This window comes from Eubalaena glacialis, chromosome 11, assembly GCF_028564815.1.
Source record: "Eubalaena glacialis isolate mEubGla1 chromosome 11, mEubGla1.1.hap2.+ XY, whole genome shotgun sequence".
NCBI classification, from domain to species: Eukaryota; Metazoa; Chordata; class Mammalia; order Artiodactyla; family Balaenidae; genus Eubalaena; species Eubalaena glacialis.
The window spans coordinates 63,275,498-63,344,695 of NC_083726.1; the positions used below are offsets into that span (position 1 = coordinate 63,275,498).

At 55.4% G+C, this 69,198-nt stretch overlaps 3 protein-coding genes across 7 annotated transcripts; all 3 read right to left on the bottom strand.

The window, feature by feature from the left end:
• Positions 1-21,476: 21,476 nt before the first annotated feature.
• Positions 21,477-21,752, bottom strand: SMIM41 (small integral membrane protein 41). The gene has a single exon (XM_061204181.1). It carries the CDS (start codon positions 21,750-21,752, stop codon positions 21,477-21,479), a length of 276 nt encoding a protein of 91 aa, XP_061060164.1.
• Positions 21,753-23,740: 1,988 nt separating this feature from the next.
• ATG101 (autophagy related 101) lies at positions 23,741-30,014 on the bottom strand. 3 transcript variants are annotated; one of them, XM_061205089.1, is made up of 4 exons: positions 29,781-30,014; positions 29,529-29,670; positions 26,495-26,822; positions 23,741-24,442 (listed from the first exon to the last, which is right to left on the bottom strand). In XM_061205089.1, exons 3-4 carry the CDS (start codon positions 26,744-26,746, stop codon positions 24,038-24,040), a joined length of 657 nt encoding a protein of 218 aa, XP_061061072.1. In that variant the 5' UTR covers positions 26,747-26,822; positions 29,529-29,670; positions 29,781-30,014; the 3' UTR covers positions 23,741-24,037. The 3 variants fall into 3 exon arrangements, with proteins under 3 accessions (XP_061061072.1, XP_061061073.1, XP_061061071.1); XM_061205090.1 differs by having other exon boundaries at positions 29,928-30,011; XM_061205088.1 differs by having other exon boundaries at positions 29,529-30,014.
• Positions 30,015-37,802: 7,788 nt separating this feature from the next.
• Positions 37,803-58,921, bottom strand: NR4A1 (nuclear receptor subfamily 4 group A member 1). 3 transcript variants are annotated; one of them, XM_061206550.1, is made up of 7 exons: positions 58,826-58,921; positions 41,915-42,792; positions 40,978-41,107; positions 40,519-40,670; positions 39,979-40,181; positions 39,714-39,892; positions 37,803-38,621 (listed from the first exon to the last, which is right to left on the bottom strand). In XM_061206550.1, exons 1-7 carry the CDS (start codon positions 58,917-58,919, stop codon positions 38,365-38,367), a joined length of 1,893 nt encoding a protein of 630 aa, XP_061062533.1. In that variant the 5' UTR covers positions 58,920-58,921; the 3' UTR covers positions 37,803-38,364. The 3 variants fall into 3 exon arrangements, with proteins under 3 accessions (XP_061062533.1, XP_061062535.1, XP_061062534.1); XM_061206552.1 differs by lacking the exon at positions 58,826-58,921 and adding an exon at positions 52,452-52,599; XM_061206551.1 differs by lacking the exon at positions 58,826-58,921 and adding an exon at positions 45,654-45,784.
• Positions 58,922-69,198: the final 10,277 nt, after the last annotated feature.

Here is a 69,198-nt window from a genome sequence, read left to right on the forward strand (position 1 = left end):
TACAAAATGATCACTTCTATCTTGGAAAATCTGGGAAGGCTGCCAGGAGGAAGAGGCATAGAGCTGGGCCTTTAAGAGCACTAGAGGTTGGCTGCTGAAAGGAAGAGACTCATTCCAGAAGGAGGGAAGAGGGTCAGGAAAAGCCCAGAGGGAGAGGATCCAGGGGTAGGTTTAGGGAACAGCAAGAAAAAGATGGATTTTAGAAAAAGAATCCTGGATTCTCAGGTGGGACAGGTAGTTTGGTTTGCCATAGTGGCAGGCCTGGAGTGGGTCTAGACTTGACTCAGGAGGAGTAGGGAGCCATGGCAGGTGTTTGAGCAGGAGAGTGCCCCATCAGAGTTGCAGCTGTGTGCTAGGTGCTCGGAGCAGGGAGCAACTGAAGCTGACCAGTGAGCTGGCGGCGTAGGCCTGTGCTGGGAGGGGCGAGCAGAGGGAGAAAGGATTGCCCCTTCGGGTCTGTCTCTGTCAGTGAGTCTGTGCAGCGTCAGGAGTCATGTGGCCGACCCTCCCGCCCACCCACCCGACCGGAGGAGGTGGGAGTTAACCAGACCAAAGCAGTGTGTGCACAGCACCCACTGGGCCCTGAGGGGCCACAAGAGATGCAGGACAAGAAGCCCCAGCCCACCCATAGGAGCCAGGGGCAGCTCCCTGGAAAGTTGCCTCTATGAGGTGGAGCTTTTAGGAGCCCACTGAGCCCTTTCCTCCCACCAGAAAAATCCCCCCCACCCATCTACTCGCTAAGGACTGGTCTCACCACAAGAGATGCATTGCTTAGATCCAGACTTTAGTCCTTGTAGTAGATTGAATGGTGGCCCCCAAAAGATATGCCCACGTCCCAGAATCTGTGAATATGACCTTATTTGGCAAAAGTGTCTTTGCAGATATAATTAAGGATCTTAAAGTGAGATCATCCTGGGTTATCCAGGTGGACCCTAAATCCAACGACAACTGTCCTGATAAGATACAGAAGAGAAGGGCCTTCCCTAGAGGTCCAGTGGTTAAGACTCTGTGCTTCCACTGCAGGGGGCACAGGTTCGATCCCTGGTTGGGGAACTAAGATCCCACATACTGTGCAGCACAAAAATAAAAAATAAAATAAAAATTAAACAAAAAAAAGTTTTTTAAAGTTTCAGAAAAGGAGGCATGGATACATAGAGAAGGAGAAGGTGATATGAAGGCAGAAGCAGAGGTCGAAGCGATGCAACCAGAAGCCAGCTGTTATTGTTATTATACTGATGCACAGAGAGGTTAAGTGATTCACCCAGGGTCACACAGCTTCTGAGTGATGGAGCTGAGATCAGTAGCCAGGTTCCTGCCCGCACCCTGAATCATTACAGGAGCCTCTCCCATCATCTAAGTGCTCCCTGCTTTGCTTCTCTCACAACACTGCTCTGTTTCCTTCTTTCTGAGGACAGCCTTGTAACCAACGCCTTTCTGCCCCAGCTGCTGGGAAAATCGAGTCAACACTAACACCCAAGTACAGCAATGGGACTACCCTTCGTAGTCCCACCAGCTTTGTTTTCTTCCCAATTAAGGGGCCCTAGTTTTCTATTTTATTATTAATGATAGCCTGCTTCTTTCTAGAGAGAATGCGGAAGGCAGCATGTATTAAAGACGTAGCAGTAAGACCAACACAGAGAACTAAAACGCTGGGCCCACAGGAAACAGCGATTGTACAAGGCTGACCGAGTGGCCACAGATGCTGTGATTAAGCGTCCGGGCAGCCAGGGCGGAAGAGGAAAGCTGATCTGTTACTATCTGCAGGAAGCAGGCTCCTTTCTCAGTGGGAACAGAGTTTTTCCCTTATAATAAACTCAAGTGAAAGTTGCTCACATGGTCCTTGGTATAGGGAACGCTGAGTGATGTGATCCACTGGCTACGTCCTGAAAAACTATTTTTGCAGCAAAAGGAAAGTGTATTTCGTGTGACTCTTGGCCAACGTCAAGGGCACCGCACTGAGCCACACTCAGGGAGGGAGAGTCATCCAGGAGAGAGACCAGCATGGTCCAAGGACAGACTGGCCAGAACTCGGAGACCCAGACCTGGATGGATGGCTCTGCCCTTCAAAGATGTGCCCTAAACATCCTCCACGGGCTTTGGTTTGTGAAAAATCGTGTTCCCTGAGAGCAGGGTCTAGTCTTTTCGTGTCTGCAGTGCCGCTCCCGGCTCAATGCCCTCAACAGCTGAGCTGGTTGGGAAGCTGGGCAGAAGGATGGTTGGGGCCAGCACCACGCCCCCTTGCCTAGTGCGGCGGACACTTCCTTTGCCCCCCATGTGTGCTCTCCCCTTCTGTAGAAGCAGTGGAGCCCTGATTTGTCACTGGGCACATGGGTGCCCTGGTGTTTGCCAGCACCCCGGCAGCTGGCCGTGGTCATGCAATAGGACAGCCAACAGGATGTGAGTGGAGGTCATGAGTCCCGCCTCCACTTTGAGGAGACACCCTCTCCCTGTCTCGCCCCCTCCCGCTGGCTGGAAGCCAGAGGTGGGGTTGGCAAGTCAGCGTGGATGGAGCTCGCCTGTCAGCGTGTGAAGCAGCAAGACAGAAAAAGCCTGAGACCCGATGCTGTGCAGCTGCTATGCCAGTCCTCGATGTTCCTACCAGGACGGTACGGGACAGAAAACCAAGTTCCATCTGCTTAAGTCACTGTTATTTTGAGTCTCTGATGCATGGAGAATGGATAGCCCAACTAATACCCCAGTGAACCCAGGAACTCGGGTGAAAAGCCATCGTCTTTTGTCCCTGGGTGCTGGGTTCAACCAAGCAGTCTCCCCTGAGGCTAGTTCCCAAGTAGAAGGATGGCTGTTCCCACTGAGGCTTTTCACGCATTACCTCTTCCTCACAGCAACCTTGCAAAGGACTACACACTGTCCCTGTTTGGCAGATGGGGAAACTGAGGCTCAGAGACATGACCAAACCTGCAGAAGGGCTCAGAGGCACTGAGAGGGGGAGCCAGTCTCAAATCCAGGTCTGCCTGCTCCAGAGTCTTTGCTCCCGTGACAGAAATGAGAATTGTTCACCACTGAACCAAATGCAGACACGCTGTTCTCTGAGCAGGGGAGACCCGTGTCTGCAGGAAATGCCTTGGTAAGCCTGCCTGACGTCTGAGCTCAGATCCCCCAGGTCTGCGAGACGGGTTGTGACAGTCAGTCGGCAGGGCTCACCAAGCACGGTGGGGCTTCGCAACCCTACTGAGGCCTGGTTCCCCCAAAAATCCACTGATTTTTGGTGGGGCGTGGCGGGGACCCCACGGGAGAAGGCCCCTTGCGTGGGCAGTGACCCAGGCTGCCGTCAGCTGCCGCAACGTTTCAGACCTCCTCCAACTTAGTAACATAAACAGCATCTGGTTTATTGTGCTCACAGAGTCCAGCGGTCAGGGGGCTGGGACAGGGTGTGTGTTGGGGGTGGAGGCTGGGGCCTCAGTGGGGAGGACTCGAGGGGCCGAGGGTGGCTCAGATGGACACCCGGGGCTAGAATCATCATCACTCCAGCTTCTTCCTTCACATGTCTGGACCAGACGATTCAAAAGCTGACCTGGGCTGCCACTGTCAACTGGAGGATCCACGCAGGCCTCTTCACGTGGCTGCTCACAGCATGACAGCTGGGTCCCAGGAGGAAATGTCTGGCGAGGGTCATCAGGAAAGCAGCATTCCCAGAGGCCCAGGCCAGCGCTGCCTGGCTTTTATGACCTAACCTTAGATATCATATGGCATTGCATCCACTGTGCCTATTGGTGAAGTGGTCTCAAGCCCACCCAGTTTTAGGGAGGGGACATAGATCCCACTTCAACGGCAGGAGTGTCAAAGAACTGGGGGCCATATTTTAAGCTGCCTAGTCCCATAACACCTGAGGGTATCTCTTCAGTCGACTTACCTGTATGATTCCAGAGTGTTCTAACGTCAAAAAATAACTCCCCTTCCCATAGCTGATGCCCAGAATTCCCCTGGAGAGCTTTAGTCTTTGATCTTGAAGTGACTTTGTTCTAAAACAAGCCCCCCCCCCAGCCCCAGCCACCATGGGGACTGTGCTATAGGCCTGACCCTCCTTATGCCTCAGTGTCGGCAGGTGGGCTCACCAGGTCTTTCCAGAGAGCAGCAGTGGCTAAGAGAGGAAGACGGAGCACCTGGGCCATTGTGTTACACCAGAAGTCCATGCTGACTGGATGCCCGGGAAGGGGGAGGGAAGGAAAGAAGGGGGGGTCCTAAGGTCCAGGGGTAAACTTGGCAATGTCACCATTTAGCTGGTCCTCTCACAAGCGTCTGCCTCACCCCCACCTATACCCACTGCCCCACATCCCACTGGCTTCTGAGAAACAGGACTCCTGTCCAACGCTGTCCCTCTGAGGGTCCCTCCCCACTCCTATCCCCCAATCTGGGGTGGTCCTCTCTCTTTTAGAGCCAAAGATCTGTTAGGAGCAGATTCAGCATTGTTTTCCATTCAAATCAGCCTCCTCTGAATACTTACGGTATCAGCAGTGTAGGAAACAAGCCAATCTAGGTTAAGAAAGGGGGGTGGGATTCAGGGAATTAGATGCTTATAAAATCACGGGTGGAGGCAGGAAGCTGGAGGCTTCCAGTGGAATTGTTGAGTTCAAGGACACACCAACATACCACCAAGTCACCATCCGCAGAGCAGGAATTGCTGCAGCAATGGCCCCCACGGCGCCTCCGCCTTCCAAATCCTGCACAAGCGGGATTTGCATTGGCTCTACCTAATGCACTCTAGCTGCAAGGGAGTCTGAGAAGGGCGGTTTCTGGCTTTCTGGCCTCCACAGTGCAAAGGACGCATTGAAAGAGGAGGGAATGGATGTTGAGATCCAGGGCACCATACCCAGCACAGATGACAAGGAAGGAGTTTGCTGGACCCATCCCCCTCCTCTCAGGCACCTGCAGAAGGTGGGGTCTCTCATCTCCCCAGCACGTGTCCCCTGATTTATTTTTCCTGCCATTGCTGTGTCATCTCTAGAGCCATCAATCGCCCTGTGGGCTTCCTGGCCTGAGTAAGCTGACGTCCTCTCTGATGCAAAGTGGAAGGAGATGGGGTGACACTGGCTCCCTTTGCCACCGTGTCCCTTAAATCTCCCCCAAAGGCACATTTACTCCATATGCAAATTTCTTTACTGAAACATTTACATAAAAGGGAATTACCTCTTCTGAGAGAAAACGGGTAACTCTCCAACTGACTTGGACTTTCCCTTGTGGCTCACTAAGGAATGTACCTAAAGACGAGGGCCTTTCCAAGGAAGGGACTTCCCTACACAGTGTACCCCCCTCCCACCTCTCCCTCCCTCTCCCTCCCTCTCCCTCCATCTCCATCTAGCATCTGCCTCTTCCCGCAGGATCCTCCCCCCTGCACCTTCCTTCCTAAAGCCTCAGGTCTGGGTCCTGCAGCTCTAGTGTCCCCCGCTTCAGTGGGGTGGGGAGAGGAAGCAGTGCCTGGCTGCCTATCCCTACAAGCCCTGGGGGGTTGGGGGATGGCTTGGAGGAAGTGGGGTGCGGTCCGGCCTGACATTGACTGGAATCCTCCCATTGGGTTCCTTTTCATGATTCCCACTAGAGGGAGCTAGACACCCACCAGTGCCTTTGCAGGTAGCTCCAGCCTAGAGGAGCACGGGAGCATCTCCCAGGGACCAGAAGTTTAGACAAATGAGATTCAGAGGAAGAGCATTCCCACATTTTCAAGGTGCCTGTCCTGCTCCAGAGGTCATCGGGTCCCCATTAATCCGTCCAGAATCCTTCATTTCTTCCTGGTCCCCCAAGGCCTAATGGAATCAGAAGAGAAGGGCTCTGGCCTGGATTACCTTCTTTGGTTCAGAGCTTCCCTGGGAAGAAATGAGGGTTCTTTCAACTTCCCTAGCACACTTTCAGGGTGCCTTGGGAGCTTAGAGGAGGGGGTTTAAGCTGAGACAGACAGCCTTCCCTCATTCCCACCACTGCATAAGTTAGGGGGTGCAGGGGGTCGGGGGAACATGGTAAGGGGAACATGGGGCGAGGAGAGTTTTGCCGTGGGGCTCCTTGGAAAGTGGCTTCCTTGCCCTCCTAAGAGAGCCTCCCAAACCCATCCTTCCTCTCTCCCAGGACCTGGACGGGAAGCCACAGCCCAGGGAGCTGCTATGCCCTCTTGGGCCACACGAGGGCGCCGGTCTCAGGTGGATGCTGTACCACATCTGCCTGGAGAGAGACCACTGACTCCCCAGGCCTTGACAGACTGAGCCCACATCAAACCAGCCCTGAAGTCCATCCTTCCTCTACACTGACCAGTTGGTCGAGCTGAAAAGCTCCCTTTACTGCTTAGCCCAGTGTGAGTGAGGTGTGTCCTTGCAGGTGAAAGCTTCCTGCTAACTCCAGGTGCTTCTCAGGATTGTGTTCCCCAGTCTCTTCTGACCCCACCCCCAATCACCACCCCTACTACTGGGCTAGACGTGGGGAGTGCAGATAGGAAGGAAGCACAGCCAGACTCACAGAGAGACAGACAGACAAATTGTCGCCAGAGTGCTAAGTGCTGCAGTACAGCTGTGCTATTGTGAGCGTGACCCGGCAGGTGTGGGGTCCTGGGGTGGGCGCTACAGAACCCCAAACAAGAGGTGTGTTTGAGCTGAGTCTGGGGTTATGCAGGTAAACAAGTGGCTCCAGGCTGCAGGACCAAGGGCGCCCAGGCATGAAGGCAGAAGACAGTCGACACAGGCAGGGAGCTACGGGGAGCTGGGGTGGCTGGAGCGGAGGGTGCATGTGGGGACAAGATGGGGGATGCAGCTGGACAGGTGCACCTAGACGGGGTGGAGGCATAAACCAGGTTAAGGAGACTGGACTTCATCCAGAGGGAAATGGACAATCAGGGAAATATTAGGTAGTAATGTGATTACAGGGCAATGCTGGCCAATAGAATTTTCTGCAGTGATGGAAATAGTCTGTATCTGCACTGTCCCATATGGAAGCCACTAGCCACATGTGGCTACTGAGCACTTGAAATGTGGCTACTAAGACTAAAGAACTGAATTTGTAAATTCTACTTGATTTTAATTAATTCAATTGTAGCCACAGGTAACTGGTGGCTACAGTAGTAGACAGTGCAGATCCAGAGGAAGGACTGGAAGGGAGATTTGGAGGCAGGGACATCGGTTAGGAGGCTATGGAAATGGTCCAGGTAAGGGCCTGAAGACAGTGGCAAGGGTTTGGAGAGGAGGGCACAGATGCTAGAGGTGGATGCTAGGAGGACTCCCAGGGTGACCTGGGTGATGGGAGGCTTGCTGTATCATCACTGAGAACAGGGACCCAGGATGAACAGGGGTGGAAGAGATGGCAAGGTCAACTTTGGACAAGCAGAAACTGAGACGCCTTGGGACATCCAGGTGTATGGGCATCTAGTAGGTAGTTCTGTATGTGGTTCTGGTGCTCAGGAGAGAAGTAAAGCTGGAGACAGAGATTTGTCAGTCACCAGTGGTCACAAACTGGCAACCCATGGGCCAGCTTTGGCCACAGGTGGAAGTTGGGATTGGCTCACACCATTTTTTAATGGATCCTACATTTTAAAATCAGTAGAATTCATATAAAAATCTGGATTTCCATCTCCTCTTGAACAATCAGAAGATCTGACACCATCAGGCCTGAATCCCTCATGCAACAGTCCTCTCAGGTCCCTTAGAGGGGCACCCTACATTTCCCACCTAGCCCTCGTGGGCACTGTATTTGATCACCCGATAGTATATTGGGTAGCTATGGTAGATGGTTTTGAAAGAAATTGACAACAATCCCCCCATCCCACAGGCCCCTTTACCATGTGCCTTTGCCCCTTCTTTCATTAAGAATCTCTTAACTTCCACTATTTTAAGTCCAGCCACACAACCAACTTCAGTGGTTAAACTTCAGAAATTAAAGTTCAGAAGGTATAACATGGTAAAAACATACCCAGGTAAGGTCAGATTCATCTAACAAAACATCTCTCAACCAATGCAGCCAACTTCCCCACAGAGCCAGCCCATCAGGCCTTCGAGTTTCCAAGCCTTGGCCCCCGGTCCCCACTCCTCAGCCAACAGCCCAGGCCACCAAGCCTACTCTCTGGGTCAGTTCATTTTAGCCGACAAGGTTGCTTACTGGCAGTAGAGATTGGTCAAACCAAAGCAAACAAAATAGCTATTCAAGGAATGGGCTTCCTTCGTGACAATCATGTTAAAGCGAAACCAGCCAAGATCTATTGTGTCGCAGGAACCACGGAGCACGGTGAACTTTGGGTAAAATAGTTGTGGCACACTGAAATTCTTGAATCACATTTGCATCCAGCATAAAATTCTTGTACATATTTGGCCATTGCTCCATGCAGAGATTTGTTTCACATAAGTAGTAGTTCCGAAATGTGTTTTTTTAAAACTCTCTTTGGAAAAAAAAGTGAATTTAAATTTAGTAATGTGGCATTACAGTCCTTGGAAATAAAATTAATTTTATACTGTTGTTCTGACAAAGTAAAGGAAATGCACGATCCAAAGAGGCATGATTTATGCTTTTTTTCCAAAGTTCTTCTTCTCTTCTAAAGGGATGTTTCCCCAAAGGATGTTGGTTGGAATGGTGGTCCCATGGGAGGCTCCTTTAAAAAAAAAAAAAAAAAGAGGAGGAGGGGGAAAATCAATTCTTTGGTCAAATCTGCTGGGAAGTGCTCTGTGCTTCTCTTAGAGTCATCATAATATTGGCATAACAATGCCTCTTACAGGAACTGCAATAAAGAAACAATTTTAACTTTGCCTAACGCAATAATCCCCTAATTAATTAGACCACAGAACCCTATTTTCAAGCAACACCCATTAAAGTCCCTTGAGGCTGGAGGATCATGGAACCCACTTTAAGAAACACCGCCTTAGCCACCGGGGGAGGGGAGGGGGGGCATCAGCCTTGCTTTCCACCAAATGGTTTTCAAATATTCATCATTTCTCCCAAGTGACAAAGGACAAACTATAAATTTCTACTTTTAATTCATTTCTCCAACAATTCCTATAATAGTTGGTGTCTGATAAAGACATTTTAAATGAAAAGATACATTCAAATTTGGGACCAAACAGGCAGCACGATGTTCCTATTCGCCTGCCACCTGTGCCTTTGAAGTGGCTGTTTCTGCTCCAGCCCTTTCCACAGCCTCTGGACCTCGCTCCCAGGTGCTGGAACATGCTGTTCCAAACTTCAGCCAATCACACAGCCCAGCCCTCTCCACCCGGCTTGCACACAGGAGAAAAACATGTGCTTTTTTTTGGCAAACCCATGAAGAGTGATATCTGAAGAACGGACAGTATTGAAAGCATTTGGAGTTATTGGATTTCCTCACAAAACCTCATTGTTGCTAAATCCAAAAATGAGCATGACGATATCCAGAAGCCTGCCGACTATCCCCCTTAAACTTTGCTGTCATTTCTCTAAAGCTTCCGTTCATGCCAGCAGCATGTCATATGATCAAACTCCAAGGTGCCTCAGCTAGGTTCTAGCACATTTCTGGGAGCTAACACATCTTTCACTCGAGAGAACTAAGGGGCTAGAATCCATTTATACTTTTTCCCTCCTCCCCACCCTGTGATCAAAGAAGAAATTTAAATTCAAAAATTTAATTCATTCAAAAATCGATTTCCTCATAGCCTTCTGTGTGCAGTGAATGGAACAGCAAAAATCCCTATCCTATTGGAGCTGACATTTAAGCAGATGTCTCAGGCAGAGAAGTTTCCAGCTAACATGGTAGCTCTTGTCATGACAGCCAGTCCAAGGAGGTAAATCTACTTTTAGCTGGGTTGTTGGTTTTTTTTGTTTTTGGGGGTTGTTGTTTTTTTTTAATATTTATTTATTTGGCTGCGCTGGGTCTTAGTTGCGGCACGTGGGATCTTCGTGGGGCATGCGGGATCTTTTTTTAGTTGCAGCATGCGGAATCTTTAGTTGTGGCATGCAAACTTAGTTGCGGCATGCGGGCTCTTAGTTGCGACATGTGGGATTTAGTTCCCTGACCAGGGATCGAACCCGGGCCCCCTGCATTGAGAGTGCGGGGTCTCAGCCACTGGACCACCAGGGAAGTCTCAGCTGGCTTGTTGTTTTGCAAGGAAGGGATTCAAAGTCAAATAGGAGGGTTCACATGGGCTGTCAACTGTGGGTGAAGAGCTGCTGTCATAGGGATGAGGAGTCCAGGCTGCTGTGGGGAGAGAGACCCTGGCAGAGAAATGCCCTAGGATCTCCCCCCATCCCCGTGGAGGGAGCAGAGACCCGGGCTGCGGACACCTCCATCACGGACCCCTGAAGCCTGGGGGAGCAGCTGTGCACGAGGCAAGGTGACTGCAAGAGGAACGCAGAGGGGACAGTGAGGTGAAAACGTTAGGGAGCCTCAAGTGGTACAAGGGACCGAGTTAGTTAAGTCAAGTCGCCCGCACAGCTTGAAACCCTAACTGGATCCTTTGCTAAAACACATCTTCAGCCTCCAGCAAAGTTCAGTGTGATCTGGGCCAGGGGAGAGGGCCAGCCAGGGACAGGGACAGTATTCCAGCAGAAGCTGTGCCACTTGCTGGCCATCTGGGGATTCTTGGAGGAGAATAGCATCAGGCAACAGATGCTCCAGCCTGAGAGCTCTCGAGTCCGGCCCCCTAGGCATCCCTCTGTCCCCAGACACCGCTCCCCTTCCCATGGGGCGTGTCCCCTTCCCACGCCCCTGCGCCATCATTGCTGGGTTGCTCTCCGGTTGAGTAGAGCACATTCTTTGGTGGTTGCAGGTTCTGGGTCTCCGTGGAAGAGCTGGTCAGCCTCTCACTCATCCCCCCACCCCACCCCCTGACCTTGGCTCTCACCATGGCCCTGGTCCCTGGGCCTCCTCGCTGTTTGCTCCTTAACTGTTGGCTCGGGTGGGCTCCTTCCTCAGGCTCCCAGCTCTTGCTGTTCTGCTGTCCAGAAGGCTTTTCCCCACTTACCTTTATTGCTCTTTCTCACTCCGGTCTTTACTCAAATGTCACCTTCCCCATGACCCCACTTAATACTTCAACCTTTCCCCCACACTCTCTGTGCACCCTCCCTGTTTTGTTTTTCTCCACAGCCCTTATTACCACTTGTTATGAATTGCAACCCCCCAAAAACAGATGTGTTGAAGTCCTAAGCCCCAGGACCTCACATGTGACCTTATTTGCATTGCAGAGGCAATTGGTCAAATAAAAGTGAGATCACACTGGAATAGGGTGGGCCCCTAATCCAATATGACGGGTGTCTTTATTAGAAGAAAGATATTTGGAGTCAGGTGCACAGGTGTCACGTGGAGAATGCCACATGACAATGAAGACAGAGGTTGGAGTTACGCGGATACCAGACAAGAAACACCAAAGGGTGCCAGCAAGCCACGTGAGCTCGGGAGAGTTCCCGACAAATCACAGAGGGAGCATGGCCCTGCCGACACCTTCGTTTTGGACTCCTGGCCTCTATAACTGTGTGACTTTGTTATGGCAACTCTAGGAAACCAATACGCCCTCTGATATTCTCTGTTTTAAATTACTTGTATTATTTATCATCTGCCTCACCTCACAAGAATGCCAGCAGCACAGGGGCAGGGACTTTTATCTGTTTTGTTCACTGCTGCATCCTCAGGGTCTACAGCAGTGCCTGGCACAGGTAAGTGATTTATAACATTGGTGGAATGAATGAATGAATGAAGCCTATCATGCCTCTGTGCCACTGAAGACTGGGTGCATGGCTGCCTCTACCTCTCCCTTCCCACCCCTGGGTACCTTCTGTGAAGCATGGATGACCCTCCATCACACCACCCTTTAATGCAACTCCAGTCACCTGCCATCCACCCTACCTGAGCTACCTGAACCCACCCTTGAACTTTGGTGTCACCTGGAACTGTCCCATCTGGGTCAGCATCGGGGCTGGACCCAGGGTGTGGCTGTCTTCGGTGCAGATGTCCCCCAGAGAATCTGTTATAATCTGAGAAGTGAGAACAAATGGGAGTCAAGAAAGAGCCCTGGTGGTCCAGTGGTAAAGAATCCGCCTTCCAATGCAGGGGACGCGGGTTCGATCCCTGGTCGAGGAACTAAGATCCCACATGTTGCAAGGCAACTAAGCCTGTGTGCCACAACTACTGAGCTCGCGCGCCTCAACTAGAGAGAGAAAAACCCTCATGCCGCAACTAGAGAGAAGCCCATGCACCACAACAATAGATTCCCGCATGCCTCAACGAAGATCCCATGTGCCGCAACTAAGACCTGATGCAGCCAAATAAATAAATAAATAAATAAATAAATCTATCTTTTAAAAAAGAAAGAAAGAAAGAGCCCAGGGCCTGGGGCAAGGGAGCAGCCTCCTTCACCCGCAGGTCTGAGGGCTGAGCTGGAGGAACAGAACAGGAGCAGAAAGGGAATCAGAGCTGGAGGGGGTCAGGGCTGAACTGTTCAGGACAGAGGCTGTGAGGATGTCAGGCGGGCAAGGGCTTTTGCTGTTGGGTGAGGCTGAGACACGTGGGTGGGTGTGTGGGTGTCCCGAGAAGGGACACGAGACGTGTAGCTGAACACTCAGAGGGAGACTGTCAGGGGTGAGCCCAAGCTGGGGGAATGTCTGACAGGGACCCCCAGGCCTGAACGGGGGAAAGAGGCCAGCTGGGCAACGGGAGGAGGAGGGTCAAAGGCCCAGAAGACACGGCGGAGCGTGGGCAGAGACGATGAGAAGAGGGAGCAGAGACCCAAGAGGGCAGCAGCTTGGGGACCTCATTTCGGACTCCATCCTTGGAGCAGTGAAGACCCATGCTGGCAGGTGGGGATGGGGGCGTCCAATAGGGAATGGCTCGACAGTCTACTCCTTTTTAAAAGACCGCTCTGGTGCCCGTGGAGAAGGGGTGGACTGAGAAGCACCGATGGACGTGGGGCTGTGGGAGAGGTGAGGCTGGTGGCCAGGGATGGAGCAAAGCTTTCTAAGGGGTAGAATGGACCACATTTGGTGATGGGTGGCTGTGCAGGGGAAGGAGGGGGTGACTCGAGGACAACTGCTGGGGAGGAGGTGGTCCCTTGCGAGGATGCTGCGCCCGGAACAAAGGGCTTCCTCTCCGATTTCCATGCTCCCTCTCGCTCATTAAGCTCCCGCCACACCAGCCTCCTTTTGGTCCCTCAGACGTGCCAATCTCACTCCCACAAGAGGATCTTTTGCCCCGCTGTCCCTCTGGCAGGAACACTGTGCCCCAGCCCTCAGCCTGGCTAGATCCTCGTTTGGCCAGGTCTCGACGCAGATGCCGCCTCCTCGGAGAGGCTTTCCCTGACCACCTCCACCTGAAGTCGGCCCGCAGGTCTCCGCCCCATTGCCCTGCTGTGTTACCATCTGCAAATGACCATTTGTTCACACGGCCATCAAACATCCCCTCCCACCAGCACGTGGGCTCTGTGGCGGGGTCCCTCTGTCTCATTTACCACGTATTCTCCAGTGGCTGCCAGCGGAGCTGCTGAGGAAATCATCGCAGAACGGACCAATGCATTAACGCGGCGTTCAGGACCCGGGTTAGGCTGGGGCTGCAGCTTTCAGAGCCATGGCATACAGATGGCGATTTAAGCTCCAGGAGAGTGGAGGAGCACCCAGGGCAAGAGGGTAGGGTAAGAGGAAGGCCTCGGACAGTCCTGAGACGCTTGGCATGCAAGCCCTGGGCGAGGAGAGAGGAGGTGCTGGCACGGGACCTTCAGAGAGAGGTGAGACTGGGACGAGGCAAAACAAGACCTCCCCAAGGGCTTGCGGCTGGGAGCCAGGGAGCCTGGATTCAACTCAGGCAGGCGCTCCAGGGACCTGGGGCTCATTCCCTGAAATCCACATCACCTCGGGAGTTCCCCAAAGTTGGTGTTATCCTTACCCCACTTCACTAATGAGGAAGAGGGTTTCAGTTACCCAGTGAGTGGCGGACCCAGAGTGTGGACCCACTATTGCAACGGAGCCCACGGTTTCAGCGTCTCCCCTCCACATCACCAAGCTTCCTCCCTAGCTATCGCGGAAGCCACGGGGACAGCTGTGAAGAGGAGGGAGAGGTCGGCAGCAGGTTGAGTGGCCAGGAGAGCAGCTGAGATAAGAACTGAAAAGCAGGTTCAAGCAACCATCCAGGGGTGGATTGTGACCGGTCAGCGCCAGTGTAGACAGGGGCCAGGCTGGAGAGGAGTGAGTGGGAGGTGAGGACGCAGGGACAGCAAGTGGGGGTAACTTTGGAGAAGTTTGACTGTAAAGATGAAGCAAGACACAGGGTAGTAACTGGAGGCACCCTGGGTGCACAGGAGGGTTATTTTAAGGTGGAAGAAACCTGAGTGTTTTGAAGTTGGAGCCAGCAGAGAAGGAGTGGTTAAAGAAGCATTAAAAAAAACTAAAGTGAAGGGGATGAGGTGCAGAGGTGGAGAGAGCATCCAGTGGTGGGGAAAGGGGTCCTTTCCTGGGGACACATGGAAAGCCCCTGGCTCCAGAGGAGGTCTGGGGACAGAGTGGAGGGAGTCTTGTCTGAAGGCGCCTCCTTTCTGTGAGAAGTAAGAGGTGAGGGCAGCTGAGCAGAAAATGAGAGATGAGGGGTGGGGTGGGAGCAGGGGCAGAGTTGAGAGTGGGCGTGGTCCGCAGTAATTCAGCTTCGGCAGAGCTGCCCGAGGCCGGAAAGGGTCCTGTGTGGGTCTGGTGACCGTTCTTGGTGACATTGGTGAGGTGTTCTTTGGGGGCACCTGGCAGGCATCCAGGGCTGAGGTTGTACCAGGAGGGCTCCACGCGAGGAGTGAGGTCAGGCAATGGGCAAATGAGATTGGGGCAACGCACCACGGAGTCTAACCTGGAGGAGAAGAGCGTGGGGGTGGGGAGGCGCTGAGGGATAAGGAGGAAGTAGGGACAAATGAAAATGTTGAAATGCACAGAGTGAAAGAATAAAGGTGTGACATAAAGCACAGCAGCATCTGAAGTAGGGACTTCAAAGACGGAGTAGTTTCCAGCTGTGTCACGGTAAACAGAGGAACCGTGGGTGTGGGAGATGTGGCTGAAGTCTCAGTCCTCCGGGCAGGATGCAGTCCTCACAGAAGTCACTGCAGCTTGGAAGGGAAGCACAGTAGCCGTGGAGTAGGATGAGGTCTTCTGTGTGTGCGTTTTGTGTTGTTTTGTTTTGCCTAGGTTAGCCGTGTGTGTGTGTGTGTGTGTGTGTGTGTGTGTGTGTGTTAGAGCATTCACACATACAAAGGAGTAAACTATAGAAAGGAAACCCATCCCTCTCCCTACAACGGCTTTGCCGGCCCAGAGGGACCACGTTCCCACTTTCTTCTGTATGGGGGCTCCTCCCCCATCACGCAGGCTTAGGGTAGTGGTGGGGAGGGGTAGCTCAGGGAAGCCATGTGCTCCAGAAAGAAGCCTTCCGCCCTCCCTCCCTCCAGAACTGTGGGGGGGGGGGGGCATGGACACTCTCCAGTTCCAAAATCCCTTGTTCCCCAACTCCCAAGATAGCTGGCTCCCCAGCTTCCCTCCCACCTCTCTGGGCGCCCCTCCTCCACGGCCCACCATGTCCTCTCGCCCTGCCCTTAAGGGGTGGCCTGCTCGGCCTCCTCCTTTCTCCCCCCAACCTGGTCCCTTCCCACAGTTCCATTTTCTGCCTCTAGAGTCACCATGGCCTGGAAGCCCCTCTGCTGAGCCCCAGCCCCATACACTAATTGTCCACCTTGGATGTCCCTAACGTGCTTCCAACCCGACACACCCGAACTGGACTCATCACCGCCCCCTCTGCCTGCGGCGCCCCCATCTGCAACAGCCATGAGTCAGTTTATGGACACCCAGCCTCTGTTCACCCCAGGACTGAAACGGGATTAGATTTGGTGAGGCGACAGCCCGCTCCTTTAGGCCTTGTGGTTTGGGGTGTCTGAGTAGAGCACATGACCAAGGTTTAGGACATTCCATACTGGCAGCACAGTACCTCCGGGGTAACACACAGCCACAGCTGCTCCCAGGGTTTGGCCTGAGGGACCTGGGACCTGAGGGACCCTAACCCCGCCTCTTTCATGATAGATATGAATCTGAGAGGCCATGAAGCCAACATCCCCTCTTCACATGGAGGCTGAGACTAATAACAGGCACACTTACTGTGCCAGGCTCTCTACACATCTCATTTCATCCTAACAAAACATGTACTAGCTCGGCCCCACTTTTCCCCACTCTGAAGAGGAGGGATTTGAGCCACGAGGGGTTAAGTACCTTGCCCAGGTCACATAGCTAGAGAATGTGGTGCCAGCTTTCAAATCCAGCCACCTGATTCCAAGGCCTTGCTCTGACCACTAGACCACCCTGTCAGAGGCTGATAGAGGCTGCAGACCAACCAAGCCACGGGAGGCATAGAGGCCAGGCCTGCTCTCACTGTCAGACCTGAGTCAGGGCGGACCTGAGGCCAGAACTGCCACTAGCCTTTGCAGTTATGTGCAGTATAAATTCCCCTCTGCTCAAGCCAAATATCTTTTGGGTTTCCTGTAAATTCACACCAAAAAAGTCGTAACTGATAACACAGCCCCTCAGTGGGTGGCAGGCATCACCACCAGCTCAGTAATTCAGTCCAAGAGCTGGGGCTTCGTCCTCCCTGCTCCCTCTCCTTCATCTCTCACATCCAACTGGTGACCAAAGCCTGAATCCCAAACATCACTTGGATCTGTCCCCTTTTCTTTCCACCCCAGTCCAGCCCACCATTTTTTTTTTAAATAAATTTATTTATTTTATTTATCTATTTTTGGCTGCACTGGGTCTTTGTTGCTGCGCGCAGGCTTTCTCTAGTTGCGGCGAGCAGGGGCTACTCTTCATTGCGGTGCGCGGGCTTCTCATTGCAGTGGCTTCTCTTGTTACGGAGCACGGGCTCCAGGCACGCGGGCTTCAGTAGTTGTAGCACGCGGGCTCAGTAGTTGTGGCGCACTGGCTTAGTTGCTCCGCGGCATGTGGGATCTTCCCGGACCAGGGCTCGAACCCGCGTCCCCTGCATTGGCAGGCGGATTCTTAACCACTGTGCCACCAGGAAAGCCCTTTTGCTGGGTTTTGATCACAGCCTCCTTGCTGTCTCTCTACCTCCAGCCTGCTCCCACCCACAGGCTTACCCCCCATTCCCTAAGATCCAGATCTTACCATGTCACTTCCCGGCTTAAAACCCTCCAGAGCCCTCACTGCCCCCAGGGTAAATTCCACTCCCGTCCAGGCTACCACTCCTCTGGTCTCAGGTCCCTTCACACCCAGCTCTACTTCTAGGGTACCACCAGCCCCACACCCCACCGCGCCTCTGCCCCGAACGTTCTTCCTCCCCTTCTTCGCTCCGTGAATGCCCATTCAGTACCCCTTCCTCTACAAGCCGAGCCAGTCACTCTCTGCTCTTGGCTCTGCCAATGCTGGGCACTTCTTACTGTCTGCGTTAGCTTCAGTCTTGTAAGCATCACCCTTTACTGGACTGTGAGCTCCTTGAGGGCAGGGCCTCTGCCTCATTCATCTCATCCGCAGCCCCAGAGCCAGCCTGGCACAGAGCAGTCACTCAATAAACACTCATGGAAAAGATGAATAATCGGAGTGTTCCCAGGAACAGGGTGGGTGGTGGGTGGTTTATACCTTTTCTCTGGGGGTGGCCAGGTTCGGAGGAAAAAATAACAACGTCACATGATGATCACAGCCTTTTATCTACAGACAAGCACACTATATATTTGATCCTCGTGCCATTGTTGCTTCCATTTTATGGATGAAGATACTGAGGTTCATGAAGGTTTACAGTGTAGAATTCAGTGCACACGCTCACAAAATCCACTCTTTTTTTGAGGCACAGGCTCTGGCCAGACTATGATCAGACGTCAATAGGTCAGCTGAATGAAGACGTGTTCTTGCCCACACTGGCCACAGGGGGGCAATCGATTGTTGGCGTGAGAGTCACTGCCCCACTCCTAACCACCCTTGGAAAGCTTTGGATCTGGGTGTGGAAAGGGAATAGCCAGCACTGAGGAGAGACCAGGGGAGAGGGGCCATGTCTGGGGTTGCTATTTCAGGATCTGCCAGAAACAGTCCAAACTGGAGCGGGGCCCGGGGGTTACCGCTAATGTCAAGAGTCAGGAGCTGGAAACGTAGACCGTATACCCCAAACTTGCATTACCAGCATATTTAATAACAAGCCAAAGGAAGAGATGGGGCAGGGATGGGGCATTGCTGGGGCACCCAAGACCTCCAAATGGGGGACAGTGACCCACAGCCTTCAGCAGGGACAAGTCACTGGCTTGTCAGACCACGGCCACCCTGCATCAGAGATGGGACAGGGCCCAGCAGGCAGGGGGCTGGTCAGCGTCTGCGGGCACTGAGCATCCTGGGGTGTAGCCTCTTCAGTGTCCAGGACACACAGCAGTTGCCCGGGGGCCCATTCATTCCTGGAGCTCTGACCTCCCAGATCCACACCATGAGCACTTCAGGAGGTTGGATGGAGCAGATCAGAGGCAGCAGCTGAGTGCAAGGATCCCAAGTTGAGGTCTCAGCACAATCCAGGTTTCTCCCAGGCTGTCATCTGCACCGCACATGGATCAAAGGTAGCAGGAGTTCCCCGTGCAGCCGGTGCGCTGGAATGAGAGCTCTCTGGGAGACAGACCACGCAAGGCTCGGGAATCTGTAACAGACAGCCACCCCCTGTCTTTGCTGGGAAGGGAGCCAAGGAATGACAGACCTTTCCAGCTCAGAGTGAGACTCAGGGGCTGGAGGAAGGTTAAGGCAAGACGTCCACCCATCTGTGGCCCCGGCCTTTCCATCAAGGACAGCATAGGCTAATGGAGCTTGCTGGTGACCAGATGCCTGGCCTCACTCCACGGCACTCAGACCTACGGCCATCCCCCACCTCTCCCTCCCAGCCAGAGCCTGAGAAATGCCTTGACAGCAGCACCCATTTCCCAATTTTCTAAATTCTTTTCCTCCCCACTCAGTCTGACAGCCTTGACCAGGGTCAGAGTTCCACAGCAAACATCTCAGTATCTTTCTCCAGTAACACTGAGGTCTCCAGCACATGCCACGGGCCAGCTACCCAAGCACTGAGCTGAAGGGACAGCAAAGGCAGGAAGTTGGATGAAGAAAGCCTTTGCCTACCCCCTCTTCTCTCACCCCACCAGGACACCCCCAGCCCTGCCTGGGTGTGAGCAGACACCATGATGCTGGGGGCACAGTCCATCCCTCCATCAAATCTCTCTACACCTCTAACACCAGCCAGACTTGAACCCAAAGGCCAACGCAAGTCATCACCTTGACCTCCGATCCCGCTGCTCTGTCCACTTGGATTTTTTTCCATAGGTGTATATATTCCAGCCGACCCTCTGAGCTCACCCCCACCCTCAGGTTCGGGCCAGGAAAGATTAGCCCAGCTGGTTGGGGAGTTGCTGAGGCACCTGGAAGGCCATTCCCAGCAGCAAGAAGGTATCTAGCAAGGCTGCTGGGAAGTAAGGATGGGAAGGAGGACACGGAGCGGGAGGGGAGGAGTTGAGGTTCCAGTCCCAGAAACCATATGCCGAATGTGGTGTGAAGGTTCATTCTTTTGGGAAGAGAGGCCATATTTTGCATCAGCATCTCAAAGAGTGGTGAGAAATCAGGGAAAGAGAGGACAGAGCAAAGAGGGCAACCCAAGGGATCCTTCTCACTCAGGGATGCCACCCCACCCCCTGAGCTCGGAATCAAGCAGGAGCCCCAGGGTCCAGTTCCGGCTCTGTCATTCACTTGAGCATGTCACTTTCTTCTCTCTGAGCTTCCCCATTTGTAAAATGAAGGGTTCACAGCAGAACTGGAGACTCTGTCCCAGATGGGGAAGGAGAAAAGAGCATAGTATGGAGATGGGAGAAAGGATGGAAATGCAGCAAATTCAGCAGAACTTATGGGCAAGGGGGTGGGTGAAACTGGACACAATAAAGAGAGGGAGTTCCAGCCCCTCCCCCAGGACACAGCAAAGGGAGGTGGGGAATGTTCCCGGGCTGGCCCGCCGCCCTAAGGCCAGGAGCAGTCACAAACACACACACACACACACACACACACACACACACACCTGGCCAGCCCTCTCTCCAAGGGGGTGGGATCAGCATGCCTGAGGTGAGAAGTCCACAGCTCAGCAAGGCCAGTGTGGCACAGCTGTCCGGGATTAGCACCAAATCCTGGGCTGCTCTGCGCAGGGATCACACGTCGTCAGCTTCACAGCTGCACCCTGCCCACTCCGGCCCCTCACCCCTCATCGGCCCCTCCTCGCCAGCACTCACTCCCTTCTCAGAGGGAAGCTGGGACCCTGCCTCTGCCATGGCAGGCAGGGGAGGGGCTTTAGAGTGGGAGGGGCAAGAGAGGTCAGAGGCACCCCTGGTGAACAGCCCCACCCACAGAAACCTGGAAATCCCTCGGTACAACACTGAACAGAGGAGACAGACACAGAAGGCTTCCCTCGCCAACCCCTATGGCTCTGCCCAAGGCAGCCTTGGCCTAGAATTACCTTGTCTTTAGGCCACCCAGGCCCTTCCCTCCAGATGGTTCCTGTCCTTGGAGAGACAGAGGCAAGAGGGCCAGATGGAGCCCCTACAGCTGGGAACCCTCAGCCCCAGCTTCCTGGAGCAGCGGGCTTCTGAGGCCCCCCAGCTGTTAGGAATCTTGTCACCTACCCCCCCACGCACACCCCAAAGCCCCTTGCTCTGGGCCACACACGTCCCCCCACCTGAGCAGGGGCTGGGGGGAGGAGGCCCCAGCACACCTCCCCATCCCCCAGGGTCATCCAGGCTCCTGGCTCTGCCCTAAAACTCGATCCACACTCCCATCCCTGCCTCAAGAGGGAGGCCACAGCGAGGAATCATACCCAAACCCCTCTCCGGGGAAAAGGCTTCCTGAAGGAGAGGACGGGAGGAAGCAGAAGCGGGGGGCCTGGGTTGGCTGAGTTCCTGTGGCCATGGCTCTCCCCAGCCTCCCAGTGGGATGGGCAGTGCTGAGGTGACACCAAGTTGGGCCTTAGCACTAGGTGGGGCTGGCGCAAAGCGGGGTGGCGTGGGTGCAGGGAAGAAGGGCTCCCCAGCACACTGTGGCCCCTCCAGGCTCCCTCCTCTTTGATCCGCCCTGCTTCTCCCTCTCCCGCAGTTACACAGTGACCTAGAAAAAGGCCGTGGGTCGGGGCGCCGCTGGGCCGGAGAGACGACCGGGAGAGGGAGGGAAGGGCAGCCTCTCCGCTCAGATCCCGGCACCCCTGGGATAGCCGCCGGCCCCACCCCGTGGGCTTCCAGAGCTGGAACGGGAGTCGCTGAAAAGCTGGGTCTGTGGTTGAGTGCAGAGAGCCCGGTCAATACGACGGTTTCCAGCCCCCTGCGCCCCCAGTCCCGAGGCGCTGTGGCTCTCATCTGGGCGGGCTCTCACCTGTGTGTGCGCGCGCGCGCGCGCGCCAGCATCGCCGGAGGGCTTCCCGCTGCAGCCGTCTGGCGCTGGGGGCCGCTCCCTCGAAGTCGGGCGTGGAGTCCGCGGGCCGCCGGGAGGCCGCGACCCCCGAGCGCAGCCGGGCGCGCCTAGGAGTCATCCTCGCCTCCGCTGGCGCCGCCGGGCTCTCCCTCCCGGGACGCGCGCAGCTCTCGGGCCAGCAGCGCCGTCAGACCCTGGGTGCGGAGCAGGAGGCCGGCGCCCAGGAACAGGAGCCCGCAGAGCACGAGCAGCGACAGCACGCCCAGCACCGCCGCCTGCACGGCGCGCGGCCCCTCGGGGGGCTCCGGCAGCACCCCCGACTGGTTGCAACAGGAGCTCAGCCAGGCGGCCCGGGCTGTGACGTCCGCCTGCGAGCCGTTCATGCTTCACGCCGGCTGCCCAGATGTGCTGGGGACCGCCAGATGTGCGGGAGCCCGGGGTCGGCGGGTGGGCGGCGGCCGCGTCAGGGAGGGGCCCAAGGGGCGGATCCCAGGCGCCGTGCGACCCCACCCCCGTGCGACCCCACCCCCTGCGTCGGAGCGCTCAGGCCCTTTCTAGACAAAGGGCTCCTCCAGTGTAGCTATGGCCCAGAATCCCAGCGCCGGTGTTACTTCTCGGCCCAAAGGCCCACACAACCACGCACGCACCCAACCGGCCAAACCCAGGAGTCCTGTCCCCAGGGCTCTCCCTCCCTCTTAGCAAAGGTCAGGAGATAGCCCTCCCTCAGAATCCTGAAAAGATCTTCCAGACCACATCCCAGGTGCTGGCTAGCGTGCTGCCCCCCCCTGAGCGGGACACAGGACAAACAAGGGCCATCCCCACTCCTGGGCTTTCTGTCCCTGGGCCAAAAAGGTCAATACTGCTAGGTGGCCCAGGTGGCCACTGGGACAGGAGGCAAATGAGCAGCCTCTAGACCCTTAGTGATCATAGCCTTCATCGTGCATCATCCCCTTGGGAGCCTCCTGGGGCTGGACAAGCAGGCCAGTGCCTCCTTGGTCCCAGGGGAGGGAGATGGAGGGCAGGAGGACTTTAAGGCCTGCCCCCATTCCTTTGCTCAGGCCCCAGAGGTCAAGGAGAGTTACAGACCAAGGGGAAAGCATAGATTTGAGTCACCAGGGCTCCTGTCCTGACCTTGAGTAAATCAGTCCCCTACCTCCGGGAGATCACACCACCAAAAAGGGATGGAGATGTTACTGAACTGTCCACTAAGGGGAGCTTGCTGCCAACTGGGTGTCCCACAGCCAAGCCAGGGTGGGAGACTGGAGCAGAGCCTGGCTGCAAAAAAGTAGAAAGTCTGGGGAAGCTGGGATGGAGGAAAGACCCTCCCGCCCAGGTCTCCTGAGAACTCCTGTAGCAACCCTGAGCTCGGTTTAAAACAAAGTCACTGTCGGCAAACACCTGACTCAGTCACCTCCCCAGAAGGGATGAGCTGATGGCCTCTAGGAGGAAAAGAAGGTCCCCCAGACTGCAGCAGGCCAGCTAGGGTCACACCTCATCAGGGACTTGCTGAGAATTGGCCTTCCCCATCTCCAAACCCCTGAAAACCTCCTGAGTTCTCCAACTCCCCAGTGCCCCAGAGGTCAAGGGTAGGACATCAGAAAACCCCTCAAGAAATAGCGCATGGCCAAGAGTGGCCTGGAATGAGAAAAACGTGCAAACACTTCCTGGCCATCCTGGCACCTAACTGCTCCAGAACCATGGACAAGACCCCCAGCCCCTTTCTCCCTTAGCACAGCTGCTTATGCACTGCTCATTTAGTTTGGTTAGAACTGGCACCTATGTAACAAAAAGCATTGTAAAATATGGAAGACTACATCAATGAAAAGCACACAATGGAGTTCACTGGTTTTGAGCATGCTTGCCTAGAAATGAGTGAGTTACCAATGTCCTAACAACTGGCGAGGGCCAGCCCAAACTGGAAGAAGTGTTACCGGACACCAGTCTCAAGGTGGCCAATCTCTCTCCAAAGAGAGAAACACCAAATCAAATGAACTTCCTGGTGCAAGTGGGGGCCTGCATGTGCTCTATGAAGACAGAGGAGATATTCTTTGGGGTCATCTGAAGGAAGACCAGATAATATAGAAGGCAGGGACGTCATAGCTTCCTTAGGAAGGGAGGAGAAATAGCACAGTCATATCCGAAAGCAGTAGATCCTGATCTGTGTCCTCATTCATGGGACTGACCATGGTCACACCTGCTTATGTGAATGTCCAACAAAGTACAAAATCAATCAGCTTTAATCCCATCCACCCACTCCCCTCATCTTGGAATACTGCCCTCAACACATACGTGTGTCCTGGCAGGTCTGCTATAAAAGTGTTAATGTTTCAGGGCAGAACACCAGCCAAGGGAGAGATGGCTCAACCCAAACTCACATTCTCGACTTTATTCACCATCCTAGTGACGGCTCCTCTGTACAGTGTAGGAAAGGGGACCCCCACCAGGGGTGCAGAGAGACAGTGTAGGCCGGACTTGACCATCAGTGAAGGTGACAAGGATGACCAGAGACTGGCAACCACACAACAGGAAGCCAGGGGTGGCCCTTCCAAGTCTCATCAAGGACCCGGAGCGGGTTCCAGAGCCCCAAGGGCTAACAGGGCCTACCAGTATGATCCCCAGAAGCCAAGGTCTGCAAGCCATCAAGGAGCGCCCAAGGCCCCAGCGAGGCCTAGAGGGCCAGGGTGTCTTTGATGAGCCTGCGCATGGTGGTGGTGACGGAGGAGCCCAGGGCGTCGGTGATTTGGAAGGAGATCTTGTAGAGGTAGGGCTGCACGTCCCGCAAGCCTGTGTCAAACACGTTGTCCACCTCCGACTGCGTGGGCATCTTGGGCAGGTACTCGTGCCGGTTCATCACCTCCACAATGTTGATGATCTTCTCACAGAGCTTCTCACCCACCTTCTCCCGGCAGATCTGCCGCTCCTGCTCCGTGGCCAGGGCCACCACGTGCACCTTGACCGTCCACACTTCCCAGGGGATGCACTCGTCTGAGAAAGGCCAGCGAGACTTCTTCTTCTGATAGAACTCCAAGGACATCTGCCCCAGCCCATCGCCCCCGGAGTTTCGCAGAGCATCCTGGGGAAGGAGGGGCAAAAGTGAGCAGGCCAAAGCCTCCGAGGGGTTCTCGCTCTGTGAGGGCCTGCTTCCTATGCCCCAGGGAACTGCTCTCCTAGCTTCTTTAGTCCTTCCGGGAGGGCAGGGAATGAGACCCGGAGAGTAAAGGATTCGTGTGAAGTGCCACAGCAAGCTGCCAGCCTAAAACTGAATGGTTCAAGCAAACAAAATCTGTGTGCTCACCCAACTCCTCCAGCTTTGCTCAGAAGTGATGTCTTTAAGCACACATTCTGGGCCAGGCTCTTTACACACACAATCCTGCTCGCTCCTCTCAACAGCTCTGTGCGGCAGGTATGTAACCTCCATTTTACTGAGGCAGAATGAGGCTCAGAGTCACTGGCAAGTCACCCTGCCAAAGTCCCAGGCCAGCGGATGACGGCGCCAGGGTTTGAATCCAGATTGTCTGATTTCAAAATCTTTGCCTTTCAACTTTACAAGAAGGGCCTTCCTTCTCCTTCTACAACTCCGCCCCTTTGGCCCCCATCCTTCAGAAGGTTCTCCAGAATCACCTTCTCTCCAACGTCTCCTTCTCCCCAGGCCAATTAAGCACAATCCTACTTCATTCACTCAATGACAACCTAAACTCACAGCCTCTAAAGGAAAGCCCAGTGATCCTTAAATAGAGAGACAGAAGCCAAGGAACCGAAGGGAGACAGGAGGGGAAGGACAGACCAGACCTGGAGCTTCTCCCTCTTCTCCTCTGAGAAGCCAATGGGGCCACCTGGTCCGATAAATCTGCCTGTCCGCCCCGTGGGGTGTGGCGACCCCACACTCCTCCTCCTAGTGCAGCCGAGACCCTAAAGCACCTTTCCATCTGAGCCAGGGCCAACCCAGAAGGTAAGGATGCCTCCCTCAAGTCCTTAACTGCCCATCAGGAATAAGTCTCTCCTTCACGAACAAACCAAGCTCGTGTGCCCTCAGCTGACAGTAATGACAGCTGCCACTTCTATAATGCTTCCTGTGTGCAGGCTGTCAAGCACTTGACATATCTGACTCATTTAATCCTCATGGTGCATATATACCCCATGAGGTGGGTACAATTTTCATCCTAAGTTTACACACAGGGAAACTGAGGCTGGGAGGAGTGGACTCACTTGGCCAAGGTCACACACGTGCTGGGTGGTAGAGCCTGGCTCCAGAGTCTGTGCTCTTATGAGTCCACTGTGTTCCACGTGCCGCTCATAGGCATCTGGAGGACAGAGGGCTAAGTACCGCTGCCTCCCTTTGAAGGGGCACTGGGAAACTCTTATGAACTTGCCCTTTCTGGCCTTGGAGGAATGGGGGTGGGGAGCCCACTGTGGCCTGGGAGAGGGTCCACCCCCTGCAAGGATCACACCTCTGTGGAATGGAAGTCAGACAGACAACCCTCCTCCTCTGACCTCAGGGAACACCTTAAGAGAAATTGCCTTGGTGACTTTAAAATTTAAAAATACGCACTCATTGAAATAGTGAAACACTGCAACACTGAATGAAGACCAAAAAAAAATCACGCCTCCATTCCCACCCCGAGGTGGCCTACATTAGCAGACTGGCGTGTCCCTTCCACCTTTCCCCTCGCCCCTACAGGCACACACAGACACGTGCCACGCTGCCCAAGAGACACTCCACTTGGATGCCCACTGCCTGAGCCCAGCAACCCTCCCTCTCAGGGAGTTTCATATAAGAAAGGCCCAAATGCGGAAGCAGAAGCAGAGGGCTATCAGTAGAGAGAACTGCAGGGTCAGAGAGAAGGTCAAGAGCACAGGGGCAATGATGACCCCAGGGGCCCTGACCGCCAATGCTACGAGGGCTTCCTGCTCTGCTGCCTTGTATTTTTACGAGGTCCCCTCACCTCCCCGCCCCCCACCAAGCCCTCCTCACCCACAGAAGCTCTGAAAGTGCCTGTTCCTTAGAACCTGAAAGAACTGGACAAGTACACCCAGGAAGGGCAAGCTGTTCCAGCAGCAAGCCGGGCCGGGGCGGGGCGGGGACGACACTCAGGGGCCACCTGCTGTCCATTGCGCCCCACCTTACCCTGAACTCCCCGACGACCTTGCGCAGGGCGCGGTCCAGCTCCTCAGAGGAGACGCGCACGTAGGTGAAGTCGATGAAGTCGCAGTCAACGTCCTGGGTGCCCACGGTGCCGATGGAGTAGGTGCCCTCCTTCTTGTAGTGGAACTTGCCGGTGCTGCGGTGCAGGAGCACCGTGTGCAGCACGGCCAGCATGGCCTCCTCCACCTGCCGCCCCTCCACCGACACCTCCAGCACCTCCGAGCGACAGTTCATCTTGTAGCCGGTGGCCCACGCTGGGGTCGGGGACGAGAGTAAAGACGGGGGAGCTTCGCCCCACGCGGGGACCGCCCTGCAAAAGGAGCCAGTTCAGATGTGGACACCTTCTGCACGATCTGCGTGTCACCTGTTCACTTCCTTCCAGGCCCAGCCCAGCCCCTGCCGCCGCAGCCCGTCTCTGCACTGCGCATGTGCTGGCAGAGAATCACAGACTCTCGGGATCAGAGAAGGGGAGAGCCTCAAAGTTACCAGTCCAAACAACCGGCCCAGGCCTGAATTCCATGACGGTATGCAGTGCAGTTTACAGCAAATGCTCACTGTGCAACACCTGTCAGCCCCTGCCCTTGAGAAGCTGCCAGGATGGAGGAGAGACAGGCAGGTAAACATTACCAGAGTGGTGAGACTACACGGTGGGAATAAGAAGAAAAGGAAGATTGGAATCTGATTTCCTGGGATCTTGAATGACCAGATTAAGGCATCTGGACTCTGTCCCGAGGGCAGTGAAGAGTCAATGCATCACCATCCAACACTGAATCTGTGCATCAGAAAGTTAACTCTGGTTGACAAGCAAAGAATGGCTCGTCACTATTTTGGGGTCACAGACTGCTCTGAGAAGTCAGTGAAAGCTAAGAAGACTGGACTTGAAAACCTGACTGACACATACACACCAAATCTCACGTTTCCATCCACAGACTGAGGTAAAAACTTGCCAATTTAAGGCAGAAAGGGCTGGGCAAGGAGTCCAGTTAGAGGCCACTACAGCAGTGACAGTTACAGAGACAGTGCAATGGGATACGGGAGAGTGAAGTACAGAGTGTGGGGTTTTCACGTCCAAAGGGCCTGGGTCTGAATCCCAGCTCTCCTACATCTTGCTCTGTGACCTTAAGCAAATCATTCAACCTCTGAGTCTATTTTCTTATCTGTAAATTTGGATCGTTATGAGGATTAAATAAAATAACACATGTAAAACACAGTAGAATAGTGGTTAAGAGCAGTGACTCTAAAGCCAGACGGCCTGGGTTGGAACCCCAGCTCTGCCAACTGCTCACTGTGTGATCTTGGGCAAGCTGCCTCACCCCTATGTGCCTCAGTTTCCCCAATCCATAAAAAGAGCATAGTCACAATAGCTACCTTGAAAGGGTCGTCTCAAGGACAGGATGAGTAAGTATCTGTAAAGCACTTAAAGCAGTTCCTGACAAGTAGTATTAGCTGCTATAATTATTTCATTGTCATTGATGAGAGATGACGCAAGGCTACAGGACAGGACTGGTAGAGGGAGTGGGAAGGAAAGAAGAGACTTGAGGGCTTCTCTGGTGGCACAGTGGTTAAGAATCCGCCTGCTAATGCAGGGGACACGGGTTCAAGCCCTGGTCCGGGAAGATCCCACATGCCGCGGAGCAATGAAGCCCGTGCGCCACAACTACTGAGCCTGTGCTCTAGAGCCCGTGATACACAACTACCGAGCCCGTGAGCCACAACTACTGAAGCCCATGCGCCTAGAGCCCGTGCTCCGCAACAAGAGAAGCCACCGCAATGAGAAGCCCACTCACCGCAACCAAGTGTAGCCCCTGCTCGCCACAACTAGAGAAAGCCCGCGCGCAGCAAAGAAGACCCAACACAGCCAAAAATAAAAAAATAAATTTTAAAAATTAAAAAAAAAAGAACAGACTTGAGAACCAGAACTTCATCAGTAACTGAATATAAGCCCAGCAGGAGAGGGATCACTCAAATTTCTTAGCTGAGAGGGTTCAGCCTACACACCTCCCCTGACAGAGAATTCACTACCTCTCCCAGCAGGCCATTCCGTCTTTTCAAAGCTCTATGCAGTGATTCCCTCTATGGAAGGAATCTGTTTCTTAGTGCTTCAAACCACTAAGCTTAGTTTTGATATCAAGAGCTACACACAGAATAAGTCTCACCCTTTTTCCACAAAAGAGCCTTTCGGATATTTAAAGGCAACTCTTCCATCACCCCCTTACCCCCCCGTCTACAGGTTAAAGGTCTCCAGTCCCCATAAACATGCCAGCTTGACATCACATCTTATATCCTCAGGTCTGGCAGCTCTCTTCAAAGTGTATTGGTTTATCTCTTTGTCCCTGAAGACAGGGCAGCAGTCCATGGACTGCTGAGAGATCAAGCTGGCTCTGCCTCTCGCTTGGCAATCAGCCCAGGACTACCTGTATTATCAGTTATCTTTTCACAGGTGTCAATCTTGACTGATCTCTCCAACTAGGCAGACAATTCCTTGAGGGCAGGGACTGTATCCTAGTCATCACTGGAATCACAGTATACCTGATTCCTAGTACAAAGTGACTGCTCAATTCATCCTGATGCAGGAATTGTTGCTGGGTTGGTTCTCTAGTCTAACTCCATCCAGCAATTTCCATTTAAAGATTCCCAGCTCTGGTCCAGCTCCCCTTTCTTCCACAAACCCCCTCTTGTATCCCCCGCAAACCTTCAAACAGGCCATCCATCTCTTCACTTTTGCCCCAAACCCAGGCTCTTCCCTCATTCTCAGCGCTACTCTAGACTCCACTTCTTCAGGAAGGCAATACTAACCAACCTCAGCCTCCTTCCCAACGCGGCCACCTTTGGTCTGTGATGAGCTTGTCTGCTCCCTCACCCCCGACCCCGGTGAGCAGGGGACTTCTCCAAGGCAGGGCCTGGGAAGTCTCGTCCCTTCGGTGTCCCCAAGGCCCAGATCTGCAGAGCACACGGGCAGAGGCTGACTGATGCCTTCTCTGAGTCAGGCCGGAGCCCAGGGTACCCCCATCCTCACCTTATGCGGAGAGGCTGGAGCGCGGGTCCCTCAGGCTGGATCTTGCCCTTCCTCCTCCTCAGGCACAGGTACGCCCTCCGCAGGTGCGATCTCCGCAGGTACGCCGCAAACTCCGCGCGCCCGATGAGCCGCAAGAAACGGGCTGAACGCAAAAACACACAGTTATTCGGCTCCGCATCAAGAAACCCCGGCCGGACGCAGGAAGGACTTCCCGTCCGAGTCGCGTTTCTCCAGCCACCAGTCCCGGCGAACCTCCACGGTCCAGGGCTACGCGGGAGGAGCGGACTCCTCCAGGTCTCGGGAGCGGCGCCCCGCGCCCAGCCTGGCCGGTCCCGGGAGTTCGAGGCGCGCCCGCGCTCGCACAGGAGAAGGGGGCACTCGGCTAGAACGGTCCCCCACCTCCCCGAATCGCCGTCCTGGACCTTCGGGCCACGCAACAGCCCTCCCCGCGGGCGCCAGATCACCTCGGCAGGAGGCGGTGCCGGCGCCGGAAGCCCTGACCCTCCTCTGCGAGCCTGGCCGGTCCCACCTGCTCCATCGGCCTCCGGCGGGGGCGCGAGCAGGGCTGGCCGAGCCCTGACACTAGTGCAGCTACCCAGATCGTTCTACCTCCACTCCAGAGGACAAATAGAATCATACGCTGCTCTATAATTTGAAAGCTACCTTTTTCTGGATTATCTGTCGGCTTTTAAGATTTGATGGTAAGAAGTATCCCCCTCATTTGGACGAGTCCATTCACTCCCACCACCGAGGATGTTGTGTTTCGGCTGGAACAATTCACTTCCGCCATAGAGATTAGAGGGAAGGAAGGGCCTGATGGGCTCTGTGCTGCCTCCCTTGGCCGAGAGTAGTCATCGACGGCGAGCCACCCCTGGAACGGAGCCCCAAGTCCGGGCTCAGAGTACTGGAAGGGGCATCGATCCCCCAAGATGAGGGGCATGCCATTTGGAGAGGTGCCCTGGAGAAGAGCTCAAACCAGTGTTCTGAGTGAATGGCAAAACTTTAGCTTGTTCAATGTGCATGATAGACAAGATCCCCGACCCCACAAAGATGCTGGACAAAGGGGCTTAACCTTACTCCGTTATCTTCACACAGGAGCACTTCTTGGTGCTCTGCCATGACGGATCTGGTGACATTTCTTGTAAAGCTTGTAATTCTGCCATTGCCTCTGTGTCTGCCTCTTGATGTCATTCATCCATTCTGATTTTCTCCTCTATAAATGGGGTCTGGGGAAGGAGAAAGCTGCCTGCTTTACAGACCAGCATCCTCTTCTAGAGCCTGGACTTAACCAGAAGGGAATCAGAATAAAATATTGAGAGGGGAGGATCTGTAAGGAGCCAAAGGAGGGGGACCCAGGGAGGTTAGAACCAGCCCCGGGGAGGGGGAAGAAACAGAGCCTAGGGACTTCCCTGGCGGCCCAGTGGTTAAGACTTCCCACTTCCACCGCAGGGGGCGCAGGTTCGATCGCTGGTGGGGGAACTAAGACCCTGCATGCCGTGTGACCAAAAACAAAAAACAGAGCCTAACTTCCAGAGACTGCCAGTGAGTGAGGGGAGTGAATGACCGCTCTCTGTCCCCTGACACACTCATCTCAGGGCCCTTCACTGCCACTGTCCTGACATCCCCATCATCACCACTGCCAGTCACCGAGCTTTCCAAGGTACCACACCAGCACTTCACATGCACTAGTGTGTTGATTTCTCCAACTGCCTTTGAAAGTAAATACAGGTTCCCCCCAATTTACAGATAATGAAACTGAGGCTCAGTGATATGTAGTGATGTGCTGTGATGGCTAATGTTATGTCTCAACTCGACTGTGCCACAGAGTGCCCAGACATTTGGTCAAACATTATTCTGAGTGTGTCTTTGAGGGTCTTTCTGGAAGAGATTAACATTTGAATGCAGACTTAGTAAAGCAGATTACCTTCCCTAAGGAGGGTGGGCCCCATCCAATCAGTTGACGGCCTGAATAGAATAAAAGGTTCTGACCCTCCCTGACTGCTTTCAAGATGGGACATCAGACTTGAAGTGAACTATCTGCTCCTCCTGGGCCTCGAGCCTGCCCGCATTTGGAATCGCACCATCGGCTCTCCTGGATCTCCAGCTTGCTGACTGTAGATCTTGGGACCTGTCAGCTCCCATAATCACATGAGCCAATTCCTCATAATATATCTCTTTCTATATATACACATCCTATTGGATCTCTTTCTCTGGAAAACCCTGACTAATACACTTGCCAAAGCCACACAGCTACTCTTTCCTCATTCTGCCAGTCTTTTTACCCACTCTCCTCCCTCCACACCTCACCTTGTCCCTGGAGCCTTTCCTGCCTGAGCCCCCTCACCTATCTTATCTCACATCCAGACACTGGCCAATCCTTGCCTCCTCGTACCTCCCTGAATCCTTACAGGGCCATTCTCATCGCAACTCTGACCCTGAGTCCTACACACAGCTGGGTGGTCCTGTCAGGGAGCAAGGGTCTCAGCCCAAAAAAATGAGGCTGTGTGGAATGAATTCTCCCGTCCTATGCCACTACTCCTGATGACCCAGATGGGATCATTCAATCTTGCCACACCTGTGTAACTGTCCCCATGCCAGGCCGATGTCCTACCAAGGGGGACAAGTCACAATCCTGGCCCTCCAGGAACTCAGAGTCTCACAGAGGAAATGGACCAGAAGTTGCCCCTGGGTGAGAAAACACAACCAATGGTATGAAAAATGGCAGCAGGCTTTGCAGGGGCCAGAAGGGGCCAGGATGGAAGCCACTGCTGTCATCCCAGAAAGATGCCTGTGGCCTGGAATAGAAAGTGACACATTCAGAGTGAAGAGGAGTCCCAAGCCCTGCTCTCAGCAAGCTGGGAGGTGACTGGGCACCAGTGGAAAACCAGGACGACTGCAGAGAGCACACAACAGCAACCTGAGGAGATGGACAAGAAGGGGGCTTGGCAGTTCCAGGAAGAAGTGGGGCTGCAGGGAATTATGCTGGGGAGGCTTCCTGGAGAAGGAGACAGAAAAGAGCTGGAGAAAGAGGTCTCACTGAGGGCTGAGGGTGGGAACTGAGAGTTCTGAGGCAGGACAGGCCAGGACAGAGGGAGCTGACTTCTCAGCCAGAGTCACGGCCAGCCAGTCAGACAGGCGACTGGCGAAGGCCCTCTGAGGCACATCTGCAGCAAAGGCTTTGTGGAGGGACCTCGAAGGCCAACCCAAGACCTTGGGAGTAGGCAGCTGGCTTCGCATGGCGAGTGTGGCCTCGGATGGCCCCGCCCCATCCTAGTGCGCCCAGGGGAGAGCTGAGCCCTGAAGCTGGCCCTGCAGGCCACCCCCAGCCACTCCAGAGCTGACCCCAGTGCGTCACAGGGAGTGACTCAAGCCTCTGCAGCAACAATGAGTGGGACTGACGTCAGGCTGGGGGCCCCTGACAGTGGCCAGCTTGGCTGTGTAGCCGGCACCCTGCCTGCTGACCCTCTAATCTGAGCCAAGCCACAGGGGCGATGAGGACCAGCTGTCCCCTTCTGACATCTGCCCCCTGGGATCCTGGGCAGGGGTTGCTCCACCTCCCACCCTTTCTGGATGTCACTCCCAGCCCCACCTCTTCCAAGGCAGAGGAAACGGCTGGGCGGATGAGAGAGTGGCAGAGAGCATGAGAAAGAGGTGGCTCCCAGCCCAGTCTCATCAGGCAGCCTCTAGACCTGGGCTGGGTGGGAGGTGGCACATCTGCTGCCCTTTCCCCTGGGATACATGGGGCTCTGTCCTTCTGTGATGGGGAAGGGTGGTGTGCCTCCTTCTCTGAGAAGATCTACGTGTTTGTCTCTCTGGCCAAGCTGGGGTGGTGCTTTATTTCTGTGTCCTGCCGGGGTACGGGGTCAATCTCTCCTTCCTGCGAGGTCTGTGCCTCTGTTCCTTTGGGAAGTGTGTGCGTATCTGTTGTTCTTTGGGGCAGAGGATTCTGCGAGGCTATCCTTGCAAAAGAAGAGGGCTGTTTACCCACCCTTGGTAAGGGAGTCTCTCCACCTACTCCTGGGGGGCTGCTTTTCTGTCCCAGGTTTCCTATCGGGTGGGGTCACCTCTGTAGCTATCCTCATGGTACCCCAGTTACCTGGGATGGGGTCCAGGTCTGCTGCTTGGGCTACCCCAAGACTGGGCGGGAGCCCGGGTGGCGGCCCTTTCCCTCTGATGTTCCTTGACTAGGGCAGCGACAGTCAGCACCCTGCCCGCCCGGCTCGCAGCTGGGCACTGCTCCCTGCTAACGCAGCATGTACTGAGACAGGCTCCCCCTGCACTCCCCTCCCCAGCCCAGCTGCCACCCCCGGCCCTCACAGCCGAGCTGGCATGATTTATGGTCCTGAGCCAGCACCTGGGTGAGACCTTGAGGAGACCTCAAGTGGCCCCCTGGCCTGGCAGGGTCAGGGCCCAGCAGGAGGCAAAGGGGAACCAGGGTGGTGGGCAGGATGGCCGGAGCATGGGCCTAGGGGTGGGGGATGGGAGGCAGACGCTGAGGCCAGAGCCTCCAGGGCCCCAGAGCCCTCAGAGTCCAGCTGGGGACCCTGGAATGTGCCTCCCGCCCTCAGAATGTCCCCAGCTGTGTGGGGAAGGGGATATTGAAGGGGTGGAGGGGGGTTTCCTCAGCCTTGCACTCCTTCCTGCCCTTCCCACAGGGGGCTGGACGTTTCCAAGTCCCACTAGGCAGCCTAGGCCTTACCCAAACAGCCCCCAGCCCAGGGGCCAGGGCAGGGCTGGCAGCGGCCTGAGCCTGAAGCAGGGAGGAGCAGCGGTTTGGGGCTCCAGGGAGAGCAGAGCAGCCGCCGGCTGAGCTGTGGGGCTGCAAGGCCAGGCCCGGACAGGGAGGCAAGGCGGACGGACGGAGGCGCATCCCTTCAGCCTCATGTTCTGAGAAGGCCCAGCAGCCCTGGGGTCACTGCTAAAGTCAGGGGCTCGGTGGGGCTGGGGGCGTCCAGATTTAAGCTAAAACACACTGGGAATCCTCAGACCCAGCTCTCACGTGAGGGGACCCAGCAGTGCCCTCAGCCAGAACAGGCCCAACACAGCTGCCTCACGGCCACGGAAGGACATCGCTAGACCTGCGGACCGTCCAGCCACCACACAGCAGCCTCCCACCTCTGACAGGCTCTCACAGGCTTCCCTCTGCAGCCACAGAGCCGTCTACCCCCCAGCCCGGCGCATGGACACTCAGAGCAACCGTGCAGTATCGTACAGCTCAAGTACCGGCTGGTTGCCTGTGACCTTCAGAAGCTTCTCGACTTCCTTGAGGCCGACCCTCACCACCTAGCTCCATAACCACGTCTGGGTGTAGGACGGCTTCCCCCATCCCAGGCCCCAGTGAAGGGCCATTGGCCCCTGCTCAGAGCCTAGACCTCAGAGCTATGGCCCCAGTCACCGAGCCACCTCCAGACTGGGGAGGGGGCCAGGGCCTCTAGGCACAGGGCCCTGCGTGGGTGGGGTGTGGGGAGACAGGGAGGTAGGCTTCCTGGGTCTCCTGTGAGGACAAACAGCGGGATTTGAGGCCTTGGAAAATCCCGCCTGGGATTCCAGGCCCTGCCGGCGTCACTGCCTTTTGACTATTGTCCCCGACGGAAACGGCCCAGCCCCCGGGCCGCAGGGACAGAGCGGCCATTGTGAGGCCCCACCAGGCTCAATGCCCCCTTGTTCGCCCTCCTGGCCCCTAGCAAGAGTCAGAGGCCAGTTCTTCCAGTTGCTGGTTGGAAAGAAAAGGCCTGCCTGCAGGCTCCAGCCCTTGGGCAGGGCAGGGCAGGGCAGGGCAGGGCTGGAGAAATCAGCCCCCCACCCCGTACCCCAATTGCCAGAGTCCTGGAAAGGAGCCACCATCCATGGAGCTTCTTTCATTTACAAGGACAAGGAGACCTAGTGGTTAAGTAGTTAGACCCATCCAGCTCAGCCACTTAGAAGTCAAGTGACCTTGAGAAAGTCATTTCCTTTCCTCTGAAATGAATTCTCCTCTTTGGTAAAAACAATAGCTATTATTTATTGGGTGCCTGCTACATGGCAGGCACTGTTGGAAACAGTTTGTATACATTCATTCATGTAATCACTATTAGCAACTTTGTGAAATAGGTACAACTAATTTCCCCATTTATAGATGAAAACACTGAGGCACAGAAAGGTAAAGTGACTTGCCCAAAATCGCACAGCTAGGAAGAGCTGGAGCCAAGATTTAAAGCCGGGTAGTCTGGTTCTGGAGTCCTCGCTCTTTACCACTCTGCTGTGTTGCACGCTTTCCTTACAGTGTGGTATCGAGGGCTAGAAATAACAAATATCATATGAAAAGAACTTGGTGGATGATAAAGCATAATATGTGGTAGCTACTGTCATCACTATGGGGCCTAGATATCTATAGGGACCAAGATTCTCCACTGCCCCGGCCCATTCCCGACCCCTGGCCCCTCCTCAAACACCTTTTGCCTTCCCCAGGGGCCTGCCCTGTCTTTGCCAAAGAGTGATCCAAAGGGAGAGGGACTCAGTCCAGCCACAGCTGGTGGGGGACTTCCCAGCAAGCTCTGCTCCTAACCAGAGTACTGCCACCTGACTCACCTCCGTGCGGAACAGACAGGAAACCAAGGCTCAGTGAGGGGCTTCTCAGAGAGCAGCGTGGAGCTGGGGGCAGGGCTGAGAACAGAAGCAGATCTCCCAACCACCCCACCCCTAGCCCCACCTTGCCAGGTGCTGGTGCTGTGACACAGGCTCACTCACGAGCTCTGGCGGGGGTGCCAGGGATGCACGCTTGGAAGTCCACACACTGCTGGCCGTGGCAGTCATCATGCACAGGGCCCAGGACTCCCCAGCCCACCCCACATGGACCCTTCAGAACAGAACGTGAGCAAGGGCAGGTGGCTGGGGACTCCTTGGGGAACCTGCAGACTGGGGCTGGAGTACCAGGGAAGGCCCTTGATTCGGTCCTACTGCAGAGCAGAGCCCTATTTTGTTCGACTTCCATCCAGCAGGGGCTGCCCTCATCCAGCCAGTTCCTAGGGGCTGTGGAGGTAGAGGTTCAGGGGTCCTGGGCCAAGGGCCCTCCTGGGTCATGAGGCTGGAAGGGCACTGAGAGCAGGGAAAGGGGCCGGACCCCGCGTGGCTACCTTGGGCCTCGGGTTAGGGTCAGGCTACATTCATGTTTCTCGAAAGAGTGGCCTCCAGGCCTCCAGCCTCACAAACACCTGGGTGCTGGGTAAAAGTAGAGCTCCATGAGCCCCACCCCGTCAAATCCGAGTCTTCGGGGTAGAGCCTAGGAAGTTTTTTTTTGTTTTTTAAAGAATCAATTTTATTTATTTTTGGTTGCATTGGGTCTTTGTTGCTGCATGCAGGCTTTCTCTAGTTGCGGCAAGCAGGGGCTACTCTTCGTTGCAGCGCACGGGCTTCTCATTGCGGTGGCTTCTCCTGTTGCGGAGCATGGGCTCTAGGTGCGCGGGCTTCAGTAGTTGTGGCACGTGGGCTCAGTAGTTGTGGCACGTGGGCTCAGTAGTTGTGGCACGCAGTCTCAGTAGTTGTGGCGCACGGGCTTAGTTGCTCCGCGGCATGTGGGATCTTCCTGGACCAGGGCTCGAATCCGTGTCCCCTGCATTGGCAGGCGGATTCTTAACCACTGCACTGCCAGGGAAGTCCCTAGGAATTTGCATTTTAAGCCAGCTAAGCATCTGATGGGCTTGGGGGTTGGAGAACCTACGTGGGGGTATTTGGGCACAGGTAGGGACCTCAGAACAGTTTTCCTGCCAAGAGGGTGCTAGACGTGTGGGGAGAAATATTGAAAATGGGGATGGGAAAAAAACTTATACTGGGTAATGATAGCTGCTATCACCATCCTGAGCTGCCTTGTACCCAGCCCTATGGTGAGCACCACACCCACACTCTCGCAATCCCAGCAGCCAGGTGAGGTGGGGAATGCCCTCCTCCCTGTGTTACAGATGTGGAAGCTGAATCAGAGGCCATCACCCCAGGTTAGGAACTTACAGCCAAAGCTGGTGCTCTTATCCCTGGATGAATCAGCCTCCAGGTGCAGGCCCCATCCACGAGCCAGGCCTGTTTCCCAGAGGCTTTCTCCGTGTCCGAAACTAGTCTCAGTGCTTTGCGTAACAATCCCATGAAGCAGCTGCGATTATTTCCACCTTTTACAAATGAGTAAACTGAGGCCAGTAAGCTCAGGTTGGTAACATCCAAGATTTATGGGTGCCACCCCTGCCTCTCATGCCATTTTCGGGATGGGTGGTATGGGGGGAGCGTGTCAGAGAGAGACAGGATCCTAGCTTCAGCTACATGTCTATTTTTTATTCAATATATTAAATATATTAATCAGAAAAGTCACATACTATAAATCCAAGAAAATACACAAATATAAATGTCAGAATCTGTCACTTGTCTTCCTCCTAGAGTGAGTCTATGTACACGTGGAAGGAGGGCGGGAAGAGAGAGCAAGTAGGAGGAGGATGGTGGGGGCCCGTCCCTCCCTCCCAAACCCCACTCCCACCTCAACCTCTTCCTTCCTGTATTTACAGCAGCATTCGGCTTATTTACAGCATGGCGGTGTGTGTGTTAAAAACGGTTTTATCTTACAAAAACATGAAGACCAGGGCTGGGCTGGGGGGTAAGACAAATAGTAAGGGTCACCCCTGTGAATGCATCCCCCCCTCCCCCAGGGCATGAACTCCCTGCCGACCTCCCAGAGCAGGTGGCGGGGAGGGGCAGCCAGTCTGCAGCTCAGGCCCAAGCTGAGGGGTGGTGCTCCAGGGGTCCGTGGGCCGTGGGCTAAAGGCACGTGGGGTGGCGTATGAGCATGCGCACAGAGTGCACACGTGCTCCCGGGCTGGGGTCAGAAGGGCAGCGTGTCCATAAAGATCTTCTCGACGATGGGCGGAGGGGGCACCAAGTCCTCCAGCTTGAGGTAGAAGATGCGCTGCAGGCCCTGGGTGCACAGGGTCCGCAGCTCAGGCAGCTTGCCCAGCAGGCGTGACAGGCAGCTGGCCGGCTGAGGCTCGCCTGCCTCGGCCGAGACGTGCTCCTTCAGGCAGCTGGCAATGCGGTTCTGCAGCTCCTCTACCCTGCAAGGCTCCTGCAGCCCGTGCCGGTCTGCGGGGAAGGTGCAGGATTAGCTGCACAGCTGAGGAGCAAACGTCCCTCTCCCCTGCAGACCCAGCCTCTCCCAGGTCTCTGGAACGGCCGCCAGTGACCAGGCCCCACAGCCCTCTGCACTGTGCAAAAGCACAGGAGCCCATTTCTGAGCCCCAGCAGAAGCCTAGCAAGGCAGCAACGCTCATTATCCTCATCTTCCAAGTGACAAAGGGAGGCCCAGAGAGGTTAAATGACTTGCCTAAGGTCGCAAAAAGGAAATAAAACCCTACGCAGGTTTTCTGACGGGGCCAGTGTTGCCTTTTGGTTTTTGGTTTTCTTCCCCCCAGACTGTTTGTGAGAAACCCTGGGTTTGAGCAGCAGTGTTTCAGAGGCCACCTCCAGGGAAAGCAGGCCTCAAAACCCACCATACTCTCTCTGCAGCCTAGAATGCCTCAGATTTTGTCCTACAGTTTTTTGTCCTATGTAGCTTTGTGAAATTTCAGTTAAAAACATTAAGTGAAAAAGAGGTGGGGGCAGATTCTGGTGCTTTAAAAAATAAAGAGACCCGAAAATCTCCGCATTTAATGCCAAAAACTCCATCCCGCATAATTGTATTTACATGAAGTATACAACAAGCACAGCTAATCTGTGCTGTTAGCAGTCGGGATGGCAGCCACCCTTGGGGGAACTGATGACCGGAAGGGGGCACAAGGAGGGGTTCTGGGGTCCCGGTCGTGTCTGTTTCTTGATCTGGGTGCTATTTATGTGCACATGCTCCGTTTGTAAAAACTTCCTGTGTGCAACACGATTCAGTAAGATTTTAAAAGCAAACCCAAACTTTAGGCCACACATGACACCTACACCATCAGGATCTTCGGTCCTCTGGGATAACTCACAGGCTGGCTTGGTTTGCAGTCAGCCACAGCTGGGCCTGAACCCTGGCTCTGCCACCTGCCAGCTGTGTTGCCCTGAGCCATGCTTACCCCTCTCTGCATCTAATCACCCTCGCTCCACAAGGTGGGGGCCCAGGAAGCGCCAGATGCCCGCCCATCCAGGGCCAGGCCCTCAAGCCCTCCCCGTCTCCCCAGGTCTGTGGAACTAGCCACCCACCTGTGATGAGGACGAGCGCAGAGAGGCAGGCAAAGGCAGGGACATCGACGACCAAGCTGTGCAGGGAGCGAGAGAAGGCCAGGATGCTGTCGATCCAGTCCCCGAAGCCGCGGGCACACTGCAGCCGGTGCAGCACCAGGCCCGAGCAGAAGATGAGCTTCCCCTCAGCCGGCTTAGACCTGGTGGGCAGGGATGCAGACACTAGTCAGAAGGGCTTGAGGGCAGGGCGGCAGGCCGAGGGGTGAGCAGACAGCTGGAAGCTCACCGGTAGGCCAGGCGGAGGATGAAGAGCTCCAGGAAGGCCGACTCCAGCAGCAAGTCCTGGTCCCCGGGGGACAGCTCGGCAAAGCCGGGGATCTTCTCAGCCCACTTGCGGATAACCTCCAGGGAACCCGAAAGCAGGTTGTAGAACTGCTGCACGTCCCCGGCATCCTCCTTCCCGAAGTGGGGCAGCACCAGCTCCTGGAACTAGGAAGCGGCCCGGCGGGGTCAGACCCCAGGAAAAGCGCCGCAACGAGGCTGCCACGTACAGCCATGTCGTGCCCTCCCTCGGATGCCAGATCCCGGGGGTGAGAGTAGAGCTGAGATTCCGCCCACGCTTGCTTGCCAACTTTCACATATTAACCCAGGGCCGCGGCTGCTGGAAGGAGCACGTTTTTCTAATTGGCCACTGCCCAAAGGGGTACATTTTCCCATCTGGTCAGCCTGCAGGGGCCTCCTCTCTTTTCAATTTGTGGAACTGGGGGTTGGGGGGGCTTTTCTAATGTGCAGGAAAGCGCTGAATGTGGGGTGGGTGGGGCCTCACCTTGGAGTAGTCCAGTTTGGAAGTGCTGGGCCCTGAGTCCAGGTGTGCCCGGACCAGGGAGGTGAGGAGATTCGCAGGGGAGGCATCCGGGGGCTGCTTGGGCTTTGAAGGGAGCCGACCCCGCCGCCCCTTCAGGCTGTCTGTCCGGACAACTGCAGAGAAATGGGCAGGGGTGAGCAAGTGAGGAAGGGACCCAGGGAAGGGACTCTCGGCCCAAGCCGTGCACAGCAGTGCTGGGCAGCACCCCCAAGTCCAAGGACCTAGAGCCCCCGAGACCCAGGGGACTCTGCAGGGACCTCCCCCACCACAAGGCAGGCAGGTGGACCAGAGGTCGGGGAGGAAGTAGGGCCCAGGCATGCCCTCCCCTGCGGCCCACCAGAACAAATGTCTGGGGGCCTCTGCCGGCCCCATCCCACTCAGGCCCACCTCTGTCCCACTGGGCCTGTGCCAGACACCCACCTTCCTTCACCATGCCCACAGCCAGGCACTTCTGGAAGCGACAGAACTGGCAGCGGTTTCGCCGTCTCTTGTCCACAGGGCAGTCCTTGTTAGCCAGGCAGATGTACTTGGCATTTTTCTGCACTGTGCGCTGGGCGGGGGGGGCAACACGGAACAGGCTGTCAGAGTGTGGGGATGGGGGGAGCCCAGGGGAGGGAAGCGTCCAGATCCTACTGCCATCGCAGACAAAAGCGCTCTCTGTTCACAGCTATTTTTCTAACATTTGGGTGGCAGGGGAGGGAGAGATGGATGGGTGGGGGAAGGAAGAGAAAAGTCTTGGGGACACTGGGGGAGGGTTCGGCCTCACCCTCAGGACACAAGATTAGGGGCTCGGGGCTCCCCAGCAGCCGGTACTTCTTAACGTGCCTGCGTCCGCCTGCCCCTTCCCTGGGGCAGACACGAGAGGGCTGAGGAGGGGCTGGGGGTGGGGACGGGAAGCGAAGCAGGCACCCAGCACTGGGACAAACACACAGCCTGTTCCCAAGTCCGCCCCCAGCCCTCAAGCACCAAGCCCTCTTCTCAGATCCTTTCATCTTGTGCCAGGAACACGAGTGCCTGGGGCCCCCCTTCCCACCAGGACCTTGAGTGGGGGGAGGCCAGGCAGAGGAAAGCTAGAAGCTGGCCACTGAACTTCCCCTCGTGGGTACCCCTGCAGCCCGCACCCTCTGCCCAGCTCTCACCCCTCCCTCCATATCTCTACAGCCCCAGTCCCAGCATGAAAAGGTCCCAGGTCGCAGCTCCCTGCTCCCAGGACAGTGGCCCACCTGGCAGGCCTGCCCTCTTCTAAAAGAGCAGAAATTGTTGGGAGAACCCAAGGGAAGCCACCACAGACCCCGCTGGGGTGAGAGAGCAGCCTGTCCCACCTCTCATAAAAGCTACCGCCCGGGCAGCCCAGTACCTTGAAGAAGCCCTTGCAGCCCTCGCAGGTGCGGACACCATAATGCTGGCAAGAGGCGTTGTCCCCACACACAGCACAGCGGCCCTCGCTTCCACCCGGAGCCCCACTCCGGGCCTTGGCTGAGGTCACGGGCGCATCCACCATCCCCAAGCCATCAAGGTGTGAAGAAGCGGGCACCAGGCCTGGGAACGCTGTTGGCATGGAATAGCTCTCTCCCTCCCCCAGCTGGTGGGCAGCTTGCGAGGGGAACAGCTTCAGGGGGCTTTGGGCCAGGCTGGGACTGGGGCCGGTGGGAGGGCTAAAGGAAAAGAAGGTCGGCGGCTGGGGGGGCCCAGAAGCCTTGGGCAGCTGCTCTGTCCATGCCCGCATGCCTTCGTAAGTCTGGCTGGGCGAGAAGGGGCCAAAGGAGCCGTCCCAGGGAGAGAGCTGGGGCGGCTGGAAGCTGGGCGTGGACGGTGATGGGGCTGAGCAGGGACTACCATAGTAGTCAGAGCCGCTGGAGGACAGGGTCTCATCGAGAGGGCCGCTCAGGGTGCCGGGGTAGCAGCCGTACACCTGGAAGTCCTCAAACTTGAATGAAGCAGAGGCAGGGGAGGTGGCTGACGATGAGGATGTGGAGGAGGCCGAGGAGGAGGCCGAGGAGCACGGCTGGGCTGTTCCCGGCAGCTGGTAGAGAAAGGTGTCAAACTCCCCTGTGTAGCCGTCCATGAAGGTGCTGAAGCTGGGCAAGGCAGTGGGGACAGCGGGGGCCGCCTCAGGGCTGGCCAGGTCCATGGTGGGCTTGCTGAGCTCGGGGGTCAGGGGGTCGCTTGTCAGGTGGTCACGGGGTCCTGGGCTTGGTGCTGGTGTCCCATACTGGGCTTGGATACAGGGCATCTCTGGAGAAGGAAGAGACCAAAGAGTGGGGAAGGGGGGGAGTCAGCGAGAGAAGCCTGAGGCCTGACCTCTAAGTATAGGCCCCTGAGCTGCCAGGTGGCAGGAATCCCAGCCAGACATGGGACACGAGGCGTTAGGGCCACAGCCCACCACAGAACCCAGGAATCCTGGCTCCCGGCCAGAGCACCATCTCGACCTCCATGTCACAAAGCCCCTGGGCAATGGCCCAGCAAGAGTGGGCTCAAGTCGGAAGGCCAGCCACACCCCAGGCAGCCTGGGAACCCTAGGGAAGGCATCCAGCCAGCATTTCTCTGCTGGAACAGGGGAAAGCTGTGTTCCTCCAGCCCCCTGCCCTTCCCTCACTGGGTAAGGCAAGGGTGGGGGCTGGGAGAAGGGTGGGTGCGAGAGGCAGCCAGGCAAAGCCTGAGCCCAGTCCCGGGAGCAGATATGTTGTTCCTCCAACCTGGCACTTCTGGGAATATTCCCAGGCATGGCCCAGCCTCTCCAGAACCCCCTCTCCTCCTCCCCACACCGTGCCAGTGCCTGGGCTGAAGGACATCCTGCAAATGGAAGAGGAGCTGGGAGTGAAGGCCCAGCTGCCTACGAAAGCAGCCTAAGCAGCAGTGAGCCTGTGCCCCTCCACCCTCCACCCCCCACCACCCCCCCGTCCCCACCCTACGTACTGAGCAAAGGCTACAGATCCCACGCGCACCCCAGTCCTGCCATCTGGGGACAGGCACCCACTCTACACTGCCTGGGATGCTCCCAGAAGCAAAGAGAAAGGGAGCCCGGCCTCCTTACCCAGTCCCCAGCTCCCCAAGGGATCAGGTAACCTGGCTCCAGACCTTTAAAGGCCATATGCTGGAAGGGGGAGCATGAGGGAGAAAGCAGCCCCTGGACTTCCAGGAGAAGTCCTGAAGAGGAATTCCTCTGCTACCCCCAAAGCATTTCCCCCTGTTACTTTTATGAGAGCACTCAGAGTCCAGGAGACTTGAGATGGCTATGCAGGGAAGAGGAGGAGCCTGCTGGTGAGTGACGGAAGCCTGAGTCCCTCCACTAAAGAGTTCTGTGCCCTGAAGAAACCAGGAGCTCAGGCAAAGGGGGTTACACCCTGCCCCAAACCTGAGGAGCCTGAAGGAGCAGAGAGAGCATCATTCAGGGGGGATCCCTAAGTTAGCAGACAAGTCAAAAACTAACACAGAGGAGGCTCCGGGACAGTTCCCCATCCCACCTCCTGGCTTGGGGGTCTCCGTGACCCTGGCCTCATCAGTCAGGGAGGGAGGCTGGGTAAGAAAGCAAGCTGAAACAAAGAGTGCCATAATCAAGGGGGACAGCAGGAGGGGGCAAAGGCTGGCATCACCTCCTGGCCAAGAGCCCAGGGAGTCCTCTGGTTCTAACCTTTCTCCCACCTCCTTGGGCCCTGGACAGGGCAGCTCCACCCCTGACCTGACACTCCCACAACCAACCCAGACAACAGAGCCCCCAGAAACTCTGGCCCCACCCACCCAGTGGCACCCATCCAGAGGCACTGAGCACCTGTAAGAGATAAGGGTGGCCACGTCTGCCTGCGCTACGACAGCCTGGGCAGGGATGGGTTTGGGGTGGAGGAAAAGAGGCAGCAGCTACACAGGGTTGGGCTGGGTGTTCCAGCCTTATTCAAATCCCGTTTCTCCACGTGGACGTCCCACATCCGGATCAATCCCCACCAAACTACCCCCACTCCTGCCTTCACGCAGGTACTTAATGACACAAGATATGTACCTACATCTAGCCTTTGGCGGAAGCACAGGGAGAAGGAAGAGGTGGGGTTGAAGGAGGGAGCAAGGAGAATCCAGCTTCAGGCGGGTTCTGGCAACAATGTGGTTTGCACCTGTTGTGCTAAACAAGCCTCAGGCTGCACCCTACCTGTACGATCCAACACAGACTGAGGCGGGAGTGGGGCAGGGGTGGTATCCTCTAGGTGGTACCACACCAGAGACTGCAACGTTAACAACTGCCTACCAAGGATCCCGAAGGATGATGCTTTCCACCACTCTCCCTCCCTCGCTCCCTCTTTCTCTCACACACACATACAGACAGACACAGATCCAAGCTACAGTAAAAACAATCTTCCCTACGCTTCCAGAGACCCTGCTCCTGCCGGTGAGAAGACTCCTTTATTGCAACACACAGCAGCACCCCCTGCACAGTTCAGCCAATGCTGACCTCAACAATCTAGACCTCTCCTAAGATAATTCAGGCAGAAACTTCCAGCTGGGGGTCACCACAAACTAAGCCACAGCTTCTAAAGTGTTAAGAAAACAACTAACAACTAACGGCTGGGGTGCGAGCTGACAAGCTGGGAAGAAGGAGACCCTTTTGGAAATTCAATCCTGGTAGGAGTCAGATACATCCCAGCAGCCCAAGCTCTGTGCACCTTCTCCCCCACGCACACCGTACTGAGACCCCAACCAGCAACTAAGTCCCAGGCGCCCTGTGCCCACTAAAGGACCCTGGGAGACAACTCTAGCCAGTCTCCTACTGAACAGGTCCCCACTGCTGGCGCCAACCTAACCCTCTGTGGCTTCCACCTTGCACGGACATCCCCCCGCCCCCGACACACACACACACACACACACACACACACACACACACACACAGCGCTCAGTAAACTCCAGTCCGATCTGGGTCCTCATCCCTGGGTCCTCATCCCGTTCCAACCGCTAACCCCCAAAGCCAGAGCTGCATCCTACCCCCGCCCTCCTTCATGCTGACCCTAAAACACCCTTTCTGCCCGCGCGAACACCCATCTCCTTCATGCAGCAACCCCCCCCAACCCAAAACAGAGCTCTGTGGAGATGCACGCTTCCCGGGGGTCACCTACCCGGCTGGCTCCTGCTCCCCCTGCCCAGGACCGGCGCCCCAAGTCGCAGCCCGGTCCCGCGTGCGCTCCCGCGGTCCCGCACTCTACCCCAACTTTCGCAGCCTCCACCACTGGGACTCCCGGCCGCGCCGGACCCTGCTCTTAAGCGCTCCGTGACGCACGGGGAGGGGCGGGGGCGCCACTGACGCACGCGGCCCGGCGAGCTTTGGCCATACAAGGGCGCGGGGGGCGGCGCGGTTCCGGCGGGAGGCGGCCAGGGGGAGGCACGGGGACGGAGAGCTCGAGGGGGCGGGGCGAGAGGGGGGGCCTGGAATGTCTGCGCGCGTGACGCACGCGGGGTTCCATTGACGCAGGGAGCGCGGATTGTTTGATCTATAAATAGTCCCCTCTCGCCCTCTGCGCCAGCTAAAAATAGCAGCTCGCGGACTCGCGAGGCTCCTCCGGCCGGACCCAGCACCGGCCCGGGGCCCCTGGAGCCGAAATAAGCAGCCCGAGGGCCAGAGGCCGAGAAAAGAGTGCTCTAGCGCCGTGGCTGCGGGGCTTCTCCGGACGAGGAGCTCCTCACCCTCCGGCTGCTCCCGGGAGCCACGACCGCGCCGGGCTCCGCTTTTGCAACCTCCCCAGCCCTTCCTGCGGGCCCGGGGTGCCCACTACCCTCCTGTGCGGCCCGGGGAAGGCCTAGGGCTGGGGCGGGCAACTCAGGGACGCACCCCGGGGAACCTGCGCCCCCCACCTCAGCCCAAGGCGCTGCCACTGCACTTGACCCTTCTTCCCCAGCGGGGTCTCGGGCTGAGAGGTTGCCCAGGGACGTCAGACACCACACTACCCCCACCGCGCGCGCACACACACCCGCTTATTCCCTCCCCCCAATTTCTCATGCAAAGTACCTTCCGGAGGGCAGGGATTCGCCAAGCCCAAGACAGGCCAACGGGCTGTGCTTCACAGCTGAGGTTGATTTCTCACCACTACCCTCCCCAGTGCCTGACAGGGTGAAAGCACTCTAGTTGGGAAATTACAGAATTTCAGAACCGGGTGGAGCCTGAGAAATCTTTTCGAATCTGTGCCGACTCTTCCCCATTTTAGAAATAAACAGGCTCAGAAAAATAATGGCACTTGCTCAAGGTCACAGAGCAAGGTGGTGGCACACTGGGGTGGAACCTGACTACATCTCTAGGGGATCCCTTCACACCCTCCGCTGTCCATGATCAAGGAGTTCCCACCTGCAGCCTTCCCGGGAGCCCTCGCCTGCTAGGTGGGAGAGGAAGGAAGAAAAGGCTAATATTTAGAAGAAGAGAGCCCCTCCCCACACCCCTCCCACTCTCCCCTCTCAACACTGAGCTTGCGCCCACGGACCCCACTCTGGCCTCCCCTGGTCACCCAACAGCACTTTCCTCTACCCTTGAGGCACTTCATGCTCCTCACTTCCACTCTCACCTCCGTCTCAGGTTTCCCACACCCTGCTCTCCAGCCCCCACTTCTGTCCACTCAAAGGTCCCACCAGCACCTCAAACGTCACCCGTTCCAGACAGAGCTTGCCGTCTCTGCACTCCCTGCCTGCCACCCATCTCTGCTCCTGATGCCCCACATGCTACTTTTCACTTTTTCCTGAAATTCTATTTTGGAACTTCTCTTGGATCCTCCGTTCCTATTGCCAGCCAGAGCCCATGCCTCACTGGTGCCTGAAGGCAGCAGACCGGCTGACTGAGGCCAGCGACTTCCCCTTCTCCTTGCCCACATCCATTAAGAAACTGCCCCTTCACCAGCTTGCCTCCTCTTTCCAAACCCTACTGTCCACCACGGATGGAGCAGTCTTCATGTAACACCAGCATCATTCGGTGATCCGGTCAGAACCTAGCATAGCTCCCCCATTGCAGCACACAGTCTCAACATGGACCAGTCTTCAGAGAGCTCTGGCCTTTGCTAAAACATCTTCCAAAGACGCTTCACGGCCACCTGCGTGAAGGTGAAGTGTGGGCAGGATGACGTTTAGCCCAAGTTTTGTTTTTCTTTGTCTTGGGCTTTTGCAGAAGATATTACTTGGATAAAAAGGATTCCACAGCTTAAAACTGGTTTGAAACCACTAAGATAATTCATGTCTTCCCATTTTGCAGATTAGGACCCAAGGGCTCCCAGAAGAGCTGCACCTTGCTCAGAAGCAAAAGCAAGTCCGGGCTGGTGAAACTAACCCAGCTGGGTCACGGGCTGGTTTCCCCACCTAGCCCCCCCAGCCTCAGAAAATAAAAACAATTCTAATATGTTAGCAAAAGATGATTAGCCAGGCCAATGTTCTTCCCAGGTCAATGTTCTTCTCTCCAAAACTCATCAGCAAAAGAAAAAAAAGAAAAAAGAAAAAGTATATTAGCTGCAGCTTTAATGGCTCTTTGAAAGCTGACCCAGCCTTGAGCCCTAGCACCCCCTTTTTTCCCCACCACTTTCCATCTGTAAAGAGCAACACAGACCGTCCCCTACCTTCCCATGGGGAGGCCCACCCAGGAGCCCCAGGGAACTCAAGTGCGGTGAGGAGCTGTCCAGGTTCCCAGTCTAAATCTCCACGTCTCAGCATCCAGCCTCCAGATTTGTGCCTGCAGCCCAGGCCCCATCTCCGCGGGAGATTGCAGGTTTGGAGGCTGCAGTCTCGCTGCCCCAAAGGCAGAGGGTGGAAGAGACAACAGCAGCTGCCACCTGGCCATGCTTGTGGAGGTGGGGGATGCTGGGGGCTTGGAACACACTACACTCTGAAAATAAGTAAATAAGGAGAAAAAGGCAGTCCCTCTGTAGGAACACACCCAGGGAGCACCTAGCTTAAGACAGAGGGGGGAGAGGCGAGAGGGGCTTGGGGACCTCAGGCTTCATCCCTGCTGGCCAGATGCCCTCCAGGGAGGGTGGCCTGGGGCTCTAAGGTGGAATCTGGCCAAGGTGGAACTCTTGAAAAGGCATAACTGATGCAGACTTTGGGAGACCTAGAGCATAAGCTGGTCGAAGGCTGGACGGAGACTCCAAGGGACCCCACCAAGCCCAACCTTTAAGAGCAAGGTCAGAGTGAACAGCTCATTGTGGCGTGGGTAAGGGTTGGAAAGAGACAGGTAATGATGGCAGAGGTATCCAAAACTAGAGGTGAGGACCAGAAGGTAAGGCAGGGCTATAATAACACAGGAAGGGCAGGGAAAGATGCTGTGCTGGAGACGAGACAGCTGCCCAAGGTCAGGCTTGCACAGCACAGCCCACCAATCTACCCTCACCACCCCCAGGCTCCCCGCTGCCCCAATATAAAGACCTTGGGCTAAACCTTCCCACCACCCATTGGGCACATTGTTCCTCTTCCTTCTATTCTAATCCTACTGATCCTCTAAGACTTCAGCTCATAACACCCTCCTGGACCAGCCTAACTCTTAATAATAAGTACCTTCTCACTGGAGGGTTTGGGGGTAGGGGGAGTGAGGAATACCAATGAAGGGTCAGACCTCGGCTTAGGGGACTTCCCATGGATTCTTCCACTTAACCCTCTCCCTAACCTTCTATGTTTGGAATTACCACCTACATTTTATAAATGAGGAGGTGGAGGCTTAGGGGCCAGGAATCAGACTCCCCTAACTCCCAGTTCTGTGCTAGACCCACTGCCCTCAACTCTGAACTCCAGAGCTGTGGCTTCTGGCCCCATGAGCCTTGATTCTTACAAGTGCACCACAGAGCTGGTACGCACACGGCCTATAAACTGAACACAGCAGTGCCTATGAGGGCATCTTTGGGGGGACTGGAAGCATCCCGGTTCCTAGTCTGAACGATGGTCACCTGGGTGTGTTCAGTATGGAAAAGTAATCACACTATATACTCTTAAGATTTCAACGTCTATGATTTGTATGCTTTTTTGTATGTATGTTATACTTTCAGAAATAAAAGTTTATTTACAAAAATAGCCACACCTAAATGGGAGAGACATATTTATTCAAATGGATGCAGATGCCGCTGGAATTTACTGAAATCACAGAGAAACAGTGGCTGTTTCTCATTATGTATTTGTTCTATCAACACATACTCAAGAGCACAGCTACGGTTAGGAGAGGCTGCAGCATCTGGCATTAGAAAGGGGTCCTCTCGCAGTATGTTTTCTGAACCACTCAGCTCGGGCCTGGCCCCTGCTAGTCAAATCTTGTAGGGCTCGGGGACTCTCGTGCTCAGGCCATCCCTCCCCCGACAACCAATGTGTGAACATGAGGGCAAGGCCCTGTCTCTCCCACCTTGGCAGGAGGCCCCTTCATGCATCCTCAACGGGCAGGGCAGGCCCAGGGCAGGCCACAAATGGGCAGCCAAAGTACACCAAAGTACACCATCGTCCCCCAGCCAAGACGGTGGGTAAATAGGAGATGGAGGAAGTGGAACTGCACAGCCCCTTTCCCACGCTGCCCCGCCCACCTCAGGCTGGCCCCTGCCCCTGCTGAGCAAAGGGCAGGAACTTGCCCTACTTTCACCAAGACCATCCCCACCCATGGGCCCCCACACCCTTCCCACAGGGTGGGCAGAGGGAGTGAGCTTTGCCTCCTCCCCCGAGCTTCCCCACCTTAGCCCCAGGACCTATCACCAGGCCTGACCCGGCCACTTCCTCTTCCTGCCCTGGCAGCAGGCAGGGGGATTTGTGCAGTGGGCAGGGAAGCTCTGCCTACTGCCCCAGGGGGCTTCCACGGACAGCTCTGGGAACTGGGGATGTAGGGGCAGGCCCAGGTCTGATCTTCTGGCCCTTGTCCAGGCCCTGCCATGACCACACGTGTCGTTACCTCCCGGAAAACAGGCTCCCAAGGACACGGGCAGGTCAGCCACCGCCCTCCACTTCTCACCCCAGCCCCCAACAGAGGCAAAAGATAAAGGAACTCTCAGAGGCATCTTTGACCTGGAGCCAGCAAGCCTGGTGTGTGACCCGGGGCCAGTCCCTTGCCCTCTGCGAGACCGTTTCCTCATCTGCCCAATGCTGACAACATCACTCGTCCCGGTGCTGTTAGAATTCAAGTCACTAACGGAAGGGGGAGGCTCGCAGTGAAATGGGAGCACTGTCTGGGGACTGGGGCTCTAGGGACCTGCAGCAGGGTCCCGAGGCAGGCACAGACAGGAGACACCAGAGCCGTCAGCTCGACTGGGGAGCCAGCACCCTCCTTCTTCAAGAACCAGAGATAAACAGTACCCCCATCCCCACCTCTCCCTCTCCAGGGCTGCGTGAAAGGAAATGAGAGTATGCCCAGAGATGTGGCTCCACCCAGCACCAGGAAAATTCCAGACTGTATGCAGCAAGTGCTCAATTGATACTCTGAAAAAAGCTGGTTAATTGAGCAGGTCAGACCTCTCTCCACAGAGGTCATTTTCAGTCCAGTGATTTCTCAACCCCCAGCCCGCTAACAGGCCAGAAGGAATCAACATACAACATAAAGGAACAAGATCAGACTTCAGGAAGAACGTTCAGACAGAGCTGGAAAACACAGACAAGATCATGGGGTTCCTCTGGGAAGAGCTGGCCCATGCCTCATTTGTAGCCTCCTCAAATCTCCTTCCATGGGCTTCCCTGGTGACGCAGTGGTTAAGAATCGCCTGCCAATGCAGGGGACACGGGTTCGAGCCCTGGTCCGGGAAGATCCCACATGCTGCGGAGCAACTAAGCCCGTGCGCCACAACTACTGAGCCTGTAAGCCACAACTACTGAGCCCACGTGCCACAACTACTGAAGCCCGTGCACCTAGAGCCCGCAACAAGAGAAGCCACGGCAATGAGAACCCCGTGCACCGCAACCAAAAGTAGCCCCTGCTCGCCACAACTAGAGAAAAGCCTACGGGCAGCAACGGAGACCCAACGCAGCCAAAAAAAAAAAAAATCTCCTTCCATGCCCCTCAGTCTGCTCAGCTCCTGGCCAGCTCTTCTCTCCCCCACCCTTGGGGGCTCTCCCACCACCTTACACAACATCAACAACCCACCAAATTCTCCTGTCCCTGCCCAAGGTCTCCACCCAGCCTCCTTGGGCAAAATTTCAAATTCCAAAATAAAAACCCTCTGATAACGAGGCCCAGCCGGAAAGACTGATGCATTTTCCTATTGTTAAAGTATTTTTAGTCACAGGCTCTGGATTCGTTTAAAGACTCACGTTCAGAAAGGGAAAAAATTTTTTTCAAGAACCGAAAAGGAGAGCACACAGCCTCCCACGTAAGGAGCTCCGCTTATTCCACGCCGGCCCAAGCCCCTGGCCCGGCTCCCGGGGAACGTGTTTGTGGCAAGCCGGTTGGCGGACTTGCCAAGCCTCGCTCCAGTCCTGCTTCTCAGGCACCAAACCAGGCGGGAAGCCAGGCAAGGAGGGCGGGGCAGGGGCCGAGGGCTCAGGGAAGTCAATCCACAAGTTCAGACCCCAAGTCCCAACCAGCTGAGGGGCCAGGGACCCTACTCAGGGACAAGTGCTGAGGTACCTGACTGACACCCAGCTCACTCCAGCATCCCTCCCCAGCCTGAGCCGACCAGTGTTATCCAGGCCGGGTCAACAGGACAGGAGGATGGAAGACCCTGTTGCAAATCTCTGAGGAAGGAGAGAGATGGCATCACCTATTTCCTCGTCTCCTGGTTCTCAACCACAAAGTGGTCCAAGTCCAACTCCCATCATCCAAGTGCCATCAAGCCTTTACTCTCCTTCCTTGGGAGGGTCGGCCACCCTTGCTTCCTCCTCCGCCCCTCCTCCTCTCGAGGCCAAAGAAACCACAATGCGGACAGTCACAATGGAAAAAGATCCAAACAGCCCAGCCCCTGTGCCTCGGTTTCCCCATTCCTAAGACTCACCAGCTTCCTCCACACGATCTGCTTTGATTCTCTAAGGTCCTGGACAACTGCACCAAGGGAGAATCCCGGGATTGGTTGGGGACTCTTCCCGGTGGCCTCAGGAAGCCCTGCGGGAAGAGACGTGACCGCCCAGTCAGCCCGTCCTGCCGACCGAGGCTGTGTACCAGCTGAGTGGACTCAGGACGTGGAGCGGCCTCCAAGCCAGCATGTCCTCCTCTGTTTATATAGCTGAAACCAGAGCTGGCCTCTGGGGGCAGGGGGAGCTGCCTCAGGGCCCTCTTGGCTGAGGCCTGACTTTGGCCCAGGTCAGCAAGAGCCTAAAATAGTCAGCTGACGGGAGCCCCAGCATGAGCGTGACCCTGGGCCCATGCCCGGGCCTGGCAGACAGGTGCCCACGTCACAGGACCAGCAGCTCTAGCGCTCATGGAGCCCCCGCTGGCAGCCCTCACGGTGGCCTTGGCAGCGTCTCTGGCATGGGAATTCGACCCAATCATCACCCTCACCCAGACAACGGACTGACCGCAAGGAATTCTGACCCCAGGAGCCACTGGGTACCCAGAGGGAAGGCTAGGCGCTCAGCAGGCCACGTCTGACCTGAGGGCGGAGGTGGGGGCTGAGCGGAGGGAAAGACACCCGGCCGCTGCTGTCATCTTCACTCACGTGCTTCCCGAGTCCAGATGTCTGGCTGACCAGGGACACCTGCTTCTTCCACTTACAGTAACTCCTCTCCCTGCCCCAGCCCGAGGTTGGTGGCACAGTGCCTGCTGCCAGCAAGAGGCCAGGTGCATACCCAGCGCAGCCCCCAGAACAGGAGGCCCTGCTTCCCAGGGCTTTCCCTCCTTCCCTCCAGGCTTGGAGGGCTGGCACCGCATCCTCCCCATCCCAGCCACCTCTCTGGGACTCTCTACACCTCGAACACCAACTCCACAAGAGGCAACAGAGTTTGGGGGTCCAGGGTGGGGATACTGAGCCAGCTCCTGCTTCATCCGGGGATCTCTCAAGGCCTGAAGGGGGTGTTGCTCAGAGATGACCCCCGTTTCTGGGGAAGGAAGAAGGGAATAACAGGGTCCCTGTCCAGGGCGCCAAGCTGAACTCCAGCTCTCTCAGGTAAACACGGTGACCAGGACTATGCACCCTTGACCCCGCCCCAGTATCTCAAGTCCCCGAGGAAAGGCCTGGTGGAAATCCCATTCCCACACTCCACCCCTCACCCACAGATCAGCTTGTGTCTTCTCTGGAGGCATCTTCAGGCAAGGAAGGTGTGTCCTCCACCAGCTGACCAGGCCACTGGGCTTGCCCAGAATCCAGAAGACCTGGATTCTGAGCTTGGGTCTACATGTCCTCAATATAGGACCTTGAAAAGTGCCTTTTCCCCTCTCTAACTCAGTTTCTTCATCCATAAGAAGAGGAGGGGAGCTAGACGGCCAAGGATTTCTCTGGCCAAGGCCACAAGTCTGAGACTTTCCCTCTCAGGGATGTTGGATGAATAGTGAAGGGTCTGTCCCTGCCCTTTGTCAGCAAGATCCTCCCCATTCATAGAGCCACCTCCCCATGCCAGACCCCACAGAACCTATAGGCCCACCACAGAAGGGGGCAGTCATCACCCTTTCAGAGAGGCAAGGGGTGGTCCCAGTTTCCCCTCATGCACTCCCCTGGTACAGTGTCTACATCCTAGGAACAAGGCAGCTTCCCATCCCCCAGGTCTGCCCCACTATACTCCCAGCCTGGCCTTGAGCTACACAACTCCACCCCATCGGCTTCCTGGAACCAGGCACATGCTGCCCTGGGAGCAGCTGTCATCCCCGACAACCCCATGACACCCAGGCCCAGAGCCCCCCAGTCTGTCCTGCTAAGAAAGTCAGGCTTTCCCCCTTCCCTGCCCCCACGTTACCCCCACCACTGAAGAAATCAGATCTCCCCATGCTGAGCAGCACCTCGCCTACCACCTCTGCAGGGCTTCCCCCTCCATCCCCCAAACCACATCCGCTTCAGGCAGCTCCACACCCACCTCAGCCCCCCAGCCACCCGCTCAAGGGCCCCGGGGGTGTACAAAGGGCAACAGCAGGGCACTCACCACTCTGGATGGACCAACAGACCCTGAACAACACTCGACCATCCCTCGGGCCTTCAGGGCCTGGCAGAAGGCGCTGACACCAGGGAGGGGCTGGGGCTGGCCTCTGTCCACGGTGGAGGCCTACAGAGGGAGAGTCCACGCGAGAGAGGAGGAACCAGCCGGCAGGACCATTCCCTGGAGACAGCACAGCCAGAAAACACAGGAGTGGGAACAGAAGCAGGACCCAGGCCATGAAGGGGGACAAGCCAGCCCAAGGGCCTCCCTGAGCTGGGCGTCAGAGGCTGGGGGCCCACACCGCAAGCAAACAGCACTTGGGAACGTGGGGTGTGGCCAGGAGCTGCCGACAGTGTCTGGGGCATCTCAGGGCCCTGGAGACACAGCCCCACAGCCTCACATCCCACTCCTGGGGGGAGGGGCGTACCTCAATCCAGCTTTCAGCTCCCTGACGTGCACAAAAGGGCATGTTGTAGGCAGAGAAAAGGGAGCTATTGTGAGGACAGAGCAGAATACCCCTCTCTCCTTTAAGGGGCTCCAACTTGGCCCCCAAAGCCTCAGAGGCCGCAGAGCAAGGGCTCCATGCCCCCATCTCTAGGCAGCCCAGCCTTCTAATCCGAGCCATGGGGACTCTCAGGAAATCCTCTCTGAAGGGATTCCAGTCACAAAACTGGAAGGTCCAGCTTGGGGTAGAGTGGTTAAGAGCACGGATGCTGCATCCCTGTTGCCTGGGTTCAGATCCTGGCTCCATCACTTGTAACCTTAGGCAAGTTACATAACTTCTCTGTTACTCATCGGTGAAAATGAGAATCTGTGGGACTTCTCTGGTGGCGCAGTGGTTAAGAATCCGCCTGCTAATGCAGGGGACACGGGTTCAAGCCCTGGTCTGGGAAGATCCCACATACCGCGAAGCAACTAAGCCCGTGCGCCACAACTACTGAGCCTGCGCTCCAGAACCTGCGAGCCACAACTACTGAGCCCACATGCTGCAACTATTGAAGTCCGCATGCCTAGAGCCCGTGCTCTGCTACAAGAGAAGCCACCACAATGAGCAGCCCGTGCACGGCAACAAAGAGTAGCCCCCGCTCACTGCGACTAGAGGAAGCCTGCATGTAGCAACAAAGACCCAATGCAGCCAAAAAATTAATAATAAATAAATAAATCTAAAAAAGAAAAAGCGAATCTATAATTGACATCTCTAAAATTAACAACCATACGGTTACCAGCAGGCTTAAAATGAGCTCATATGTGTAAAGGACTTAAAACAGTGCTGGATATACATAGGTGCTATCATCATTAGAAGAAACTGAATGAAGACACATAAAAGCTAACCCCAGACCCTGGTTCCTATTCCAAGCCACTTCTGGGCACCTGGCCTCTACTTCCAGAGCCACCTGTGTGTGTCACCCCTCCAGCCTCTTCAAGCTCTCCCCCTGACCCTGCTGGTGCCAAAGCCTTCAGCCAGGGCAACGCAGACCCCACTTCTCTCCTTCCCTTTTCCTACCCTTACTCAGCCCTCACCTCTCTTGACTGGGCCCCAAGGTGAGGGCAGGACCAGCCAAGGCGTGACCTTCCCTGGTTATCAGGATGCCCTTCAGGCCGAGATGAGATCTGGGAAAAGAGAAGTAGATGCTTCCACGGTGGCAGGTAGAGGGAGTGAGGAGGAGGGGGTTCCAGAGGGTAGGTGATGGACTCTGTCCCAGGGTCCACAGGCTAAGGGGAGCTCCTCTGGCCCATGGTACCCAGATTCTCCTCTTACAGAGCTATTAGCACCCCGATATCCCTGTGGGTATTAATGGGGAGCAGGGCATGAAGAAGGGGAAGGCGGTCTGGATCATCTGGAGGGAGTCCAACCCCAAACAGAAGGCAAAACCAGGCTGCAAACCTGGCCCAGCCCACAGCCTACACCTGCTTCCCAGAATGACCCTGTCATCTTCCCGTACCCCAGAAACGGTCTGCGGTTATGCCCTAGCCTCCCCCCATCCCCGACCCCACTAACCTTCCCTTTTCTCCCTTCCAGCCCACAGCTGAGGACAAAGGGTAGGGAGCGCCAAACACCTCCTACCACAGTCAGGCCCAACCTGAGTGCCCGGGAAGACCCTGTATCTGAGAACAGGGGTCAGAGTCGGGGATCCAGTTGGTGCCCAGAAAGTGATTCATAACATCTTAGAGCAGGCATCTGATCCCATCTCCTGCCCCCCCATCAAAATCCCATCCTCAACAGTCATTCCACAAGCATTTACTGAGGGCCTACTGTGAGCCAGACAGTGAGCTTCAAACAGTGGGAGATCCAAGAAGCAGCAAATCAAGATCCCTGGGCCCCAGGAGGTTACAAGGCAGGACTGAATCAAGGTCGGTTACAATCAGCACTGTGCAGAGGACAAACCAAGGGCTGAGTGGGCTTGGAGGAGGAGAAAGTGATTCCCCCCCAAAGGAAGTGGGAGCCTCAGGCCAGACTTCAGTACCCAGCTCCTGCTCCCCTTCCTTGCTGTGCTCCAGCCCCATGGGCTTTCTTTCCCCACTCAGAGCCTCTGAGTCACTGCCTGCAATGTCTGTATGGCTAGCGCCTTCTCATCAATCAGGTTTCCATTCCCATTTCACCTCCACTCCCACCCCGCCACATGAACCTATTTTTATCATCTCCATAGGACTAATGCTGTGCATCTGTTTATGCATCTGTCTCAACTGCTGCAGAGTTCAGTCTCTAAACCAGAGCTCAGTACTAATAGGTGCTCAGTAAGTATTTGTGGAATGCGGGAGAGGGGGACTCAAGACATGCCTGCATCAGGACGGGTTTAGGAGGAGGGTCAGCCAGTCACTTGGAAGGAGGCAGGGAGAACACTGCAGCTAAGGAGCTGTCCCTTCCATTTGGGGGCAGACCCAAACTCCAAGGGTTCTTTCCTATGTTGAGTCACGACTGACTCAAGAGCCCCCAGCCCTGGATCCCAGCCCTGCATGAACCCACCTGAAACCTCCTTCTCCTCCTTCCTATCAACTGAGTCTTTTCTTATCTGAACTCCTTGCAACAGGACATGAATGACAGACCCTCTGCAGCCCTGGTGGCTTCCTGATGGCATAAACTCTCCATTGGCCAATGTCCCCACCCAGAAATGGGCATATTACTATTATCAACAATAACAACAGCAGCTAATATTTGTTGAACACCATATGCTAAATATATCACTAAGCACTTTACACTCGTGTTCTCATTTTAGCCTCACAACACTGTGAGAAAAGCATTATTCTTACTATGAACATTTTAACAAGGAGGAAACTAAGGCACAGAAATGTTAAGCAACCTGCCCAAGGTCACACAGCTAGGAAGTGACAAAGCTAGGATTAGAACCCAGGGAGCCCAACCAGAGAGCCCAGGGCCAGGCATCCCCCTTCCCTCCTTGGACCTGCTTAGTGGGCACAGAGCAATTTGACAGCCAACACCAGAGAGCCGGTGGGAAGCTCCGGGGCCTGGGTTGCTGGGTTGAACCTCTCAGCTAATTTTCTTAACTCCAGCACAGGCCTCAACATTCATAATCAGTCTCATTCATCCTGTTAAGACTTGGTCCATCCTTCTGCCTGGCTGCCATCGCTTGGAATCTTGGCTTTACCATACTATACATTTGTCATTGTCATTCCTCTCACTTCTAGGTCACTACAAAGAGTCGGCTGGCTTCCCTTTCAAGTCTTCATCCAATTCACTTGGTGTGGGTCTAGGACCAAGCCTGAAGTCACCACTGAAGCCTCCTACTACATCAGCACACTTTGGGCATAACTATTCTCAATCCACCTACCTCTGCCCAGCCTTCCTTTTCCCAGCACACCCCTAATACTAGCCCCCAACCCAAATGATTACTCCACTGGAAGCCACTGGAGATGCCACTTCTGCAGCATTTCTAATCCCAGGTCCGCTCCTTACTCCACGAGACCCTCTCCAGGCTCGGCTTCTCGGCTCAGTCCCACGAAGGGGTTGCACCGGGCAACTCTGGTCCCTCCGGGCTCGGTGCCCTGGCAGCCGAGCTCCCTAACTCCTGGAAGCCAGCGGGGAAATGGAAGGAATTTCTCCGGCCTGGCCACCTCCAGCGCCCCTCGCGGGCCAAACCCCACCCTTGGCGGGCTGGGGCGAGAAAGCGCTGGCCGCCACACTCGGGGGCTGACTCGGATCTAGCCGGTTCCGCCGGGAATCCAGTCCCTGCCCCCACGCCCTCCGATCTCCAAGCGGGACTCCCGGCGCGGCCCCGACCCCCGCCACGCACCCGCGCAGACCCCACCCTTCCCGGGGCGCCCGGAGCCCCCTCCCCAGCCCCCTCACCTTGCCCGGCTCTCCTGGCTCGCCTCTCCGCCCCCGCCTTCCGGGGTCGCGCCCCCGCCGGCTGGGAGCGGCTCGGCAGCGCAGGAGCGCCCATGGCCGGGCGGCCGGGGGTCGCGGGCGCCGCGCGGGGGGCCCCACTGTTCCGCCGCCGCCGCCTCGCGCTCCTGCCGCCGCGCCGCCGCGGCCCCGCGCCCCCCGCCCCCGGGGAGCCCCCCCGCCCCCCAGTTCCGGCCGCGACCGCGCCCCCCGCCCCCGCAGCCGCCAGCGCCGCCGCCCCAGCCCCGGGCTCGCCTCCCCCAGCGGGCGGGCGGGGACCGTGACGCGCGCCCATTGACGTCTCCGGAATCCCGGCGGCGTGGCCGACGCAGCCTCATCAATGGGGCTAAAAATAGCGGCGCCCGGAATAGCCGCGAGGGCCCGGCCCCGCCCCGCGGGCCCCCCTCCCCAACCCTCGCCGCACACCATGTTACATAATCCGCCCGCCTGTGGCCTGGGTGGGGGAGCTGTTTTTCAGGTGAGGCGTCTGCGGCCTTGCTGACATCTTCCCAGGCAGCGAACCTGTAGCTGACTTATAAATAAATTTACCCGGGGGCTTCCCGAGGAAGAGGTGGAAAAAGTGAGGCCCAGAGAGGCTCAGCAGCGGCCCAAAGTCACACAGCAATTAGGCTGCTTTGAGAAACCAGGACCGGGGCCCTCTGAGCCCTGGACACCCCCATCAGCATCACTTGGCCTACATGCCACCACAAGGGCAAGGAGCCCAGCCAACAGGGTGTCCAGCGTTCACACAAAAAGGCAGCTTAGAGAAAGACTTCTGGGAAGGTGAAATCTCTCCTGGAGAGAAGCATTCCCAGAGGCAGCTGCTCCCATACTACTGTGTGACCTAGGGCAAGTCACTTCACCTCTCTGAGCCTCAGTTTTCTTACCTATAAAATGAGGATGATGAACTTCCCTGGTGTCCAGGGGTTAAGACTCTGCGATTCCACTGCAGCGGGCACGGGTTTCATCCCTGGTCAGGGAACTAAGATCCCACATGCCGCGCAGCGCAGCCAGTCAATCAATCAATCAAAATGAGGATGATAATATTAGCCACCTTTTCCAGTTATCAGGAGTCAGGAGAATTGAACAACTGTGGACGTGCCTTGTACACAGTAGTTACTCATACTTTCTCCTCCTTGCTTTCCTCTAGGAACCTGACTTCCCCAATCCACAGGAGTGCTTAGTGAAAGAAATACACAGAGGCACACCACAGTGGCCAGGAAGTCCCGAGTGGCCCACCCTCTTCTGACCATATTCTTCTCCCCAGTAAGAACCTGCCTGGGAGTGAGAGTGCTTGGAAGGTTTGTCTCTCCCACCTGACTGGAACACTCTTTGGAAATGGGAGAACTATATTTGTCTTGAGCAAACAAATCCTTCTCCCCCAGCAGCAGCCCACTTAGGAGGGGCTGGTTCAGGGAAGCCAAGCCAAGGCCGGAGCAGTGGGGCGGGGGTCTGGCTGGGTCGGGTTGGGGTTACAGTGTCTGCCCCTGTGCTGCCCGGCAGGCAAGGCCCTTGGGGAACGCCCATCAGGCAGGACCGGTCCTGTGCTCTGCGGGCCCCAGCCATCAGCCGCTACTCATTTTTGGAGCCACCTTAAATTATGAGCATGCTAATCAATCCCAGCACCCAGGCCAGGCCCCACGCAGCAAAGAATCTCTTCTGCATTCAAAACTCTCCAAAAGAGGCCCCATACCTCCACTCAGCCCTCATTCCAGGGGCCACATTCCTCTCCCCACCCCCCTGCCCACCCCCAGAAATCCTTTCCCGGACCTGTCCTGAACTCCTGCTGCAACTCAGAAGCCCCTTTCTCTCCTTCTTGAAAACGATCCCAAGAATCTCTGGTTTGTCTCAAAATCACCTTCTCAGAACCTTTATGTTTCTTTCCCAGATTCAAATATTAGGCCAACATGGAGATAAAGAAACCGAGTCTTCAAAAACGGCAAGGTCGGGGGTGCGGGGAGGCTATGAGTCTGGCTTTTTCCTTCCCTCACCATCCTCCTCTCCTTCCTACCCCAGGAGTTCCTTCCAAATGGGCTTTTTAAAGAAGCCACTACCCCCACCTCCTCCTTTTCTTTTTCCAGAAATCTAACTTTTGAAATACATTTTAAAAATATTTGCCTGTGTAGGAGAAATACATTTATTTGGACAGGAAGGATAAAATTTTCTAAACGTCTCAGTTACCAGTTTTTCCATGAAGGCTTCCAGCCCACAGAGGTCTCTCCCTTCTATAAATACTTCAGCACAACTTGGCTTTATTATATACTCTCCTGTTTTATAATGAAATAAAGAACATATTAAAATATGTAATGCTAAAACACACACACCTTTGTGGCTCGTGGTGGCAGACTGAGATGGTGGAAGGAACATAAGCTCAAGAGGCCTGGGATTGACACTGGTTCCAACTATTACCAACTATGTGACTTCAGGGAAGTTACTCACCTTCTCTGGCCTTCAGTTTCTTCATTTGAAACAAGAATAACGACATACCCATTTCACAGAGTTGTCATTAAGAGTGCATCTTTGATAGTAGATATAAGAATGCAGCAAGGAGTCTGGCACGTAGTAGCAGACCTGCCATTTCCACACAGGAGGATTTGGGGAAAGGCAGGGCTAGGACTTTGTCTTGAAGCTGCACATGCAAAGTACTCACCCTGGCTTTGCCAGCTGGTATGTTTATCAAGGGGCTTGAGGAGCTGCACAGATGAGGGCAAGGTCACCTCATTATGTCATGACAGATGTCCAGTAAATTTCAAACCTCTTCTTGTCTCCTTGACCCTGTTAGTCAGCGGCCAAGCCAGGACCACAGCCCCAGTCTTCTGACTCCCAGACCAGTGCTCTAATTTGTATGCACCATCTTGTCCCTTCATAACTTAGCCTCTCCTCTTTCTACACAAATTCCAGGAACTACCACAGAGCCCACATGGCAGATGGGAAAACTGAGGGGAGGGAAGGTCAACTCCTTTCACGGCTCAGGAGCTAGGACTAGAGGGGAAAACAGACACCCCAGCCAGTGCTGTCCCACATTCTGGGAAATTCCTAAGGGAGAGGACAAGATTTTGCCACAGAAAGATGGATCCTAGTCTGATGGGGAAGCGGGACACAAGAGGCCTCCCTGGAAGAAGCGAACATGGGCACAGTGTGAAGGGAGAGACAGGACCAGGCAAGGCAGAGAGAAGGGAGGGTATCCCATGGAGGAGAAAGACTGACCTCAAAGTTCACAGGGATGGGGTGGGGGCAGGGTTGAGATCCTGCGGGTGCAAAGCCCCAGGACCCAGGACAATCAACCAGACCCTCAGTGGTGGTCCCCATATGCCCTTCCATCTCAAAGTAGCAGAAACTCATGACCCAACTCCACCTAGTCAGGGAGACACCACTCCACCTCACCTCCACCCTGGCCCACTGGGGGCGGTGGTAAAAGGATGTCAAGGGGGTTCCCCAGCCCATTTGGGCCCTGAAGGGGCTCCCCTGTCCAGGCCCCAGCCCTCAGTGAGGAGAGGGGCTGTGGAGGGGATTCCCTTTGTGGTTCCCTTCCTTATCCTGAAGATGGAGAAATACCTGGCTTGGGTCCTCCCACCACTCCCCAGGTTTAGGAGCAATTAAAGGGCAAAAAAAATAATAAAATGGGGGCACAAAGACAGGGCCTTCCAGGGGCTGTCGCAGGGATCATGGCCTTCTACGGACAAAACCCGGATGAGCGTACTTGCTCTGAGTTACATAAGGACGAGGAGGGGCCCCGCTGGGAGCTTTTAAAAGTGCCTCCACATTTGCTCTTCCCTAGTTGCCATGGAAGGCCATCAGGGCCAACATGAAAAAGTGGCCAAAGTCACCAGGCTGGAAGTGACAGAGCTGGAATTAATGTCAAGATTTCTCCTAAATCCAAGCCAGGCTCTTTATTAAAAACAAACAGAAATCCTCTGTAACTTATTTTTTTAATTACAAAATCAAACAGGCTCGTTGTAAACAAATGCAAAACGTTACAGGACTGCGTGATTTACGAAGTGAGAGGCCGGTAATCCACTCCCAGAGGAATCGAGTTTGATAATCCTCTGCTGTCTGCTTCCAAATTTCTCTCCACGTCGCCAGAGATCAGATCTGGCCCAGCGGGCCCTCCCAGAGGGGCCGGGACCGGAACGCTAGGCCGAAAGAAACAGGGCCGGGCCCCGCTGCAGCGCTGCGGCCTCGGCAGTGCCCCACCTCGCGTTCCCGGGGGCGGCCGCGCTGCCCAGCGCCGGGCCGGGGTGGGCCGGGCCGGGGTGGGCCGGGGTGGGCCGGGCCGGGGTGGGCCGGGTGGGGCCCGGGGAAGCCGCTACCTCACGAGGCGGACCCGAGGGAGTCAGCGCGGGGTCCAGCCGGGATTCCGTTGCATCACCCGGCTGCGCGGAGCCGCGGCCGGGTAAACACCGCTGCAAACCATTGGCTACCGGGCCGCCCTTCCAACCAATAGCACGAGCGTATGCAAATCAGCCATTGGGCTTTTGCTTCCTTTGGATCTGATGTATGCAAACAGACCTCTTTGCCAGGGTGGGGAGACCCTGGGCTGAGGAAGAAGCGTGTCTCGAATTCCGTAGGGGGGCTGATTTGCGACTTTCCATCCCAAATCTGGTCCAGCCACTCCTATGGGGAATAGAGTGTAATTAAGGGTAAGCGCCCTTAATTCTTGAGCTATCTTTCCAGTTAGACCCTGCTTCTTGGAGATTCAGTGAACCTAAGAAATGATGCAAAAATTAAGTCAACTTGGAAACGAAAAGAAGGAAGAAATAAGAAATACAGAGATACAGAAAGCTGGATCGTACTCTGGAGAACATCTAGGCCAACCCTCTCGCTGGGGACACAACAAAGAACAAAACAGACACAGCCCCTGTCTCCGCCCCTACTTACAGCCCAGTGGGGGAGACTGCTGTTAAACCATCTTGCAAATAAGTACTAAGCGATGTAAAGAGAAAACGAGTTGCAGGGTGCCAATGCGATATTTAATGTGGAGCTGTAATTTACAAGTGGGGTGGTGAATAAGGGAAGTAATTTTTCTCCTTCCTCAGGAAGGAAGTTTTCAACTGAGGAATATTGATGAGGTGCAGAGTGGGGGGAAGGGCCAAGTGTTCCAGGGAGAGGCAGTATGTGGGAAAGCCCAGGGGTGGGAAAAAGCATCGTGGAGGGCCGTGTGCCTGACACTGTGCTGAGCACTTTCCTTGCTTTGTTTCTTCTTCCTTCGTTCAACAGCCCTCTCAGGTGGGTACGATTTAGTACTGAGAGAACTGAGGCTCCAAGAGGCTAAATAACATGCCTAGTGTCATACAGCTGGGAAATGTAAGGGGTGAATTTGCATCCTGGCTGATGTGGCCTCAAGTCTATGCATTGAACCACTAGTTATTGCCTCCCGGATTAGAGTCTGAAGTTCAGAGAGGTGAAGTGATTTGCCTCAAATCTCGCGGCTGCAACAGAGCTAGGACCCCCAGAGAGGTCTGCAGCTTTTTCACTGTGTTGTGAAGGAAGGTGGGGCTCAAGAATGAGGAGCAGGACAGGGAAGGAGGGGAGGGAGGATGGGGAGACAAAGGGTCCTCACTGCCCAGACCTTGGCCTAGAACTTGGGGTTTACTGAAGTGAAAATAGGTAGAAGTTGTTTTTAATTTTATTTATTTTTGGCTGCACTGGGTCTCCGTTGCGGTGCGCGGGCTTCTCACTGCAGTGGCTTCTCTTGTTGCGGTGCGTGGGCTTCAGTAGTTGTGGCATATGAGCTCAGTAGTTGTGGCTCGCAGGCTCAGTAGTTGTGGCCCACGGGCTTAGTTGCTCCGCGGCATGTGGGATCTTCCCGGACCAGGGCTCAAACCCGTGTCCCCAGCATTGGCAGGCGGATTCTTAACCACTGCGCCACCAGAAAAGCCCAGAAATAGGTAGAAGTTTTTAAGCGTCTTCCTCTGGGGGTCTGCTGCTAGCCAGCAGACGGCTGCCCTGGAGACTCTAAGGGCACTGGCCCGCCAGATCAGCCCAGATTAGCCGAATCTTGTGTGCTATTCAGGTTGCCAAGCGACACTGCTCCTCCTCCGGCTCTCACCAGATGATCCAGCTCTGGTTACCAGTGACAACTCCCAGGGGAGGGCCTGGAGAGACAGGGAGGCAGGCAGGAGAACACGGGAGGCCAAGCCCTTTCGTATACAGGTTTACCTGGCAGTGGGGGTGGGTATCCTTTAGCTCTCTGGCGAACTTTGGGCCTGTCTCGCCATGCCATGGGCTCAGAAATCCAGGACGCGCAGGCGCACAGGAGGGTAGCAGAGCATGCGCAGCGCCTTGGCACAGGTGGGGCCTTCCAGGGAGAGCTGCTGTAGGAGCTTGGGGAGGGGGTCCTGTCCCCACACCTGAGCACCAAGAAGAGCAGCCGTGTGTGTGTGTGTGTGTGTGTGTGTCTCTGTGTGTGTGTGTGTGTGTGCGTGTGTCTGTATCTGATCATTGAGCAGGGAATCTCATCAAGCAGGAGAAGCAACTCACCAGCCTTCCATTGCTCCTTTGTAAAATTTCCCACCCTTCTCCAGTTGGCGGGTTCCTACCTGTCACAGGGTTCTGGAGTCACGGAGTAAAGAGGTCCTAACTCCCTGGGAGTGCGCATTCCACTGAAGGATTTGGGGGAGAATAATTAGGCGATTTAACTGTTAGGTAATTTAAATCATTTCTATACTTTTAGGGAGGGTTTTTTTTTTTTTCTTTTTGAGGGGTAGGAATCTTAAAGGCTAAGAATTGGAATAGCCATCCTCATAATTCTTACCGTATGATCACCCTACACTGGGAGAACACCCTCCCACACCCTGGGTGGTCTTTGAAAGTCTGCCCAGGGTGCTCTCAGTAGTAGGAGTGTATGTGCCTTGCCTCTGGAGGGCTGTGTCCTTTCCAGTGGGCATCAGAGTGTGTGGGCACCTGCTTGGGTCCAGGGGTCATGAGCGTGGTGACAGAGCGGGCTGTGATAGGGGGTGGGAGTGGAGTGTAGCCCTGGAATAATGGAGCCTGCAGCCTCCGGCCTCCCCCATTCCCACCCCCAATTTCTCTGGCTCCTCTTGCTCTCCTCTTGGGGCCCTGAGCAGAGGACGCCGAGGAGCAGAGATCCCAGCCTTCCCTGGTGCTGGCTGCAGAAATTCCAAAACACTTTCTCTGGGCGAGGCTCTGGCTCCCAGCACCCAGGGTGGCCACAGTGGGCGCATTGTAGCTGTGAGCTGCCTCAGCCACTCGGGCTTGAGAGTGGGACGATCCCTCAGACGCTCGCACCATAAATGTCCAGACACAGAGTCACAGAGGACAGGCAGGGCCTCCTTCCAGAGAGGGCTGGGTAACCTGAGCTGCCGGCAGGCCCTCAGGTCACTTCAGGAGAGGTCAGCTGATGTGCCTGAAGACCATTCATCATGCCCCCAGCCCAGCCCGGCCCTGCCATGGCTATTTCCAGCCTCAGGGTACGGAGCAGCTTATGTAACAGGCTGGCAGCCAGGGGCTGAGCTGGGGGCACTTGTGGCAAGGGATGGGGCTGCTCCCACCTCCCACGGTCAGGCCAGCCCCTCAGAGCCCCTGTTCCACGTGTGGACGTGTGCGGCGGGAGCTCACAGGCCTGGGTGGAATCGCTGGGGACAGCCTGGTGGCCCCCAGCACACTTTCACTTCCTCCCTCCCAACCTGGCCCAGAAGATGACCAGTCTCCTTCCTCCCATGGACCTGAGGCCACCAAGCAGCCTCTCCTTCACCCCTGAGCCCTGCATGGCCTCTGCTCTCTCACTCTCCCCTGAGGCTCAGAGGAAGAGCCAGGTGTGTTTGCTGCTGGCCCCTCTAACAAATGCCTCTACCCATCCCCAAAGCCCCTTTCCTGACTCCGGTGGGGACTGGGAAGTATCCCTTGGAGGTTAAGCAGGCTTCAGATACACGTGTTCACATCACGGCTTTGGGTAGGCTTTGTCAGCTTGCTGAGCCTCAGTTTCCTGTATGGGAAATGAAAAATCATATCTCTTTTTCCATGTGCTTGTGATCACGAGGGCTTAGGAACCCATTCTGTCAAGAGGCAGATTATTCAGGTTTGAATCCCACCCAATCTGTGTGGCCTTGGGCAGTTTATTTAAGCTCTCCATGCCTCCGTTTCCTTGTGTAGAATGCAGACAGTGACACGAACCATCTCCCTGAATTGTAAGGGTCCCATGAGTTTCTACACATAAAGCACTTAGTGCCTGGCACAGGGCAGCCCCATCTAAGTGTTGGCTATAATTAGACAATGTTTGGAGATCACTTTCCTCAGCCTTGGCTCCTAATAAGCTCTTGGTGAAAGGTAGTTATTTTTAACTTCTTTCTCCTTCACTATTTTAATCCCCTTCATAAACCCACCTTCACTTAGCCTTGCAAGTGCCTTCTAATCTCTCCTCTTTTGTTGCTAATCTGCTGCCACTACCAATAAAGGCATGTGTAAATTATATTCCCAGGTGTTTACATTCAGAAAACATTTCACACACATTCCTGTTTGGGCTTCACAGCAAACCCAGGAGCCAGCCATGCAACTCCTGTCATTGCCCTCATTTTGCAGAGCTCAGGATAGGGTGTGATCTGTCCAGAAGACTCAGCTGCTAAGGGGTGTGTCCAGGACAGCAGTCAGGGTATTCCGACCTTGGGCACCGGAGCACGCCCGATGAGGCGGCCAGCCCATGCCAGCACGCCGCTGCCAGGGCAGATTAGCACAGGGGTCTCTCCTGCTTCCGGTCTCAGCCTGACTGAGCGCCCACAGAGGGGGAGGAGAGAGGCCTGTGGGCTTTATAAATACCTCCATCCTAGTACCAGCCCTGGGAGACCCCAAAATGCTGTGTGGTGGTGCCCTCTACTGGACAGAAGTGGCTTCTACTGGGCTGCTGCCTCTTTGAAGGAAGAAAGGCAAGTGGTAGATTTATTCATATTCGCACAAAAATCTGTCCAGGGCCTATGTGCCAGGCAGTCTCCTAGGAGCCACAGAGGTGGAGAAAAAACTCAAAAAGTCCCTACCTTCCAGGGAGATACATTTGGTGGGGAGATACAGATAAAAACGTATGCAAACTTATAAGCTTTTGTACAGCAAAGGAAACCATAAACAAAACAAAAAGACAACCTACAGAATGGGAGAAAATATTTGCAAATGATGCAACCAACAAGGGGTTAAATTCCAAAAAATACAAACAGCTCATACAACTCAATAACAAAAAAGCAAACAACCCAATCGGAAAATGGGCAGAAGACCTAAATAGACATTTCTCCAAAGAAGACATACAGATGGCAAACAGGCATATGAAAAGATGCTCAACATCACTAATTATTAGAGAAATGCGAATCAAAATTACAATGACGTACCACCTCACACCAGTCAGAATGGCCATCATTAAAAAGTCTACAGGGCTTCCCTGGTGGCGCAGTGGTTGAGAGTCTGCCTGCCAATGCAGGGGACACGGGTTTGAGCCCTGGTCTGGGAAGATCCCACATGCCGCGGAGCAACTGGGCCCGTGTGCCACAACTACTGAGCCTGCGCGTCTGGAGCCGGTGCTCCGCAACGGGAGAGGCCGCGATAGTGAGAGGCCCGCGCACTGCAATGAAGAGTGGCCCCCGCTTGCCACAACTAGAGAAAGCCCTCGCACAGAAACGAAGACCCAACACAGCCATAAAAATAAATAAAAATAAATAAATTTTTTAAAAAAAGTCTACAAATAACAAATGCTGGAGAGGGTGTGGAGAAAAGGAAACCCTCCTACACTGTTGGTGGGACTGTAAGTTGGTGCAGCCACTATGGAGAATAGTATGGAGGTTCCTCAAAAAACTAAAAATAGAGTTGCCATATGATCCAGCAATCCCACTCCTGGGCATATATCCAGACAAAACTATAATTCAAAAAGATACATGTACTCCTATGTTCATAGCAGCACTATTCACAATAGCCAAGACATGGAAACAACCTAAATGTCCATTGACAGATGAATGGATAAAGAAGATGTGGTACATATATACAATGCAATACTATTCAGCCATAAAAAAGAATGAAATAATGCCATCTGCAGTAACATGGATGGACCTAGAGATTATCATACTAAGTGAAGTAAGTTAGAAAGAGAAAGACAAATACCATATGATATCACTTATATGTGGAATCTAAATATGACACAAATGAACTTATCTGCAAAACAGACTCACAGACATAGAGAACAGACTTGTGGTTGGCCAGGTGGGGATGGGGGTGTGGGGGAGGGATGGAGTGGGAGTTTGGGATTAGCAGATGCAAACTATTATATATAGAATGGATACACAACAAGATCCTACTATATAGCACAGGAAATGATATTCAATATTCTGTGATAAACCATAATGGAA

Coding starts and splice junctions, on each gene's coding strand:
- NR4A1 (XM_061206550.1), bottom strand. CDS start 58,919: ATGGGCGCTCCTGCGCTGCCGAGCCGCTCCCAGCCGGCGGGGGCGCGA. Junction 41,108..41,914: donor GCTGCAAGGGCTTCTTCAAG/GTACTGGGCTGC, acceptor CCCCCCGCCCAG/CGCACAGTGCAGAAAAATGC. Junction 39,893..39,978: donor ATCCTCCGCCTGGCCTACCG/GTGAGCTTCCAG, acceptor CCTGCCCACCAG/GTCTAAGCCGGCTGAGGGGA.
- SMIM41 (XM_061204181.1), bottom strand. CDS start 21,752: ATGAACGGCTCGCAGGCGGACGTCACAGCCCGGGCCGCCTGGCTGAGC.
- ATG101 (XM_061205089.1), bottom strand. CDS start 26,746: ATGAACTGTCGCTCGGAGGTGCTGGAGGTGTCGGTGGAGGGGCGGCAG. Junction 24,443..26,494: donor AGGTCGTCGGGGAGTTCAGG/GTAAGGTGGGGC, acceptor CTCCTTCCCCAG/GATGCTCTGCGAAACTCCGG.